Below are 72089 nucleotides of genomic sequence, written 5' to 3'. Positions count from 1 at the left end.
AAAAAGTTAACTTATTTACAAGCCCAGGTGCTCTGCATTAAGTCCTCAGTGAGATTAGCCAAAATGTTTATAGCCTGTTTTTTATTACTCCATATAATAATACATAATGAGAATAACAACAATTACTAATATAATAATAATACAAAATAATTTAGTAAAACAGTTTAACCTCATAAAAGTTGAGAAGTAGGCTTAATAATATACCCTATCTTAAATTTAAAAACTTTACATTCAATAAAAATACTAATAAGTAAGGAAAGATATTTTAAAAGAAATAATCCAATCAGAAATGGTGTTTATGTGAATCTGCATGATACAATTTTAAATATATTTCAAAATGAGTTATTTATTACTTAAAAAAAAAAAGTTTTACTGTCCAAAAATGTTTTGTCTCCTTTCATGTTTACTCCCCACTAAAGAAAAATCTGAAAATAAATAAGATTGAGTTTTAAGTTAATTGTATGTATTTATTTATTAATCTTATTTATTTATTTATTTATTTATTTATCTATTTACAAGGACAATGCACATTAATCTGCAGCACTACTGGAAGTGTGTTGACCAAAAAAACTAAAGTTGAATTGTTGAATGAGTTTATTTAAATTCAAAGCAAAAAATATTCAGTGTCTACACCTTAGAGCATGTGATGGAGATGAAATGTGTGGAAAACAGAGGAGAAACTGAAGAAAAAGAGAGCAATTGGAAAAGGGGGGAGAGTACAAGGAATGAAATTAAAAAAAAAAAAAAAAAAGAGTAAAAAAGAGTGAATACCTCCCAGGGAGGTGCAGAATCTCTCCATCTGCTATTCAGTGTATGGAACAGTCACTACACTTATCCCCTCTCTCTAAAAGGAGCTCCGCTTTCCACCCCATTAAAAAGTTTGGGAACTAATGCCACCCCTGAATACTACCCTAATTAGAGGCTGCTCAGAACTGCAAGGACCTGCTACACAAGAGTGGCTTTGGGATAGATTCTGCTTTTCCCCTTTTGTAATGCCATCATTTTGCTCTTTCTTTTTCTCACCCATTACATCTCTTTCTTTCTTTCTTTCTTTCTTTCTTTCTTTCTTTCTTTCTTTCTTTCTTTCTTTCTTTCCACAGCTTTCTAACAAAAAGCAGAACAAAGCCTTTTAGCACTTTTGATCCAGCAGAGACAGACAGGGTGTTGGTGAAAGTACAGTGCCTCAGCGTACAGTGGTGATGAGTACACATGATGAGACTTACAGTTACAGTAACAGCTGTAGAGATGCATGAAGTGCTGTTTGACAGAGGAATTAAAGACGCTGGCTCCAGGCCACCTCACTCTAGACAGGCCAGGGAGAAACACTGGGCTTTCACCACTTCATGAAGTGCAAGCGTACGCATCCTTGCACATAATTTATTTAGCTGAAGACTTTCAGGGGTGTTTTTATTTGTTCTACATCTTGCCTGTCTCACCTCAGTGTGAACCCACAGATCTGGGATCTGCTGCAGAATTATGTTGCTGCCTCTCACTGCATTTTTCACTTTTTTAGCCCTGCACGTGTTTGCTTTGGCATGCTATCCGCTCATACAAACAACTGGGGCCCATAGCTTATCCATCACGCTTGTGCAGAATGTGATGATAAAATAACAGGCGGCTTGAAACAAACCATTTGTTACAGCAGAATTTATTATTCTGTCCACTTGAAACAAAGTACAGAGGTTACCTAGACATCTCCTACTTAGGTTACAACAATAAATAGAACAGAAATTGGCTGCACGTAGCCGGGGTATCTCAGCCGGTTGGAAAGTCCCACTAAGTCCTGGTCACCCCAAAGACTTCTGAGTCCAGCAGCTGTGTGATGTCACCGCAACATCCGCTGACCGTTTGCATCCTACACATCATTAAGCATCATTGTGTTATACCTTTCAGAGGGGTCTGCCAAAGAAGCACTGCTTGTGACTACCAGCTTCAGGCCTGATTAGTTACATGCAACAACGCCTTTCGGTCATAAACACTTCATTGAGCCCCAGCAGCCCGTTCATCATCATGACACCCGCAGGTAATCCACACCAATGGCTGCAGCTGACACAAGGCAGGACCCAAACATTTCCTCTGAGTGGGACCCGCTTCTAAACACAGACTGCCAGCAGTCTGTACAGCAAACACAGAGCGTCACACACCGTAAAATGTAGTAGGATATATCCAAACCTGTGAACTGGTGTGTGTACATGTGTGGTGCATTTCTGTGTGTGTGTGTGTGTGTGTGTGTGTGTGTGTGTGTGTGTGTGTGTGTGTGTGTGTGTGTGTTAATGGGTGAGGTAGGGGGTGTAGGTCAAACTCTGACTTCCTCAAACAGCTTCCAAGTTTAAAATTTCAGTCTGCGTCCTCTGCGTTATGTCATTGATTTCTCAGTGCCGACGGCCTTGTCACTCAAAAGGCAGAAAAAAAGAACAACATAAAAAACATCAACACTGGAAGCCACCCATGTAGGCTCATTCACTCCTCACTTTTCCTTCCCTAAATATCCTTCCCCTCTCCTCCCCCGAACATTCCCTTCTGTTTGTATATTTCTTTCCTTCCATCCTCCTCTTTCTCCAGCTCTCCGCCTCATTGACTCGACCACAAAGTGTCTATGGCGGATGACTCGGGTCTCTGAAAGGAAAAGGGAGACGCTGGAGCTGAGCGTTTAAGTGGTCGGATCGAGCCAACCCCACCTCTCTCCGTGTCGCTGTGCCTTCTCAGGCTTTTGGAAGTTTGCCCAAGTCTGTCTTCGTATTTGACAGACATGCTCCTCACACACAGCAACAGATTGACCCACAATTAGATCCAGAGATTTTAGGATACACACACACACACACACACACACACACACACACACACACGAGCACCGCCAACTCTTGGATATAGCCCTTGCCAAAATGTGAGCCACATAAAAGACAAAACCATGACCCTCTGCAACATATTAAGGATCTGAGCTTTGATTTCCTGATCACACACTGCATGGTTATGTATGACATTGTCGAGGTGAGGAAAATCCCTTCGAAAGACACGTTCTTAAATTGTCAACTACCCTCTGAGTCATGGCTCGGTAATGCCTGGAAAAAGAATAGATTACTCACTTTGTGAGAGCAAAAGAGTGAGAGGAAAGACAGTAAATGTGACCATTTGAGTGTTAGTTTCCCCACTTCCACTGTATGTATGCATGTACAGAGGGATTTTCTGGAGATAGACGGAAGTTAAGGATGTCTTTTTTGCCAAAACCTTCTCCGTTCCCTTCTCTATCCTCCACAGGTAATGAAGGAAAATGTACACCAGGTGTGCAATAATAATGATGACTCTCTCAAAGGGAGGAAAGAAACTGTAAAAACACTGTATATCCATGCAAGGTCTTTCTGAAAGCTTCCTTTTGTCTGGAGTGTGTGAAAAATCACTAGCATAGAAAACATCTCACGGAAGTGGAAAAAAAAGATACTGTTTTATTTGATACTTCCTCCCAAGGCAGTAGGAACTTCCTGTTCTCCGTCAAAACATCTTCAGTGGCCTCTATCAAAGTATAACTTCGCCCCAGGGGGTGTCCAGCCGTCCCTGCGCTTCAGGGTGGTCAAGCCCGCCATTTCTGAGCTGACTTCTGTTGGATATGTGAAGTGGCTCCACTGGCAGGTAACTGGATACGTATTCAGGGCACAGCAGGGTGCAGCAGACCTGCTGAAATGTAGCCTAACTCTTGTGTTAGCACGGGCTAGATTTACCAGCTGAATTTTAATGTGATTCCTCCGCTAACATAAGTGTATATACCTGATCAGGACCAGAAAGCTCAATTTGCACAAAGTGCAACAGTTCACAAAGCGCTAAAGAGGTCCATCTTGTGTGTTTACTGAATTATCATCATCTGAACTCGCTTCATGTGTTGTAGTTTAATCTACTCTAGTTGGGGGGGGGGTGTTTCACATGTTTTATCTCCAATGCTTAGAGTGCCTCACTTATGCTTCCATTTTGCCCTCTTGTACACGGCAAAGCTGGAAAAGTGGCTTTTACACACCCACATACCCTCAGTACACACATCCTGTTAAATGCGAACACCAAGACTAATTACCACCATCCAATAGTGGTAATTCAGTGCGATCATTATGCAAGCGGACTTCTCCAAACATCAAAATATCTGTTTTAGCATGAATCAGTGCTGTTAACTCGGACTCACTTGATGTGATGATGAACTGAAAACTATAATGTCTTATTTCATTTCATATTTACAGTGTAGACATTAGAGGTTTAACATCAACTCTTTGAACAATGTAGGAGTTTTAACAACCTGTAGAGGAGTTTACATGCTGCACTTAAACTCACATTACACATGGTAGGTATAGGAGGTTGATATTCTTTAGGGTAAATATCTTTACATTTGATAGTTTTTTGGTAATATACACTTCATTAATACTAGTACAAATACTACTTAAACACTTACTTATATGTTTTTCAAGAAAAATGTATGTAATTCATGTTTTCATATTTGTGAAATTGTTTGTGAATGATCTCTATCCAAATATCAGTATGAAATCAAGTGGCTATATGGGAATTCAGTCTTTGTCATATGTTACATGACATGTGATGTCACGTGTAAATTTCTCACGTAAAATATACGAAAACCGCATGTGGCGAAATGTAAAATTTTCACACATTAAATGGTTTTTCATATTTCTCCAGAATTGCAGTCCTGGCAGTGAGGAGGCGGTTTTGAAACAGCATTTACAGGGACTAAATTATGGAAATTATTAAAATCGGAGAATGTTTTGGTAGCTAGTCAAAAATTTTCTTTGTGAGTAGGTTGGCACTGGGAGAATTTGACCTTGTGACCTCAGAGTTTCTAAAAACTTGGCTAGTTTATTCTGTTGAAATTGGTCTGTTCTGGTACCTTTTTTAAGAGACTAAGCACCTGGTGTATATATACGTATCATGAAAGATAATAAGAATAAGTCCAGAGGTCAGCTCCGGCCTTGTATGTGCAGTGTTTGGTCAGGTGTTCCCTGCAGGCTCATGCGCATGCGACTCTACTGTATTTTCCCTGTTTCTTCTCAATTAAGCAACTAAACCAAACAAAATGTTTAAAAAAAGTGAAAAGAAAGACATCATCTCGAACCCTAACTATATAGGGCATCTAAAACACTGTGACATGTTCTCATCTTCCTCTAACAATATTTTGGGTGGGTTAAGTTGAACATAAGCAGTGCTTGTGGTCTGCTGCATGTCAAGCCTAAGACAACAACATCTAAATTTGCTTAAAGTCTACATTTGTGTCTTTAGCGATGGAAGTTTCTTAAACAATGCCCTGGACGGTCTTCAGTGGCTGTTTATTCTTTACTGATTCATGTACAGCACTGCAGCCCATACAGCCAACTCAAACATGGTAGAATAATACATTTGGAAACTTTCAACAAAACTGGATTACAGAATGAGGTCTTGTTATGAAAGCAAAGATATTAGGGGCCAGATAAACATAGTTGAGAATATTGACAATAAGTAAGACAGCTTATAGGGAAAATGCAGAGTAAAACCTTCTCGTTTTATTTCCTGAAAGTCATAAAAGAAGCCGCCATGTGTTCATTAAGAATGAAAATGAGACCTTTAACTACTAAAACTCACAAAACAATCGTAACAACAAACCCTACATCCAAGAAGTTGTGTGAAACAGTGTGCAGGCAGGATGCAGACAGCTGTTACTTCTCTCCCCGCCTGTGCAGCTCGTTGTTTTTACAGTAGCTTAATTGATTCACGGGCCGCGCTGGTCTCCTCCTCTTGATCTCTCCATCCTCTCCCGTCACTCTGCACTCAGGTGGAACGAGGTGGTGGGGGGTCCAGGACGTGGTCTCGGTCCAGCATGAGCACATATGCTACACAGATCAGTGTGTTTCCATTTCTCTGCCCGTCACCAGAGGGGATAGGATTACTCTGTGCCGATGAGGGAAGCGGGATGAAATGCACTGCTGGTTGGATGGTGCTAGGATGTCACAGAGCAAATACATAAATCTGTGCATTTGAACGCCGGTCATTTGTTAGTTATGGAACATTTCCTCCCCCATATACCACATACTTCTTTCCCATCCTCCTACTTTTGCAACTGTTGAATAGGCTGGGTCAGAGTTTCACATTTTACAGAGTCAGACAAATGAATTGATGCCCTGCAGTTTAAAAGTAAAGCACAATAAAAGATGAGATCAGCTTAGTTTATGGAGTCTATGAGATGAATAGGCAGGTCTCATTAATAAGTAGGAAATACACCCATAAAATTCACAAAAATTTAATGGCCCTTGTAACTAAACTTAATGTAGAGTAGAAATAAGAACAGTCCAATTAGTGTCCAAAGTGGTTGAATGCAAATATGCATATTTCTGTGGAAAAAAAAAAGTAAACAAGTTGGAGCTGGACTCTGAAAATTCAAACAGAATCTGCGTTTTATTGGCTGCCACGTTGTCAAAAAGTTGTGGCGCGGCAAACGACTTCAATCCACAGTTTAAGTACTAACGGTCAGAGTTTGAGCAGAGGGTGAACGCTCTCATATCTGTATGGTAAATATGTAGCTGGAGCTAGCAGGCAGGTAGCTTAACTTATCCGCTTAGCAAGTCACTTAGCTTAGCCCTGTGACTCAAATGTAATGATAACACATGAGACACAAACTGGGGCTAATGTTAGCATACTATAAAGACAGGAAGCAGCTGAGAACAGCTAGCTGGGGACAAAAAACTTGCTATACAGCGCCTCACCAACACTTGGGTATCAACCTTCTCATCTAGGTCTTACCCCCCCCCCCCAAAAAAAATGCCAAACTGTTCCTTTAAATCACCATCAGAGTCACTTTTCTGAGGGCATCAAGTAGCAGACTAATCTGCGGTTCCATCCAAGTTCAACCAGGAAGTGAGAAAGCATCATCTTATGTAAACATAGATAAAATAAAACCTGAAATTTTAGTTGTCAAGTACAGTAGTCCATCACATTTTGGTCATCTTGGTGGTTGACTAAGAGTTTTAAGTTCGCTCTTGTATGTAGTTTATTACAGCACACTTTAATTAGCTCAGGATTCACCTATAAAAGTACCTTCCGTTGTTGTTACCTGATTTCCAGTTTGTAGTAGCTCAAGCTGGCAGTTAAAAAGCCGGACAGATTGATACTCCCTCGTTAATACTTAATGACTTTCCCAGTCTAAACAAATAATCAGTCTCTCGGTAGCAGAACGGGGGGATTCATGGGGCTATCAATTCACTCTTTAGGGATGTAGAAGGGAGGGATGGAAGGAGCGAGGGCTAATGGCAGCAGAGGAGAGGAGAAGAAGGGTTATACCAAAGAATTTATCCTCCTTGTCTTTTGGCTTTCTGCATGGCGCTGCTATGAGGGCGGTCAGTGTGGTGACCTCTCCCCGGTAGGAGGGGTCCACTGGTGACCCCTGTATTCCCCTGCATCCCCTTCCAGCCCCGGCTCAATGCAGGCCATTCATGAGTGTGTGTTTATCCTAGTGATGCTCCGCAGGGACGGCCCGCTATCCACTGCCATTTTATGGAGCCTGAGGGGAGAGAAAGAGAGAGCAATGGAAGCGTTTAACTACTCTACTCACACTCACACACAATAACATTTCTATTCACCCCTGTACAACATGTTTGTTTTTCTTCTTCCTGCACTAAAATGGTGTTATAATGCACCTGATTCCTGATATTCTTTATTTCAACTGGACACCTTTTGGCGGCATAAATGTAGAAGGATTGATATGCACTGAAGAATAACACAAACTTTCACTCTCTCACACTGCCTTAGACAAACATACAGTGGAGGCACACCCACCAAGAGCGAGAGGCAGAGAGTGAAGGAAGTGTTGAAGTATGTCTTACGGCGCTTAACCAAGTGAACCTTGAAGTTATTTAGCTTCCCTGGAACCAAGCATCTGGATCCCCCCAAACCCAACTCCTACAAACTCCCCCTCGCCAACGCCGGCCTCTAGGGGCCTGCCGTAGGACAGGGCATGGAGGAGGAGATGCGTACACTCTGTTTTCACAGCTGAGGTCATTAAAGTTGTACGTGCAGGATTAGACAAAGAGCGGAGTGAGGTTAGTGATGTCTTAAGACACATTAACGATCGTAGGAAAGAATTTGCAAACTCATGACATCTCCTGCATGTGAGCAACCGCTCTGCATCATGTTGTGTGTAGTCCACAGCATGTGTGTGATTGTTCGCATGCGTGCAGCATGTTTTGTCCCATCTCTATTCAAAGGAAGTGTGCTTGAGGTGCGACCACCCACACCTCTAACTCGTTTCATAAAAATGGATGAACGTCTCTTATATCATTTATGATATACACTGGTGCAGGTGATTTAATGAGTCCTGGAGCACCAGCAGTACATCACCAAGATGGGTCAAAGCTCAGGAGAAAGTAGATCTTCTTTATTTCCTCTTTTGGTCTGTGTAACAAGACGTGTCTTGCATACTCTCTCCGATTTTCCTTATTTAGCCTTTGTGTGTGTGTGTGTGTGTGTGTGTGTGTGCGCTGCAGAATTTAAGCCTGAGCCATTCACCTTTACAGAAAGAACATTAGACGGTGATGGAGCGCTATCTCAGAATTCATTATATGAGGATATATCCCCTGTAATATATGATTTTGTTTTCATGGGGGTTATAGTGCTGGTGCCGATAATACTGTAAGTAAACTGCAAGATGTTTAGTGCTGGATTTTAAAGTCCTTGTGAAAATAAAGAGATGATCACGGTTTCCCATAAGTTGGTCTTGCATCATATTAAATGGGAACTCAAACAGCAACATCAAAGTCTGTTTACAGGTTTTGGAAAGTATTGCACAAAAAAAAGTAGAAAGTCTTTTGTGGCTCCAGTGGCAACATCGATGGCAGCTGAGTTTTAAACAAAATCCTCTGTTGCCCACTCCTCATCTCTGCTTGAAGCTAGCAATTCGAATCAACAATAGCCGCTTATAGTATAACATATCCGAATCTCCAACCAAACTATTAACACTCTAGTTGCATTGTGGGTAATATAGGCACCAGGACCAGGACCTGTGTGTTTAGTTTTCTCTGAAAACTAAAACCCATATTTTTAAATCATTCTTTTATGCCAACGATACTCCGCTGTGTTTCTCCGATCGATTGCAGTAAGTTTGTAGTTTTACATGAGCACTGAAATCCCGACAGGTACCACTTATTACAAGCTTCTCATACCATAGTGAGAGGTGTGGTGAACTTTCAGTCTGATTTCATTGAATTTTACCAGATAATCGTCTGAAGACCAAAATGTCATTAAAGTTGAAATCCTTAAGATTTCACTCCTGGATGATTTTGCTGCTGTGGCGCAGTTGAATCCTACAGCAGAGGAGCTACTTTGTCAGAAATACACCAGAAGAGCAACTTGTGTGTGTGTGTATGTGTTTACAATGCAGCCAAACAAACTGATTGTCATGTTGTTTTAGTAAAGAGGTCAGTCAAAAATGATCTGATTTCCTGCTGCACACGGCATGAGTAGTTTTCCCCGCAACAGCAGGGCACGGTAAAAGGAGTTTGGTAGTGCTGAGGAGTTAGAGGTGTGCAGCCTGCCGCCTGCAGCTCACTGTGGCAGCTCCTTCTTGTCCCGTTATTTCCTGGAATATTTAAAACTGGGGCTCAGGAGGTAGAGCGGGTCTCCCACTGATCAGGTCGGTGGTTCGATCATGTGTCGAAGTGTCCCTGGGCAAGATACTGAACCCCAAATTGCCTCTGATGGCTGTTCCATCAGTGCATGAGTGTGTGTATCGGTGCATGAATGTGTGTGTGTGAATGTAGCATGTATTGTAAAGCGCTTTGAGTGGTCTCTAAGACTAGAAAAGCACAGTATAAATGCAGTCCATTTATGATCTGCTGACCGCTGATCAAATGCAATAAATAACCCATAAAAGCTATTATAATGTAAATACTTTGAACGGCTATCACAGAAAAATGCTGACTATAAATAGTATCAAAATAGGTTTCTGATTTCATTAAAATCTTAGGCGTTGTTGATTAAATAAAGAATTTTACTTGATTCTTATTCATTTCTTCACATTCTGATGTCCCAACATGTTGTTGAATTAAATTTCAGTGAATTCACAGCTGTTGGTGTTAATTTGTTCACACATCTCTGAGCCTAATGAATAACTTTCTGATACTACAACTTTATTAAAGTCTGTATTAAAGAGTAAGGAAGGAGAAATCTTTCCATTCTGTATATTTATTTCTGGTCTTGATGCAGCGTTCTCTCCCCCCTTGTTACATCTCAGATCTGGTGATCTATAAATATATAATGTATAATGCAAACAATATAAAAAAAAAAACAACAAAACATTACAAATAACAAAAAAGGCCAGTCACAAACCCATTTTGCTATTGTTACAACTGAATTTTTCCACTGTCCCTCGCCGCCCTGCACTGACTGATGCCGCTTCAGCTTGACAGGAACCCTGCTGCCCACACAGAGTAAACACAAACTAATTAAAACATATCTACTTCAGCTGCAATGGCTGAAAAACTGTAAAAAGCTCTAATTGAACAAGTAGTGTTTTGTCATTTCCAGTCAAGCTCGTGTCGGTTGTTGGTTGTAGACAGGTCCATTACAGTGTGAGTGTTATTGTGATGAGAGCACATGTTGTAATGGCTTTTTCTGGGCTCATCTCTGTTGGAGGTTGTTTGTCCTGCACCCAAGACTTCTAACAAACACCAAAACAGCTTGCTCACATTATTCAGTCATTACTCCGGCTCCCCCTTCGCATTTAAAATCAAATTTGTAATTGTTTTAATTACTATTACTCAGCAGCAAAGCCCTAGGGTACATTTTATCTGTGGTCACCTGACTAACCAACATCAATGAGATTTAAAGGAGACTGAGTTTTGGCCCTTCAGCTCTGAAACAGCTCATGTTAAAATTCTGCGGATATTTTAAAAAATCTCATATAAAAAGTCACTGATATAGTTTGGTAATTTTGTCTTAAGCTGTATTTATCTCTCTACCTACTTTATTATGTTTGTGTTGATTATATAATTTTAAAATTATATTTTATCGTCCTGTTCTTCTCATTCATTCATAATCATTTCAAGCTGGTTCAACTTCAAAACAGAAGTTCCCCTGCTGCCTTAAAAATGTGAGCTAATTGAACTAAGGTTGAATAATTAGTTCAGAGTCGTTTTATGATTTTTGAAAATGTAAAACCAGCTGAGTAAAGAGGAACTTGCTCCTGCCTCAGCCTTTTTGTACCAGGATCATTATAAAGTCCACTTTGAGACTTTATTAGGGACTGAACACGACACTAGCTTTCACTGTGGTTCACTTTGGTTTCGTTATTATGAGAAGAAACAATCATAAATTAATCTAACATGTATTATAGACACAGCAAATTTCTTTCATGAATATATTGTATAGTTTTACCTCTGCTGGGAGTAAACTCATCGTATCAAGTCAGAACAACTCAAGTTTATGAGTTCTACAGTTCTCTGTCAGTAATAACTATTTTAATTTGATTTAAAGTGATTAATAGAACAAAATATTTACGTACGGTTAATGAGAAAAAATAGCTGATTCCACTAAACTGCTGCAGGATGTTTAGTAGAATCTGTTTTCTCGTTTTTACTCGTTTTGTTGACCACTTCATAAAACATTTTCTACGAGTTATATAGGTGTAGTAACAGTAGAGTGTGTTGTTGTTGTTGTTATTGTTGTTGTTGTGGGTATGTTGCCATGCTGTTACCACCCAGCAGTAGGTCAACTCTGTGACAGTCCTCATGACACACAGCTGATGAGTCACACTCTTCCTCACAGTATTTCTGTTGTTGAGAGAAAACACGAGATGAACTGACAGCTCGTGTACAGAGTAGTTGTTTCACACCGTAACATCCTACGCTGGCTCTTAAACACGAAGGAAACATTGGTGCAGATCAGTGTTGAGACAGAGTCCGCTGCAGATGGAGGTGCGGTGGTTAAAATGATGCCCCGGGACGTTTGTTTTAAAAGTCCCACAAGTGAAGCTGTTGGACAAAGACGAACCACAAGCAAAGCAAAGGAACCTGCACTTTGGAGGATGTTAAAAACCAGACGCAGCACCATGAAAAAACACAACCTCCCACCATCATACGCTGCTGTCATAACCAGCCAAGTGTAAGCTTTGGGATTTTCTTGTAACCAATTTTGAGAAGAGTGATGAGTTTTTTTTTTTTGTTTTTTTTAAAGTTATTTTTCTTTGGTGTTTTCTACTCGCTGGCGTCCTCGCAATATACAATTTCTGCAACACCACAACCATTCTGCAAGATCACATAATTAGAAGGCGAGCGGCTGTGATTGTAAAAACAATGCAACACATCTTATATTTTCGGTACCTATCTGAACAAACTTTAACTTGTGAGGCTCTAAGTGTGTATGTCTTTGTTGCACACAAGCACTTATGTGTGCTTTACAGCCCTGCTATCTTTAGTTCCTTGGGAATATCACAAGAATGCCGAAAGCGGCCACTTCCATAAAACTCCTGCTATAGTCCTCCCACTTTGAGGTTTCTGGCTCGAACGTGCTCTAACATACTTCAGAAAATATAATTTGTTTTATTTTTTATGATTATTTCTATACCAAGCTATGCTCTTCAAAGGTTTGAAATCTTTTTTTGCGAACCCCCTTTTTTTTTTTTCTTCTCAGTTGTTGAGTTCATTGCCAGAGAGCCATGACCTCATGCTGTAATTTTAGTCTAATTCCATTTGGAGGGGAAACTCAACTGAGCAGGCCCTTGATTCAAGACCAAAAAGGTTAAGAAACTACCATTGGCTAATAGCAGAGGTAGGGATGCTTAAGAAAATAAAGATCACTTTTTGACCTTCTTTACTTCCTCTTTCAATTGCGGCTCTCAATCATTTTTCCCTCTAAAGAGCCAGCTGCACGTGTTTTCATTTATGAGAGATTATTTTGAGGTGGATTCTGCTGCAGTTCTGCTTCTGCAAAGTGGATTGTGCACATTTTTTTTGGGTCCATCCACATGATGTACATCTGTCTTGCTGAGGGCTGCATGTCTGTACAGTAAATATGAAGCTACCACCAGCAGAGAGCCAACTTAGTATAGTACAAAAAAAAAAAACTGGAAACAGGAGGAAGCAGCTGGCCTAGTTCTGTCTAAACGTAACAAAATCTACCTACCAGCAACTCTAAAGCTCGTTAAATAATGAGTGGTATCTCATTTTTTAAAATCGGTACAAAACCCAAAGCGTAAAAATGACAGTTTGACATTTTATGGAGGGCTATTTCTTGGCTCTGAGCACAGAGACTCCAGGAGCCAAAAAAAAGTCTGTTACATAACCCCCCTGTAAAATGGCAACTTGTCGTTTTTACACCTCACTTGTTCTTGGTACAGACATGAGAGTGGTATCAATCTTTTCATCTCACTGCCAGCACAGTAACCTGTGTGACCCAAAATGTGAAACTATTAGTTTAAGAGCACAGCGCGCATATCTAAGTTGTTCTTGTTTTGGCAACTGATAAAACAGTGGTGGCTCTTCTGGAAAGTGGGTGAACTGTAATGCACAACAAATTGATTCATAATCTGTTTCAGAGAAACCTTCATTTCCAGAAAGACCTAATTTTCAGTGCCAGTTCCAACTTTTTTTCCCCCTGAAGAAAAACACATATTTCCATTCAACTGCTTTGGCTGTTTACCATGGCTGTGTGTGGTAATTGGACCTTCTTTTTTTAATTATTTCTACAGTACATGAAGTTTAGTTACACCAGCCATTAAATTTTTGAGAAATTTATTGGTGCATTTTCTTACTTATTAACAGGAACTGCTTCTTGATTTCCATTAAATAAGCAAATCTCAGCTTTGATGATAAACTGCAGGAACTGTAAGAAGAAAAAATTAAGGAAGAGAAAGAAATGGCCTGCTGAATATTTGATGAGCAGATCATTGACACTGGCCTGCAAAAATAGTGCAATCCAGGGGAAATTAAAAAAGTTCCCCTGAGTGAACAGAGCAAAAACAATCAGGGTTTTCTTTAGGTGGGCTTTTTTCTGCTTCATAGGTCACAGAGAGGAGGAACTATCTTGGCACAGAGGAGGAGGGCGGTCTCATCAGAGCTGTGAGGTGTGTGAGTTGAAGTCTGGGTGTCAGTCTGCTGTAACTGATTCAGTGGTAATGAACCCGCTCTTTGGGCAAAGTGCCAGAGAACACAGAGCCACCAGCTCTGAGGCCCCTAAACTGTTGTCACAATGATTCAGGAAAGAGCCACTTCTTTATTTTCCAGGGCACATTTTCTGTCAAATATTTCACGTTCCTGTTGTTCACGTCCCCCAGAATCTGTTGTTGGACATCCACCGCTCCCCTCTGAGCGCTGTTGTTGCAGGAGTGTGAAACTCTCCCTGCGAGGGGGCTCACGAGTCAGCGTTTCCCCCTCTCCTCACCTCCACTCAGCCCAAAATCACATCCGTAATCCCATAATATGTGTCTTTTTGTGTGTTTCCATCTCAAACACACACACACACACACACACACACACACACACACACACACACACACACACGTCTGTGTATGACCCAGCCCTCCTCCCTCTGCTTTTTTGAGACCGTGGGTCCTACTCTCCTAAATCAATACATCTCAGTCCTTTGTCGCTGCCATTTCTCATGATGTCATCCAACACATCAGGTGATAGCTCAAAGCTTTTATCACGATCTGAATGAAGGAAAGTCCTTTCAAGCACACAGGAAATGTATCTCTTATACTGGATACGGTGAAAGATGCACAACAGAGCTGAAGGTTGAGCTGCCCGGACGGTGATGTGAAGAATGTATCTGTGGGGAAGGCGTATTAGAGCTGAAGTGATGTTCATGTGTGTGTACAGTGTGTTTATTTGTGGATGTGGTCATACGGTGAGCCCTCTGTGAGCCATCTCGTGCGTGGAGCACTCGGGGACACCAAAGCCACACGCAGCGTTTGTGAGAGATTATTGGAGCGAGAGATATCGAGTCTGTCGCTGTGGGAGGAGGTTCCTCGAAAGATTGAACCAATGGATGGAGATGGAGCCAAGTGCGTGTATGTGCACCATAGGGTTGAAGCGTGTGTGTACGCATGTGTGTGTTTATATAGAGGGGGGAGGGGGGAAGGGGGCTGTAGTAATAATATTACTGGCATTCAGATATATAACAGTAACGGCACACATGTTTCCACTGTGACAATAGTACGGCATTGATAGATTCTGTGCCATTATACTACATAAACATACAGCTGATGCACTAATAAATCACTGCAGTGCAGAGCGGCGCCTGCTCAGCTTCATCCCTGAAAACCATCAGAGCTCAGAACTGGAGCTGCTGCATCCACTGGGTTTTAACTTTTCTACACTGTTAAGATTTTTTTTTTAAATGCATCACGTATTAAATGAAAGGGCACAGGCCTACACACAATCTAAAACAGCTTCAGAGCAAATGCCATGCAGGTCATTATCATTAGGTTTACACTGAGGTTACGGTTTGTTCTTTCAGTGCAGATTTCATAAATCACCTATCAAACGTTATGTATGTTATGTTATACATGATGTAAAATCTAAGAGAAATTAAATATCTGGATTTTTCATATTTTATTATATAGTTAACGGTCCAAGTGCAATTTCTGCATATTTTATTTTATTTTATAAAAGTCTAAACAGTGTGAAGCTGTCGCCACACAGAAATATTTATTTATAATTTTTTTGTTTATTTGTTTGTTTGGGGTTTTTGCTGTAGTCAAAGTTAAAGTCCCCCTACTCTCAAAAATGTGTTTTGCTTATTGGATGTTTAACTGCCTCTGTGCAGTCTGATGTATACACAGAGTTTGTTACTAGGAAAAAAAGTTTTCAAATTCATGCCGAAGGGTTCTCACCTTAATGAATCTACTGAGTAGGATTTTTATATATGTGTAATATTATTTTATCTATATTACTGTCATAGATCCATTAATGTGTAAACAGCTTGATGAGCAATTATAGCCTACTGCTGGGTAGTTTATCCAGTGGTTCCCAACCTGTGGTTTAGGGCCCTCCAATGGGGTCCTGAAAAAAAATCGGAGGGGTCTCCAAGTTATTAAAAGAAAAATTGTAAAATAAAATATATATATATTCAATTTTCAGTTGAGCTGCTCACAAAGTAACACAAGGGTGGACAAGCCAAAAAGGTTGGGAACCACTGGTTTAATCTATTATACAATACAATATTTTACAAGATTATTACAGGTTTTATATGTCAACTCTTAATCTGCAAAGTTTACTAGTAACTAGGTGTCAAACAAATGTAAAAAGTACAATATTTGTAGTGGTGTAGAAATAGAAAGTAGCATAAAATGGCAGTAAAAGTACCTCCAGATGTACTTTAATACTGTCATTAAGTAAATGTAGTTAGTTACAAAGAGTCAGACAGAGTCAGACTTTTTAATGAAAAAGTGGCTCAGCAGTCAGTTGTTACTCCAGCTGGGAGAGTCTGGAAAAGCAACACTGGAGAGACCGAGGGAAAAGTACATCAATAACACAGCTAAACACACAAAAAACAGCCTTTGTCTCACACACATATATACACACACACACACACACACACACACAAACACAGGCTGACTAAGACAGGACATGCGGTACAGTACGATTCTGTTCATGTAAACCTGCAAAGTGTTTGTTCCTCTTCTTACACATAAAATCAAGAGGTGAAATAGAAGAAAACTGCAACTTAGATACACTTAAAAAAAAAAAAGAAAATAAAAGAAGAAGAAAACTCAGAGACCAGAGAGAGATAAACTTGGGGGAGGGGATGAAGGTTGATGGGCGGGGTTATATGAGTGAAGGTAAATGACATTGGAAAGCCCAGTCTGATTCCAAGTGCCCCCGCTTTGAAAGTTTGCGTGAGGCAGCTTAACGGAACGTCGGGTTGTTTTTCCGCTCCACTGCTTTCTGGACTGAACTATAAACTAAAGACGACATCCTCTCATTAGTCTGCCCTCTGTAGCAAAGCCAGGCCATTTAGTGTACCCAAAATCCCATTGTTTAATTGTGCGGGTCAAGTCAAAGGTCAACCAAAATATTGATGAACTTTTTTAAGGAAGGAGGGGGGAGCAGTGAGGCTTGAAGCGGCGGGGAGGCAGGCGGGGGCAGAGGTGCAAGGGCCACAAACACAGCTGTACTGGAGCCGGCCGGGGCTGTGCACTGGGAAAAATAACAGAATGACCGCCATTCACAGTCACATTTTCACATTGAAGTTGTAACGCAGGTGTGTGTGTGTGTGTGTGTGTGTGTGTGTGTGTGTGTGTGTGTGTGATATGCAGGAGAATCACAAGAGCAACACCCTCTCACATACAGATCGCTCTCTTCCCGTTTCAATTGGATGTTTTCTGCAGGAAGCTGCACGTGAAATTACAGTGAGAACTTGCTCCTGCTGCCAAAGGACAATAAAGTCCGTGAGACAAATCACCCACTCAAAGCAACGCAGTCATAACAGCAGCAGGGCTCATAACCTGAATGAGATGGTGTGCAACGGCTGAGTGTTATGGATTACACTGTTTGTTTAAATCCATGTTAGGTGGATTATGCTCTTTCACTAAAGAGGGCTGGCAGGGGTCAAAGGCCAGTGAGGCAAAGGCTGCTAAGAAGGTCCTCAAAACACAGCTTTCTCTCTGACCTGAGGGAATTCCTGCAGACACCGCTCTTTGTACTCGTGACTTGTGTTTGTTACAACTTAAACTGGCATAGAGAGGGGCGTGAATAATACAGAGAAACATGAACCTAAAAACCTAAAAAAAATCATGTTCGCATTTAGGCGTTTATCAAAATCTGCTGTGAGTCTGAAATCAAATCAAAGAACAACTGAAGAGTGTTTCTGCTACTGAATCCAATATCATCCAAAAATCTAAACTTGAAAACATGGAGGTGCAAAAAGAAAATGGAAAAAGTTCAAGTTCTGGCTCTGAGACACAAAAATCCAAAAATGCTGTCAGTATTTATGCAGGTGGTTCTGTCTCATCCCAATCCACCAGGTGATAAACTACATTTATATACATTATTTTATTTCTTTACTTGTGCAAAAACCTCTATTAGTGCCTGAACTAATAGTTTCCTGATGTAAGTCCTAATAGCTCTCAGGCCTATTTGAGCTCTCAACCTGTTGCATCATTACAGTTTTACTCTGGTATGACAGTCGGCACAGTCTTTCTTTTCTTTGGCTTTTATAATATATTTTAACATTTGGGGCAAAGAGGAAAAAAAAGAACATTTACTGTTTGGGTCAAAGTTCAAATCATTTAGATGTAGTGCAAATTAAAAATATACAACATTTAGATGTTTTAAACTCATTAAATAATGAAGAAAAATAATAAAAGAAACTCAATAATTTTGTAGGAATTTAAAGAATAGTTTGCATCAAAGGGAAACCAATGCTGGTTAATTTGTCTTATTCAAGTTAAAAAAAAAAAAAAAAAAAAAGCTTTAGCCACTATTTAGCCTAGACTTCAGTTTGACCCGTGCTATCACAGCCGCTGTAACTGAGAGGGATTTAAGCGCACAAAACAAAAACAAAGTGGTCACTTTATGCCCCAGGCGCGTTTCTGGTGACATTTAACAGCAAGGAAAGCTATTTCCTTTACCATTCAAAGCCAAACGCTCTTAATTGCTCAAGAAGTCTGCTGCAGTTTGGAAAACACTTTGTGATATTCCTTCAGCTTGATCTCTGCGGTTCACTTGAGTCTGTGTTTATTCCTGTGTGGAGAAAATTGGTTTACTCGAGTTGTAATTTTGATATGACACTAAAATATTCCCTTGAACGCGCACCATTTGGAAACCTTTGTAGTCCTAATGGCCATTCATTATAGTTTTCAAGATAAGTTTATGTTGTCATTAAACCTGACTAAACACAGAAACAAACATTTCCCAAACGCACCTTATCTTTGCAGTCGAGTAGCCGGGAACGACGCTGTTTGGCTGCAGAGACGTATCAGATGGCCTGAAGTCGTCTGTTCACCGGGACTCGATCATTTCACCGATAAACATCTTGGGAACGTTTCTTGTTGCGAGCTGCAGCAGATCGCTCCTGTGAGCGGGCACCCGTGGGCTCCCACAGGGAAAAAGGAATTTCCTTCATGCGTTGTCACCATGAACACGAACTAAAAAACTCTGCTTAAAAAAAAAAAAAAAAAAAAAAAAGTCTCCCTTCTGATTTTCTGCGAATGTGCACGCAGCAGAAACGCTCGCTTTACAAGTTGTTTTAACCTCTTACTCACCTCTCCGACTTTTTTTTAAGACAAGTGAACGTCGCTGATGTGATGTCGTTTTATGTGTTTCAGAAATTAGAAACAAGTGTCTGACAAATCACTGGAAAACAGACACATCTGTCCAGAGACACCTGGTGACACTTGATGGAAACACTTAAAACTAGCACAACTGTGTTTTCCCAAATTACCCAGCATGCAATTACAGAAAACTAAAGACTTCAGTCTGAATTAAACCAATTAATAAGTTGGCTATTTTAAAGAAATGTAAGAATTTCTGCAGGAACACACAAATACAAGTGACTTGGTGCTAAATCTTAATTTTACTTTTTTTATTTTTAGACTTAAAATAAACAAAAGTTGTTGCTATGGACAAAATATCAGCCATTTCTCCAGTGAGTCATGTTTAAATCATATTTTTAAAACTTTTACAAAACTTCAAAACACCAGAAACTTCAGTTTAGTTCTCGTCTGCAGTTTCATCTGTGTCACTTTTCATGATCTTTGCACGTGTAGTTTTGTTAAAGTTTTCTGTATTGAACGGTCTCCAGAGGCGGAACAGTCACAGTAACTGGAGCCACAAGCTCTTTTAGTTCAACTGAGGTAAACCTGCTGACTGGAGCCTTTCCAGTTCAAACTCTGCAAACTGGCCTGATTAGAAGGAGTTTAGCAGCTCTTAAATGAGCGGAGCCAAGCGAGTCGTGATGCCTTTTCCTGGACTTATTCCTGAATGGAGGATGTTGTAAAGATGTTGACAATTCCCTGTTTTTTATAAAATTGCTCTATTTTTATAAGGGTCCCTTTTAAGTATTAGTCTAAATGTGATTTTTAGTAGGGGGGTTTTCCCCTTGTGAAACCCATATGCACTGTAATTTAAAGTCATGTTTGTGAATGTGGGAGGTGTGGTGTGATCAGGTGATGCTGTTTATGTCCTTTAAACTAAACCTCTTAAAATACTCAGGTCACTTTCAACACAAATCAACTTATTTTAATAACTTTATTTAGAATTATTTTATTTTTATCACTGGTGCACAAACACATTGCAGATTTTTCCCTTTTCATTTAATCCATGATTCATTAGAGCAGCATCTGTCATAGTAAGAGACATGTAGATACAGTACAAAGTGGAAAGTAACTGCAAGTACATTTACTCCAGTATTACACTTCAGTACAGTTTTGAAGTACTTGAGTACTTCCAATTAAGGCCATTTTCTTCTTCTTCACTGTATTTCAGGGAGAAATATAGTTCTCTTTACTGCACTACATTTACTTCACCAAGCTTTTAAGCTGAGAATATGATGCACTGTTCACCTAAAAGTAGCCTAGTAAAAAATGCTGCTTATAAATTAATGCATCAGCAATAATAATGCAATAATATATAACAATATAGAGTTCATTTTTCAGTAATATAATAATATATAACTTTTACTTTCTACTTTTACCACCACCGTAACATTTTCAATACAAGACTTTTTTAATGTAGTATTTTTTAGTGTGGTGTTGCTACTTTTATTATGAAAAGAATCACACTATACTTCCTTCATCACTTATAACACGGGCCTATAGAATAGGCGTTCACGGGGAAGCCCCCCCCCCATCCCAGGACCTCCAGGCAGCGTCGCCCATGCGCGGCCGGTGCATATTAATTATTGATCGCTCACAGCTGCTTATGGTTTCTGGTTTGGAAGCATTAGGCACAAGCGCCTCGGCGCAGAGCAGAGCAGGTCTTTCCTGCATGGTGTCCCTTAAGCAGGATTGTGTGTTTGGCCTCTAATTATTCATAATGCCCTGTGGAAAAAAAAAATCACAAACAATGCTTTCCGTGCAAGGGGATTGGCAAAAATGTTGCAATTTAATAAATTGACGAAACTCGCCACCTAGAGTGACTGAACAGATTTGTTTTCATTCAGGCTCACGCGCTGCAGGAGCAAACAGATCTGACTCATTGGTCTAAACTGTGTTGCTTGGCTTCACCATCACAAGTAAAATATTAATGCCGAACAGTCAAGTTGATGAAAAATCTGTTTAAAAATGGATGTTTTGTTTTCCCATGAACTCAACTAAATATGTTTCGGGGGAAAAAACTCCATGTGGGTCTGAGTCGTGGTGGGAGGTATAGGAGGCTAATTGATGAAAGAGACGAATGTGTTTTGCCCCAAAGCGAAGGAAGCTGCTCCCCTCTCCTCCGCCGCCAAACACACTGCGCCACTCACATTTTTACATCAGATCAAAGCCGCACAAAAGGCCTAAAAACAGCCTCCATACAGAGCCTCAGGTCAGCAGCAGAAATTATGAGTTTTGACACAGGATAATATTACTTTATGTTTTATGGAAGTTGCGCAATCAACGTTGTGGAGCCTCGTTTTATTTATTTTTTTATTTTTTTGTGTTTTTGTTTCTTTTCTATAGGTTTGGATGAAATTGTTGTTTGTTTTGTGGAGGAAAAAAAAAAAGAGTCTTGACAGCCTTTTCCAATCCATGTATCTGGCCTGCCGGGAGAAATTCTCCATCTACACAGGCCTGCACAGCTACTGACTGAAACTTGCAAAAGTCAAATAACTTCTACTGTTGCCGCGTTACGCGTCAGGGCTGCAGGTGTAAATGCTGGTTGGTCAATCCATTAAAAGGCTGATGCTTTTTAAAGCTCAAAGTTTTCTCCTTCCTCCTTTACAGAGCCTTAATGATGAGGAGCCTGGACACCCCGACAATAATCCCTAAGACAAAGACAAAGTCCCTTAACCACAGACCAAGACCTGATCATCACTGCCGAGAGGGCGGATTAAAGGTGAGTTTGTTTATTTATTCATTTGACACGGGGAAAGAACAAGCTCGGTCAAATTTCTACATCAGATGATAAATAAACTTAATTTCATAAACTTTTTTTTTTTTTTTTTTTAAGAAAATGCCTCATAGAAAATAAAATAAAAAAGTTTATAAAAATCATTTGCATAATAATCTTAGAAATTACATTAAAGATTCGCTCAAACTTGTGTTTTTCTGTTACCTCGCGTTTGACCTTCACTGTGCAGAGTTTGTGCTGTTTCCAAACTCATCTGCTGGAGGGAGGAGGTTTCTCTGAGCTCAGTCTGTTCACAGAGTGTTTAAAACCTGCACTTCTGAGCACGATCTGGTCTGGGAGCCAGTTGTGGTCCAATAAGCAACTTCCACAAGTGTGATGATGAGGAAACATGAAGCGTCTACTGCACTACACATACACTGACAATGACCTCGGTGAAGTTGAACTTTTGACATGAAAAATAAACTATTTGCATATTGATAGACTTTTTCCAGTGAAGAACATTTAGATGTGCTTTTATAAATGTTTTACTTTTTATTATTATTATTATTATTATTAGACACATTATAATTCACATCAGAGTTTTTTTTATGTGTTCAGAGGCTCTTTAAGATTCGGGCTGAGCTCTTGGTGAAAAGTGATAAATATGACTTTAAGTTATCGTCTTATTTTGAAGCGAGTATGTGCGTATTAAATTCATTATTATAGCGTCAGTCATAGACGCATCGGTATTGAGGAATTAAGACATGATTTAAAAAGAAGAAAAAAAAAACATGGTTGTAAATAACGTGAACTGTAAACCGGGGTGATAAACCAGTCATGACGAACATAAATCTAGTGGTGTATGTGTCACGCGTGTGTGGGTGTGTTAACCGGCTCAGCGCTGGGACTGCACGCCATGCTTGTGTTTGGTTTTGTTTTTTTGTTGTTGTTGTTTTGTTTTTTTTTTCCTTTCCTAATTGACTGGTCAGGTTCATACTACAGCTCAGTGCCCGCGGCGAGGCCGTGAATGTGGGCCACAACTCCCCCCCTCCCACTCCCCCGCCCCCCCCCCGGAGGGGCGGAGGACGGAGAGGCAGGACTGAGACACATCAGATCCCTGCCGAGGAAAGTTTAAGGACCTCAGCTTCTCAACTATTAAGTAAAGACAGGACGCGTGTTTAAATACAACAGTAACATTCATTTCTATCAATGCTCCATCTTCACCTCCTCAAAACACTTCACCTTTTAACACAGCGTTTGGATATAACATAATGTTGGTCTACTATATATTGATTTTTAATTAATTTAGTTAAATCCCGTAACGTCCCGCGATAAAAAACTGTTTTTTTTAGTCTAATTCTAACCTAATACATATTCACCTGATGCCTAAATGAGTGGACAACTACAGTTTCCCTTTGTGTCATTACAGTAATGTGGGAACCAGTGTGTTTAATGGATTTAATAGCAGATGGATGTGTACTTATCTGAAGTAAAATCGCATTTACAATAATCCACATGCATTTCTTATTGCTTACCATTATTAATGGAGGTCTGCTAATCCTCTGCGTTCCCTCCACTGCAGCTATAGCTGTCCGTAAATTGTGTTGGGAAGAATATGAGGGGTTTTCACACCTTTCATTCAAGGGCTATTACTTTAAAATGTTAGCAGGTGGATTACATCACAGATGGAAATGAAGTTTATATGAGTAATTTGCCTCAGAATAACTGATTTCTTTTCAGTTCACAATGGAATTGCACAGCTATCCCACATCAAACGGTATGTCACAGGAGGGATTTTCAGAATTATAAAGGCAAATGTAATTGTAATGTATGAACGGTCACACATCACTGCAGTAAAATGATCAGATTAAAATGTTGTAATCAAATTCTCTGGGCACAAAACAAAAAAAAAAAAAAGAAAGAAAGAAGGGAAAATGGTGCTTTAACCTCGTGAATGAGGTTGGAAACATGATGTCAGACTTCTCCACATCCAAATTAACCTCCAGCCGCGGGCATTGATTTGCAAATCGCTGCCGTATAAACCTTCGGTGACTCCTCATGCTATTCAGTGCATCTAAGTTCAACAAGCACTGGTGCTCACCTGCTACGGCTTTGACTGCTGCCAGCTGCCAATTAACACCTATGGCATGTTAATTAGGCTGCAGAGTCTACCACTTGAGGAGACTTTTCAGACCCTTCACCACAAGTGCCTTTATTTTCACAAGAGCTCATGTGCAATCTGCATATGCATCTTGCATGGGGGAATCAGGAGGAAGCCAAAGTGGGATTGAAAGCTTGGATTACGTCTCGTATAGCTGCAACATGGACTTAAAGTATTTGGAGATCATGGATAGTTGAAATAATTTAAACCAATTAGACTGTTTTGGGAGGTATTCAAGTGAGTGGCAGTGGTGGAAGGCGGGTGACTGAGTTCAGTGGGTCTGAAAATTGACTTGACTGCATGTAACACCCTGATTCATGTTTTGAAATTCTGAAATTAAGAGCTTCATAATGAAATAGACTTTCAAAGAAATGTGTTCATCCTCCACTATTAACAAGGAGGGATTTATACAATATACACATACTGTTTGGATTCTGCCGCTGCCTCACACACGGATGAGTAAGACAAACAAACCTCGAAGCAAATTAACAAACGGCCGGCTCTTCTCACGCACAACCCATCCTGATTCGTCCCTAGAAATCTGGAACCAGTCAGCTCCGAGTGTAACGTACAGAACCTGCCGGAGCACCTCCTCGAGTCCGGAGGCAGAGGACCGGCCCAGAGAATGAGACAAATGCACAACATGGCATCATTAGTGCCAAAAGGGGATACTGGAGGTGAAGTGGGGTGTTTGGAGGGAGAGGAGGAGGAGGAGGTGGTGTGTGTCTGTAGGGTGTTGGAGGAGGAGGAGGAGGAGGAGGAGGGAGGGAAGGGGTGGGGGGCGGTGTTCATGAAATGTTACTCAGAAAAGAAGAAAACCACCTAAAAGGCTGGAGAAACACAATGACACATCAAAAGGGAAAACCTGAAAACCTCATGAATGAGCTCAGAGCCCAAAGGAACAATGTGTGTTTAAGTGTGTGTATGAGAGAGAGAGAGAGAGAGAGAGAGAGAGAGAGAGAGAGAGAGAGAGAGAGAGAGAGTGTGTGTGTGTGTGCGCGAGCGAGCACAATCCCAGAATTACTCTAAAATCATTGACACAGCAGGAGAACGTCCATTCGCCACATTAATGACTTCATTGCTTCACATAATCATTTCAGCTCTTGTCTCTTGGTCGCAGTTCAAAGACGAGAAATGTTTCATCTCTTTGATGCACAAAAAAAATTTAGTGGGAACACACTGAACTCTGATAATAAGAAAGGGAAAAAAATGTGCTTTGCTTTCTAAAGAGGCTAAATGTTTGCAGTGCGCTTTAAAATGCTGACTCTGTGAATTTAATAAATCAGACCCAATAAAAAAAATTAAAAAAAACTGTCCAGCAGTCCAGTCAGGTTTAAGCGTAAAACATTGTTTAAACAAGTGATCAAGCTCCTTAACCATAAACCTGAGCTGGTGACTTTCCACTATATTTTCATGAAGCACTTTATACCTTTGACTTAAGCTCCATAAATCTGCAGCAGTACGAAAATAATGTGGTTTTGTTGTATGTCCTGATTTTAAGTTGACTGGTTCACCACTTTGGCCCAGACTGAAATATCTCAACAACTATTGGATGAATTGCCATGAAATTTTGAACAAGCATTCATGGTCACCAGAGGATGAATCCTACCGAGTTTCATGATTCTCTGACTTTCAGCTCCAGAATTAAGTTTGACTTTTTGTTTAGAGGGAAACGTCTCAACAATAGCTTTGGTGATCTCTTGACTTTTCGCCTAAACTTGTGTCCTTGTACCTTAAAACTAACAACATTAATTCATTCATTCATTTATTCATTAGCCATAGCACTTATCCTTTCAGGGTCACAGGGGGGCTTAAACCAATCTCAGTCCCATCACGTATTTATTTACATCAGCCTCAGCTGTGTGTTGAGTACTAATTAGCAAATGTTTGCATGCTAACATACTAATCTGAGAACGTGATCAATTTTACCTTCTCAATATCCACGTGTTAGCATTGTCATTGTGAGCATGTGGACGTTAGCATTTAGCTTGAAGCAGCTCAGTCTCACAGAGCCATTAGCCTTAGCCTGTAGCATTTCTTAGAGTCAACCTCCGACACAAGCTCCACAAATCTGTAGCCATGACTCCACGACAGTGTCACACAGAATATTGACTACAGTGTCGGGATGATGCACAACCTCCTTTTTGTTTATTTGTACTTTTATGAGTGTTTGTAGTGGAATTAAAAATTAGAGTAACACACCGCTGTAGACTTAAATGGTTTAAAGTACAGTTAAAAAGTGAAATATTATACAGGATAATGTTGGTTTAAGTGTCTGTACCATGAATAAACACTTTTGGTTAAACTGGTGCACCAGAGAAATAAACCCAGGGCAAAAAAAAAAAGGAAAAAAAAAGAAAAGGCACGGACATGGGAGAGAAACGGAGTCATCTGGGTTGTGTATGCTCACACAGCGCTGTGACTCATCAGCTGTGTGCTTCATTGTTTTTTGGTATGTGTGTGTGTGTGTGTGTGTGTGGGGGGGTAACACACACACACTTCTGCTTTTTTTCTTCTGTTTTATGGTTTGTCAACAAATAGCTTTTTCAGAGTGGCCCCTGCTTTTGAGTTGACCCCCGTCTCTGTGTGCTATGACATCATTTCCCTATTGTTAGGAGATTTCTGCTTTGAATCCAAAGTAAAGTGATACTGTGCCAGAAGTTAAGGGATACAACTTCACTCCCTCCTGTAAACAAAGAGAGGCCGAGCCGAGACTGTGGACATGTTAGGTGGGAGAAAGCTCCTTTCCCTGTGTACGAAGAAAGTCAAACAAATTGTTCTGACTGACAAACTCTTGAATGTGTTTACCGCATGTGTGAGTGGTGTGTTTTTGTTGAAATGCATTAAGTTATGAAATAGGAGAAAGAAAGAAAGGCAGAGACAGCCAGAGCTGATTATGATTTACTGGTTTTAGACTAAAACCACCTTACCAGTTAAAATCATTTCTGCAGGCCTGTATTGACTGTATTTGTAAAGAAAAGCACAATGATAAGATGATGCAAAATCATATGGCCATAGCTACATAACAGATTAATGCCGTGTCAGCTTTCCAAATTCAAAATCCAGCTTGAAGTTATCGCAGTTTTGTTTGATTTATTTTACAGTGGAGCAGAAGCTGGAGAGTAACGCAGAACAGATCAGTACAGTAGAGTTTAGTAGAGTTGATCAGACGTAGAACGAAGATGAGTTGAGTTACTGTTACTTTATTGTCTCTGCTTAGCTACATGAGCTCGTATGGACAGAACATTTCAATGAAGAGAAATCAGTTGGAAGTGTATAACAGTATTTAATGTTGGCAACTGAGAACGACTGCGGCGATTGACTCCATCAATGTGATCAATCGATAGGCCAATATGAAGATAAGGAGAGAGGACAGGATCCCTCCAGACACAGCTGATGGAGATGTAAAGGAAGCAAGTGTCTGATCCTGTGATGGTGGAAATGGGTTAATAATAACTCTGAAGGACAGGATCAGAATGATATTTAAATAACGATGATTGATTGAAGGAACGCAGGCAGAAAGATCATTGCCCAGATATTGTGACGTCAGAATTGTGAATGTGGAGAATTTGACAGTGTGGGAAAGTGGGAGTGACGGAGGGAAACAGCAGAAATTCACACATATACAGTGAGAATGTGAGAGAAATTTTCCTTATTGAACTTCTGCTAAAGCTGCAACAAGATACACACAAAATACCACCAATCATTTTAGAGTTGTTTCTCGCAAATACGTTGATTTAAACCAGATTACTACAAGACAACAACTGTGCAGTAGTATATTAGTTAACTATATTACATTAGAGTAGAGTAGAGATGAGTGGGGGAAAAAATCCAAATAGGATTTTTAGTAATGCTATACTTCATCCAACTCTAAAGTGGTTGTAATTCCAAAAATGAAAACCAGCAAGAGCGAAGTAGAGCAGAGTAGAGCGGGAACAAAAAACAGAGTAGAGTGTGGTAAAGTACAGCAGAGTGTACTAGAGCGCAGTAAAGTGGAGTGGCGTAGACCAGAACACAGCAGAGTAGAGCAGAGCAAATAAAATTAGTGTAAAGTAGAAATGAGCCCCTGTAAAGTTAAAAGTGTCACAAAATCAATAAAACGTAGCTGCGCCTGATTATTCCAGCTCTCTGATGACTGAAGTGTGGGTGGAGGGGTGAGGCCTCCGTCAGCATTAATATTGATAATACTACCGCTACCACAGTTTAACTGTACGTTTGAATCAAACATGCAGTTAAAGCGATACAGTTCATGTAAAGGTCTGCGTGTTAAAAGGATGATGGGATACGATGAGTTTTGCCGCCCTGTGACTCTGTGGTTTTTTTCAAAGCCCACAGGCCGAGGCAGTAAAGGTCAAATCACCTCTGGACATTGTATTGATGTGGACGTCAGGGCAGCCTGAGGGACCCTTTAGCCTGAGGCTGCGATGACGTAGTCCAGCTCCTCATGAGTTAAAAGGTCTGAGCTGGAGCCTGAAACCAGGTCTGACTGAGCTTTAAGAGGCAGCATCTTTAAAAATCAATTATAAAGTTAGAAACCAACAATTTCAGTAATTGTCAGTGCAATAAAATCTTAAGATATTAGTAATTCTATATGTGATCTGACTTTTATATATATATATATGTGTTGCAAAGAGGTATACATCCATTTTTTTTTTTATAATTTCATCATTAAAAAATGTATACCAGCTGGATTTAATCTTGTTTGGTCCTGAGATTTTTTAAAATACCTTTTTTCTTAAATTGTTGTTATTGTTACTTAACACGATTAAAGGACAAACACAGTTGGAAATTGGTTTATGTTACGGACTGAGATCTGACAGCATGCATGGTGTGGGGTTTCCATGTCTACACTCACACACACACATACACACACACACATCTCAAAAGCACAGGACTGGGGACTTAAGTGGCAAACACTCTGCAGGCCTGCCCAATTTTCAAGGCGATTTCCTAACTTGAGAAAGAGCGGGCTGTGAATAATTGTGGTGCTCTTCATGCTTGTGATAATAATGTTATTCTAAAGGGGTGAAAGTGGTACCAATGGTGGAAAAAAACACTTAAGAAAGAGGAAAAAAAAAAAAAGAGAAGGTAGGACATGTAAGAAACCACACATTCTTACTTGCTACCAAATTACTCATTTATCGTGAGGTTTCATTTACTCTGACAATTAAAGCAACGTCAGTGTTTTAGTAACACCCGCTCTCTTTCTCTAACACATCGGCCCTGTTGCGATCAACAGCGGCGAGCTTAAGGAAAAACACTCTGTTCAAATGTTTTCAGAGCAAAAAAAGGAAAAAAAAATTCCCACTTTATACATAAATGGTCATTTCTCGACCACTGTAACAAGTAATTGTCATACCCAGACAGTGACACGCTGAGCAGTTTATTATGTTAAAGTTAGAAAGTCTTGTTTGTTAACTGCTCCCACATAAATTCACATTAATTTTAATAGGCGATAATGTTTATTCATCCACTCTAGTCTCTATATTTTTTATTTTTATGTATGTTTACTTTTAAGTAAGTGACCTGCACCCCGGACAGTGATTGTCCAATCACAGCTCAGCAACCACAGCGTCAAGCTTTGGTTTACTCCACGTTCAGCAGCGTGCACGAGGCTGTAAAAAACACTCATTATCTAAAGAGTTGGGACATTTAGCGTCAGCCTCATTCTATTCCCATGATATCATGTATGTAGTCATCAGTTGCAGGTTTATGGTCCTGGTAGTAAAATGAATTGACTAGCTAGCTATAGCTAAATTGATTAAATTGATTGCTGCCGGCTGAAAATGAGAAGCCTGCTTCTGTCTATCTCTGTGTGCTGCTACCTCTGCTAATCTGCCACTGTTATCACTGTAGACTGCGGACGGTATGTGCAACGTAAGAAATAATTAGCAAACGTTCAGTTAACTGAAAAATGAAAAAAATAAACCTAAAGATTCACCTTTAGGTATGAAGCATGTGTGCCTATATAACATCAGTGACTGTAGAGGTCATCAGAAGACCTTCTACACGTCACCTGCTTCCCTGGATTAAATAGAAATGTGATGTGCTGTAAACTAATTCAAATTATCAAAGTCCTTGGATTCATAAATCTCGCATGACACCATTATTTTTATCATGTGAGCACACTTGATTTATACCAAACTCCAGTTATAGCCTTATGCTCATGCTCAATCACAATCTGTAACTTTTTGCCAAAATCCAAAAGGTGCATGTTCAAATTAGACAATTTCGACACATGTTTTACATAATAAGACAGACTGCATTTAATCAAGATAAATTACCAGTTGTCTAAGTTAGTGAATTCTGTATTTGTCTGCAAAATTGGAAAATTGGAAACATGAAACCAGGAAATCGTGATAAGCGCCTGCTCGCTCAGTCAGCTCAGTCTTCCCATTGAATCGAATGAGTAAATAACTGTGTGTTAGAGTTTGTGTGGGTGGGTGACTGTACCTTTGTGTGAGAAGAACAGAGAGGAAGCATGTGTGGACGCTTTCAGTGTTTTGTCTGTGGTTTGAGTACCAGACTATTCTCTCATTCACTGTGTGTGTGTGTGTGTGTGTGTGTGTGTGTGTGTGTGTGGGGAGTGTGTGTGTGTGTGTGTGTGTGTGTGTAATACCTCAGAGAGTGCTCAACCGACTGTCTGTGTATGAACTGAATAATGCATCAGGAGTTTCCCTTCCGCTCTCCCTCTTATCTCATTCCTTATCCTTGTCTCCTTCACTCATCTTAACCTCCAGTCTCTCAATCATACGATTGTTTTTCTAATATTCACCTACTTACATGACCTTTTTTTTTTCTGTGTCTCATCCTCCACCATCAGTCTACAGCATCACCCCTCCTCCCCCCTCCTCCACTCTCCTCCCCTCCTTCTATCACTCAGCCCCTCCCAAGCTTACTCATGCGTAAGGTAGTGGGGTGAAAATGCTATGCTCTCAGTGCAGCCTCTGCACGCAATAGTGCTGGGATCGTGTGAGAAGGCCGGCAGACATGATGCAGCCCCACATGGCTATGGCGTGGAGCCACGGAAGAGAGGAACGGTGCAGAGGGGAGGGGTGTAAAAATCCCCACAGTCCCTGTTACCCGCAACTAGGGGTCTCGGCTCAGCCGAAACCATGGCAACGTTTCACACTGATGAGGGATTTTTTCACTGCCATCGCCAGGGTCAATCAGGCGGGTCTCACGCAATGCCACTCTTAAAGGGGGGAGGAGGGGGAAGGAAAGTGGAGTGACAGAACACACCGAGAAAAACAAACAATGCTGAGCGACTTTCCATTCATTTAGGAGGGCTCCTAATGAAATCTGTAGCTCAGAAATCCTTGGGCATATTTCTTTTAAACACATTGATTTAAAGTGGTGATTACCACGAAGGCTGAGGGAGGAGGAGTGGGTTCAAATCACACCCATCACTCATTCTCTTTTGATTTTCGGGGCTCAATCCTCAAAGGCCGGCCAGCCTGCTCCTTTGACTCCCCCCTTTCCCCTCGGGTCCCCCGCACCCGCTCTCCACACCTCTGCTGGTGCTGGTCTCATTTCAGGGGCGGGTTGTAATGAAGTCCTCGCCCTCTGATGTATGTTCCTCCGAGGCAGCGGGCCGTGTGGGCCAGGCCGCTGAGCAAGCGAAGGCCTCTCCATTACAGACGGGTTAACGTCTTGTGTCAAGCTTTGGCCGGCGTGGCTGCAGTTGTGATAACAACATAATGACTTTCTACCTCTGATTACCAAAGACTCAGAAACATACAGGATCAAAGTAAATAAAACAGAGTTGCACCTTCGGCTAGAATAATAAACCCCCTCAGAAGTGGTGCATGCTGGGAGGATTACTCATATTTTTTCGTCTAATTAGGACAATACATCATTTACATTTCACATGGTGGAACGGGGCCAAATGGAGAGGCCCAGGTTAAGTTGAAGCTCATGAGGAACCAAGGAAAATGAATCAACTGCATTAAATATACAGAGTATGTTCAATTATTTTAACAAAAACAAGAAAATTTTTGTTAATGGATGTAATTGTAGTTGTGGCTCACATCTTGAATAACATAAGACAAGAAATCAGTCAAGATCTATTGCAATTTCTTCTTTAAATAGACAACTGAAGAGGGAATGTGTATCATTCTGTTTCCTAGATGTGTGTATGTGTGTGTGTGTGTGTGTGTGTGTGTGTGTGTGTGTGTGTGTGTGTGTGTGTGTGTAGTGAGAGAGAGAGAGAGAGAGTGAGTGCGTCTCAGATGGTGCAGGTGTCTGTGTGTGTGTGGTCCTATAGCGGAGGTGCAGGCGGTATGGGGTGGGGGTGGCGGGGGGTCTTTGAGCGAATAGGCCTCTTGGAGAACCATCACTCGCAGGGTTAATATCTGTTTCCCATCTTTTCCAAGTGGCTCTTGAGGAACTGTGGGTTTCCCCCATTTCATTTTCAAAAAGGGGGAAAAGAGGAAAAAAAGCCCTCTCTTATGAAATTACAAGTACTTGAAAAGATCTAATGTGGTCTTAATTGTCTCGTTGCATTTGACAATGGGTGTGGAGGGAAACCATGGGGTTGGAGGGGGTGGGGGGAGGGTTTCTCAAGTATGTTTCAAATTACAATAGGGAGTTCTACAGAAAATGTGCTTGTCTCTGTTGTGTGGCTTTGTTTTCTTGAACAGAATAAAGAGGTGCAAGGCTTGGGTGAAGCACTTCCACAAAAAAAAAAGCAAAAATGAATGACAAGCTTGGATCTGGAGTTCATCCTGATTGCACAGAGCCGCTCTGCAGCAAATGTACTTCAAAGTGTGATGAATGAATGAATGAATGAATGAATGAATATTGTTTTGCAACCTAGCTTGAAAATATCTGAAAAAGCCCTCATGAGAAAAAACGACAGCATTTGTAATTTTTTTAAAAGGCCTAAAATGATCTATGTTACGTTCAGCTGACAAGGACCTCTAGTGGCCATATGAACTGTGACTGAACTGATGTCTGTCCGGAGCAAAGGTGGAAGTAGCGCAACACTGATATTAGCCCCCACAAAATCTCTTAGAGAGGAGGTCAGGGTGGATGGATGCGTCAAAAAGACTAACCATAACCAGGTGGTGGTGTGTCTCTGAATGTATAACCATGGTGGACACAGATCAGAGAAGGTGAATAAATGACTGACTCATTTGTGTCAATGTGGAAAACAAAACAAAAAGTCTGCACTAAATTTAAAGTTAAGTTAATACAAGTTTTTTTTAACCAAACATCCCCTCATGTAGTAGTTCCCATATCATTTTGACACCTTAAAAACAACATGTCATAACGAGGTAACACCATCCACAGGTACATGTTGAGAAAAAACGAATTAAAAAGGAGAGAGAGGTTTGAAGAAGCTGCTCCGACTCCTCAGTGGCTCAATGAGGTTGGGAACCTTTACTGAGTCTCAGCATTTAAAGACCAAAATCCTCTTAATCCATTTGTAGATTTGTAGGTAAGACTGTTTTTATGTGTGAAATATGTTTGATAGATATTCAGTCCTAAAATTTAAAAATATCAAAAATGATCCAGTAGAATATTGTTTTGTTTTTACCACCAGGAAAAGAACAAACTCTTCTTTTAGCATCCGTATGTTTAAATGCTGATTCTTTGCACCTCGAGCACCAACAAGTGATTTTTCTCTACGCGAGCCTGTGGTGCCCACAGAAACCAAAAAACCGAGGCGATCCCTAGAACTGACTGAACTGCTCGACTATGTGTGGCCACCCCCGCTGCCAGTTTTCTCCTTTGCCAGCTGCCTGTAGCCTAATTAGCCATTTCAAGAATCACCCTGCCTGAAGAGATGTGTTTCCATGTATGTGAATTTCCCTCGCCAGTCATTCACTGCAGCATGTTTCCCACCCTCCACGACTACAAATCTGCATGTGGCGCACATCTGGGCCTTCATTCATGAACGTTCAGGGCACTGAGGTGGTTATCTGATGAGAGGAACACACAAGGAAATCTGGCAGGCCCTTTTTGCTTACTGTGTGACAGACTTGATGTTGACAGAGAGAGGGTTTGAGAAATAAATGTGTCTCAGATCCCACGGAGCTCAGTCGGGTTCGTGTACACAAGTGCTGTTATTTTCCTGTTCAACTGTGAAAATGGCCTCCATTGCATCTTGTAGCACAAGCTACACAGTTGAACAGTTTATTGCCTTTGATAATTTTAAAATGGAATCAAAGAGCAGCCTTTGGTCTGTAAGGGATTTATAGCTTACAAAAATAAAGAAACAGATGCACACGCACACACACACACACACACACACACACACACACACAGACACGGACACACACAAATGCAAATAAAATCATCTCTAATTGGATCAGGGCAGCTCTTTGGGCTGATTCACTGACCACAGAGGCCTTGTCCTCTGATAAGTAGGGATCTAACCAGCGCTGGTTGTCTGTGTACTGACCTCCACAGTCGCTGAGTGTCCGCTGACACCTGACACAGCCGGCTTATTCTCCCCACTGGAGCCTAATGTCTGCTGATGGCGGAGACCACCATCCCCTCTTTAGTTTAGGTGCAGTGGGCCGCGTACGCAAGTCTGTCACCCTCCACCCACCCACCCACCTCTCATTAGGACGAGACAACCTGTTTCTGTGCAAATGACTCTTGCTGTATTCAGTGCGGGTGGTGGCACAGGGGTTTCCCACTGACTGTTTCTCCCTAGCCGAAAGATAATAATTAGGCCCAGGGCTGTGCTAAAATACCCTCAGAGTCTGGTTCTTGTTGGATTTATACAAGCATTTAACATTATGTGGCTTTTAGAACAATTTAGAAAAATTATACCCCACTGATAGTCGTCTTAAGTTGTGGTTTTTCCCATTACATAGAGCATATGCATGGCAAGGGCATGTAGCAGCATGAAACCTGCATGATATTCATAGTAAGCACGGCAGCAAATTTGGCAGGGAGGTGGCCCCACCAACAGTGCTGGAGTTCTCCCATGCTTTATATATATGACCTACGCCCTCTGTGATTTGTTTTCAATAGATTTTATATGTGGATTCGCTACAGTTTATATTATTCATTAAGTAACTATCTACCAATTCAGTATGACAGTTCAATCAACAGCTATATGTCACTCTAAAATCTTGCATACGTGTTAAACTGATAAGATCAGGTGGCTGTTAAGGCCATGCCATATGATTTACAGCATTTTCATACTGTCATATATAAAGTGCCTCTTTGTGCCCTACAGTTTATGGAGAAATTTGAATCTTTGTATTTTTTTTAATTAATATTTTAGCAATTCCAGAAGCATGGCCTGACTGTTTTGGTCCTGACTGAAATATCTCAACAACTATTTGATGGATTGTCATGAAATGCTGTAAAAACTTTCCCGTTGAATTTGCTGATCCTCTGACTTTTCCTCTGGTACCACCCTGAGTTTGACATTTTTAGTTTTATAGTGAAATGTCTGAAAACTAACCAGATAGATTGCTCTGAGCCTAGTTTGTGTTTAGTGCCAATTAGAAAATGTTAGCATGCTAACACACTTACCTTAGAATGTGTTAGCATGCTAAGTAAGTTTATATTATACCTTTTTAACACCAGTGTGTTAGCATTGTCACTGTGAGTGTGTTGGCATGCTGACATTAGCACCGCTGTGCCCACCCTGATTAGCAACTAGTAAAATAATCAACTAATAAACAGGCTACCTGACAAAATGACAACAAACTTAGTCGTACTGTAGCTCTGGTTATTTCCTTTAACTTTACTAAAGCTGAGTCTGGTCTGTCACTTATCACAAGTCTGGTCTGGACCAGACGTTCAGGATTTATTGCTGGGTTAGGTGACGTGACACTGGCTCGTATGCACTTTCTGCACAAGTAATGAGTGAATTGTGCTACAGTTATAGTCAAGTGTAGATGTATATTTTAAAATGCTTCATGGTTCGATGTCATGAGTTAAAATGTGATAACAAATAGGAAATGAATGTTGTGGAATACAAAGTTAACCAGCAGTAATGTTTATCAGCTGCTTTGTGTTTGCCTCACAAGTTGGTACAAATAAAAAAATCCAAACGTAATCAAGCACAACAACATGATAGCACAAAACACTTGAGGCACAGTACACCACATTCAAAGCCGGAAACAGGACACTGTCAACTGGATCAGTGGGAACAAACAGCTAATGAATCAAAACTTCACAAAGCAGCCGCTCGGTCCGACAACATGTAAACAAATCGGCGCCAAATGTTAAGAGTATGTGTTGTTATGAAAGGAGATTAATCATTATTGCCCTTTCTTCCTTACACATATTTCACCAGTGAGATGTTAAGTATGATCGATCTCTCTTCTGCGAATGCTCCTCTGACATTATCGTCCCATCCAATTATGGTTAGAAAAAAATGGGGGACGATGCTAATTAGGATGGGTGGAGAAGCTTTCTCTGTTCCTCTCCTTCACTTTTTGACAGATGCTATAATTCACGATGTGAGAGGAAGATTGCTGCATGTTAAATACCAAGCATAGTGCTACACTCTCATTTGACTTAGCTGGTGGTCCGTCTGAATTATGGTTAAGGAAATGTTTTGTGCGTGTGTGTGTTTTTAACTTTTAAAGGGACAGAAAGAACCACTCTCGACGAAGCTATCCTAAAAAGCATCTTTTATGTCCTGCCTCATGTGCTGTCTATGAACACCACATGTTGCTGGTCAACGGCAAGAAAAATACGACTTCCTAAATCACTTGTGGCAAGTTTACAGTACACTTTCCTCACTGTGTGTCTGTCCTGCTCTCTCTGTGTCAGCTCTTGGGCGAACACACACATAAACACACATATAAAACCACACATATGAGATGAGCCGAGTGTCGAGGGCGGGGGACAGCATCATCATCTTTTTCTGTGTGATGAGAATCATAAAAGTGATTACACACACACACGCAATTAAAACTGTCTCAGTATCATATATAAAGCTGACATTTGTCATCAGTGAAATGAACACATGAATGTAAAATGTGCACTAAATTATCTTCACACTGTTTGAACAGACTGTAACCAAAACTGAAAGACTGGGATTTTTTGCAGGGATGGAAGCATGAAATCATTTCGTTAAAGGATAAGTTTGGTGACATTTCTATATTTTTCTTATTGTCAACAAACCCCATTAAAAGACCTAAAAGTACAATGAATTGAAAACAAGTATTGTAGCCAAAGCCCAATGTAGCTTATTCCTCTGTGCCAGAATCTGAGAGAGGCAGACAGGAAAAGAAAGTCAGAAAACACTGAAAGATGAACTCTCACATTTTTGGTTTTGGTCTTTTCATGTGATTTTTTTTTTTGACAATAAGAAAAATATAGTATATCCTTAGCTTTATATTGTACATACAAGTAGCAATACAAAAATTTGCACAGCAGCACAGGCTGAAAACTCAGTATTAACATATCACCTTCTATCAGCTGATATTAGTTGTCCCCATTTACACAATTTGCAGACATGGAGCAACATCAGCATTCATTAGGAGTCATTTTTCTGGCTGACTGGCGAATGTAAATCCAGTATTCACTCTGCTTTTAGCTTCAGGTTTTGGTCTCTGTCACTGGGAGAAATAAGGTTGATAAGAGCAGAGTCTGTGGGCCGTAAAAACCAAAACAAAGAGCTGAAAGACACTAAAACACTCCATAGAGAGGGGGTCCATCACTATGAGCAACACCTTTCACATTACACATGATTATTTTATCCCTTATTAATTTAAATATATTGAATAGTGCAGCTTTAAACAACTGTAGTTAGTTCATCCTGACAGTTATTATTATTATTTCAACAGGTGACACAGAATACTCTTAACATTTGGGTCCAGGCTATAATCTGGGTCTGCATATCACCGAATCAGCTCCTGAACATCATAATCCAGTTTTTGCTGTGGCTTTCTTTCTTTGCATATTATTATGTTCTATGACATAATAATTTGAGATTGTCAACAGAAATTTTGAGTGCAAGAACAAAGAGAAGGTACATAATGGGTCTCTTATTCCATGGCCCAGCTCTTTTATTTCTCCCTCATATATCCTTTGAAATAGATGCAGTAGTTCTTTCAGCCAGTTTGCATGTTAAAAGTGAAAATATTTTTTTATGTAGCTTGACAATGTCTTCTTCTTTCCACTTGTTCTACGCCTGTTTCCATGTGGTCTGTTCAAATTAAAGAAATGTACCCAACAATGTGAACTGCATTGTGCTTGTCCCTGGATTTGCCAAAACACAAACTTCAGTTTTACAATCTCCTTCTAACTGTAGAGAAGACATGTACTGAGCAGAGTTATGGCTGCAGCTTTTCATGAATCCTTCAGCCAAGAGCTTAAACAGGCTTCACTGTTCTTCCCAGAGAAAAAAAATTCTCCCCTCCCCACAGAATAATTCAAGATTTTTATGTTAAGTGTGTGTGCGACCTCAAAATGGGAGCCAGCCCTGCTCATTAAACCAAAGAATAAAAGTTCAGTTAAACTGATAATTGTTTTGTTCAATTTTCCAGCTAAATAACGTTTTGTATTACTCATATCAAACAGAATATGTCTTCAAAAATCTGTGTGATTGGTCCATGTTGAAAGAGTCAGAGTCCACCGCTGCCACAGACCGATATGGGATTTAAATCTATGTCGCCATGTGTTGAAACACTCCATCAAAACTACTGACCCAGAAAAAAAACAGGCATCTTTAAATTCAGGACGACATTTGGTTACATCCAGACTTGAACATCTCCAACCAGAGGCAATTTTGTCTGTTGCCAATCATTTTGGGCTCTGTTGGTGTTTCTGCCTGGTGCCTCGCTAAACTACATACCCACTGACCGAGGACATGTCATTCATAATGTAAGGAAAAAACAACCTCGGAGCACCCAGAGCCTGAGGTTACAGTAACAAACTAAAACTACAGTATGTTTAATATAGTGTATAAGTCTGCAAACTGAACTTGAGATGGGGAATTTACCCGAAACCACTGCTGCAGCAGCTCATGATCAAGTAATAAAACAGTTGTTTTAGTTGATCTGACTCAGCATTAGGACAAGGACTCCACTTTTATACATTTATGTGCATGAACATAAAGATACTAATAAATAAATATGTATAACATGTATGCAAAAAAGTGTAATATTTGATTGATTGGTTGATATTTCATTAAGTTTTTATCTATTGAAGTAAAATAATGATTGTTAGCAGACTTTACTTATATCAACAGGTTTTTTGGAGACTTGGATGCCGTAAGCCTTAAACTTGACATTAATGTATCACCATTATAAAGTTGATATGGCTTATTTACACACTGAGCAGACAGAGTGCAACATTAGCAGTCATTTGGAGTCATGTTTGTGTCCACATGATGAATGTAAGTCAAATATTTACCCTCCTTTTAGTTTTGATTCACTATCCACCAGCTGCTGAGGAAAATACATTAGGCTAGATTTTTGGCTGCTAAATAGTAGCTAACGTTGTCTGACTGCCATTGGGGGCTGAGCAGGTAGTGTATACAGTTGATTTTCTGAACTTTCTCACTGGGAAACCACTGCTGCGGCTAAAAACAACACTCGAAACAGTGAAGAAGCAGCTGCAAAACCAAAACAATGAGTTAAAAGATGCTAAAAATGACGCCTGTAAAGCTGAGAGGAAGTGTAGAGTTAGGCGATTCTCCGTGAGTTCACCGCCACCAAGAAACACCTTTCACGTCACACTTGAGACATTGTCCAGGCATCCCTTCCTGTTCATACGCCTACAGTAGTCCCACCATATGAGCATTGCAGTGCCTTGCTCAGTGGCACCTGCCGGTGACAATGAGGAAACCTGCAGTTCACAGCTCAGCACAGCTGGAACACACCAGTCTGTAGGTTTCGTGGCTCTTTACTGATTAGCTTGTCTAGGCCTTCCTGCATGAAACGTTCATATACAATTTAATGACATGTTTATTTTCTAGTTCAGTTAGTGCTGTAGGAATCATGACAGGAAGCAAAACAGAAAGTCACGTGACATTATTATAGAGCGACTAAGTTGTCAACATTCATTGTTTTGTCTTGTTTTTTGACCGTTATTGTTCCCTAATCATATCCCCATAATTATTGTTATAACCATGGCAACAAACCTAAGCTAACGCAAACAAAGATCTGTCTCTAAACCTAACCAAACCTTAATCAAAGTGCTGTCACAGCATAAAAGGGATTTATTTTTCAACTGTGATTTGCAGCGGTTTTTGAAAGGTCACAGACAAGTGATGTCATCCTGGCAACAGTGGCAGCAAATCAGAAAGCGCTTCTACATGTCGACTTCTTTTGTCTTTTAATTTGGAGGACTTGTTGTTTCTGGCAGAATCTATAGCAAATAAATCAACACAAAGATTGTCATCGGTGTAATAATGACATTTTCACTGAGCTCCTTCAGTGGACTGAGTGATGACAAGGTAGACCAAGCACTAGAACCGCTTCTCAGAAAAGATAAACATCTATGAAGTATTGAAAACTTACGAAAAAGTATGTAGACTATAACAACAAACTGATCAGATTATGAGAGAGAGACTAAGTAGATTTCATTATAATTATGGATGAGGGACGAGATGTGCTCATACCAGGAACAATACATATTTCTCCTTAACATGAAATGGAAAATAAAACTGTGATGGAGAGCAACTGAGGAAAAGAAGGACTGATAAAAAAAAAGACAATATATCCCAGCTGAGAAGTGCAAGTGGCAGATGAATTGAAAACAATATCCCATCCACTAGGCTTGCCAAATTCAGTTACAGATTTCAGCTTTAACCTATTGGATCCCCGGAGCTGTTTTGAAGGGAGTGAGCAGGAAAGCAAACAGTATTAATCCTCAAAAAGTTCAAAATATCTTCCTGTCATAACAAAGGATCGAGCCCTTGTTCTCCGTAAAGTCTGCAAAATAATATTAAGTGCAGATGTGAAGGAAGATGGAGGCATAAACACTGGGCCCTGTCTTTTCTAAATGTTTAAAAATGAGCCTTAATGCAGAAGGGCTGTGGGTATTTGCCCAGCTGTTGGATAAATAAGCAGAGAGATTCAAAGGCTGGATAACCTCCGCCAATGCCCATCAAACCAAACAGATGAGAGACTGTAGTAATCTGCTCCATTCTCCAATGGGACAACACTGACTCCAATTAGCCTTCAGCCCCAGATCCATAGGAGGAAGTGGTTGGAGATCTGAGGAAAAAAATGGGAAACGACTGCACTACTCCTCCTTATATTTTACTGAATTCATTCAGAAGATAAGTGACGGACTTAACTTTTTTTTTTCCTGGTGTTTGTAAAAGCACTAACACTCCTTGTCTTTTTCATCCATGTTATGCAGGAACCTCCTAATGCTCGGTGACAATGTTTGGCCATGCGTTGCCAGGTTTTCTAACTCTCCGTGTAATTAAATCACAACAGTTAATCAAAGTGGATCAGCTGTTTTCTTTGCAAACACTGATGTCACATTTGGGCTATTCGGCGTGCGGCGTTATGGAGCACCCTGCCCTGCGATAGCGCCCGCTCCTCGGCTGGTTGTTGTTTAGCAGATGAACGATTGCACCCTCGCGCGAGAGGGCTTCGGTGAGCGGGGAGTAATTGGCAGCAGGATCGTCCTGGAAATATATATAGGACATCTTTCAAGAGGCTCGAGAAATGTTTTCACTACTGTTGAGCTCACTGGCGCTCGGTCTGTGCTGGATTGGAGGGGACGGAGTGCACAGAGCAGTAATTAAAGCGAGGTGGAAGAAGTGAGCTGACATTCATCAGGAGCGAGGGGGGTGAGGGGGCTGATGCTGAGCGCCAAACCAACGGTCTAATTCTTCATCTCTAGTTATTTTCTTGGCCTTCCCTCCCTCTGAAGTTTGTTTTGTCATGGTACGGCCAATTTTTTTTTTTGCCCAATCTCATACTTCCACATTTAATCCTCACTATTGATTGTACAAATACAATTTTCAAAGTTATTATGTAATTAAATGTATGTTTTGCTGCTGAAAACTTCAAAGGGCCGGCTGTTTCTGAAGACATTGCTCACCGCTGATGTAATAATTTCCCTGGGATATTTAAAATAAACACATTAAGCCTGAAAGAATTCTAAACTTGTCTTTGACTATAATGCCTGGCCTTTTTGATTGGCATTAGGCGTGGCACGCCACTTTCCAGTGAAAACCAATGGTCGTCTTTAACAGCCTGCGTTTCCAAGCTCCCATGCAGTGTAAATTATAGGATAATAGGGTGCAGGCGATTGCAGACTCTGTTTATTCAATCCATTTCTTCACATAAGTTCCCATTGCCTTTTTCCGTCTCTCTGGCGTGTGTGTGGTGGTCCTCTGATCCTGCTGACCCTCGACATGTGTTTTCACTTTCGGCTCTGATCTCAGCGCTGCGACCAGTGGGGAACCAAATACAAATTGAACAGTAACCATTCACAGGCCACTCTTTTTCATACCACTGTTAAACCCGCTTTGTCTTCCCCAGGAGGGAGCTCGCAGGACAGCGGTCCCCGGTTTGGTCACGGGGCCTCGAGTCTGCTCCCCCTCGCAGCCATCGGGTTTTGTTGTAGACATCCAACAACAATGCGGTTTGCTGCAGTTCATAGCACATTTTGCATCTTTTAAATCGAAGTCACATCATTCCCCTAAAAGAATCGACAGGCCACAAGACAGCGACACAAGTTGAAAGCCTCTAAATGTGCACTGACTTTTTGCAAGGGCGTCTAGAGTGACGAGCCGAGGCCCAGAGAAAACACCACCCAGAGGAACAAATCGCCAGTGTTTGGGTGGTGTGCTTTTTATTATTTCAGTTAAGGTGAAGTTTTCATTAGGCCCATAAGCCCCCCCTTTTGAAAGCGAGCCCTTTTTCTGTGAAACTCGCTGGACAGCAGCCGCTCACAAGTGGCAGGGTATGTTTGTTCAGCTTTTATTGGGAGATGTGGTTTGAAGAAGTTAAAAAGAACCCTTTTGTTGTTCTTGGGGTTCATATTTTCTCTGGAGTTGCTCCACGCGCTGTGTTTGTTCCCCCGACTGAAAATGAAAAGGGTAAAACCTGAACGCAATAACTCACCTAAAGTGAAGACAAACTCTCAGAAGACTCCACGGACAATCTCTCAGATAAGATATAAATCAAGCAGAGTGAAAACCATGAGCTCCAGGCTTTAGTTTAACTTCATGCTTTTAATGGCCGGCTGAGACTTAGTGAACAATTTAGTGACCTAACATAATGTAATCCACAAAGACTTCTACCAAAGCCATGATATCTGATCAAATGATACGGCACCGATAACATCTACAGGCTATTGCTGTAATATCACTCACAGGACATGCTGATATGCTGCAACCGAGTGCATTAAACATCCCTACACATGGGTTTGTAATGTGATTTTCAATAATCTTTTCTTCACCAGGATTCTCCCTCGGAGCCTCTTTATTAGAGTAAAAACACATTCATCACCTGTTTCACATTAAAGTTTCACGCATGCAGCCCCAACCCCTTGTATCTTGTAAACTCTGCTTCATTTACTTAGCCTGGCTTTCATTGCAGCCATTTTGCATGGTTTACCTTTGTTTGGTTTATTAACCCAGGGGGTTACTTAACCTAAACATCCCAGCTGAACGCTTCGGCTTTGGGTTTCAACATTTTTAACAAAAGCCTTTTTTTTTTTTTTTAACACTGTTGACAGTGACAGAGGGTGTAGGAGTTTATGATCAACTGGTTATGGTTGTCAAGCAGGAATGTGATCGATAGATGATTTCTGAAATGAAATCAACTATTCAGTCATGCTGAGTCAGCTCTAGTGAGTTTCACATCGCAGGTTTGAGATTTAAAACACAGATTTTATTTTTGGCTTGATTTGACTTTCAATGAATTAAATAAAAGACGGTTTTTTGTTTAAATTGGACATTAAACTTGACAAAATGAGACATTTATATCTCCTATCTTCGTTCCAGGCTGCGTCAGTTTCAACAGCACATGTCTGAAACTCTCAGAGGACTCTTCCTTAAACAAATAAAGTCTGAGCAGCATCAGACAGAAGGAAAACCTAAAAAACCTGTGCATGCACTGAAAGCCGAGTGAGACCTTTCTCATTTGCTAAACCCAAAAATATCCCCAGTTTTAGGAGCAGCTCCACGGCCGATGATGGCTGGCGCTCGGTTCCCATGCTCCAGCATTGTGTATCTTCCAGCTGCAGCCAGGGGAAAAAATGGGGGAGGCACACTCATGGGTGGTCTGCCCCCACATGGTCCCACACTCTGCGGTTTTGCGCCCTACATCTGATAGCAGTGGCTCTCAGCTGGGGCGCGCACAGCTTCACATTCTCTGTGCCATTTTAATGCAGCAATCTCGAGCTCCAGGAGGAGGAGGAGGAGGCTGGAACTGTTTACTGTGCAATATCTTCATCAGAGCGGCACGCTGCACAGCTGGCCTGCCATACACCAACACTAACTTTTCTTTACCAGAGGATGTAGTAAAATTCTTCTGCATTTGCTGAGCACCATTAATCAGATAGATAATGGTTCTTAGTGATTATAACTTTTATCTTTTTATCCACTTACGCCTGCATGCTACTTTTCAAATAATACTTCTAGTAATCGACACTTTTATCTACTTTTATCAGGCTCAGTTAAGTGAGCATTAACTACTTGTGCTGCACCATAACCATTACTCTGCGCACATTTGGCTTAAAGAGACTCTCACACGCCCTTGCTATGCGGGTAAAATCGATCATTTTCTCAACCAGAAGGTTTTGCAATGCTCAACACAAATCACGCTGAAAATTTTCAAATCGCAAACGCCACACAGTCTAGTTAATAAGTGAGGGGGGCTGTTAGATCATTCACGTTGAAGTGGATTTATCCTCAAGCCCACAAATACCACATTTTATTGACTTTCATACGCTGGCAATCTGATCTGAAGTACAGGAGCACAATTAGCTTCATAATAACATTTTATGGAAATAATCAATATGGAGCACAGCAGAGATTTGGTTCAGGGCTTCAAGTGTGGTCTTCTGCTCAGCACAGACACGGAGGCTTTGGTTCTTAACAAAGTTCTCATGAGCAGAGAAGCCAACATGTTGCAATCATCTGAGCTCAACCACACACATGTAAAGATGAATACTGCTACAGTTTTTTTTATTATTTTTTTTTATTATTATTTTCTGGTTGAGAAAATGGGGCTTATGATGGCAGGGAACAGCCTCATGTCTTCAGCAGGCGATATTCCACATTGCATGCTGGGTATTGTTGCATGTCAGTTGGATTGAAACATATATAACCTCATTTTTGTTCCATAAATGTTAACAATGATTTTAATGAACTTGCATGTACAGTTTGGATGCAATAATGTATTTTAAAATAACAGTTTAATCTACAGTCATGTTCACATGTTACATACCACATACAAAGATGTTACCGATGAGTTCAGTGCAGTAGGTCAAATCCAGGTCAAGCTTCCCATCACAGTAGGTAGCTTAAAAACCCAAACTGTGATTCTTTCATGGGATAAAAAATTTTGAGAAAACCCAGATGCAATTGTAGTTTGGCGGAGAGTTTTCCCCATCGAGTGTGCGGTTATAAATTCTTCTACTTCAGAAGCTGTTTTGCGAGCATGTTTGTGAGGGACGTAGCTCAACAATGAGCTCCAGAAGATTGGAGAAGAAAAGCAATATCATTCATTTTGTGTTGTGACAGTGATGAAGAGGAGGATGTTTTGCAGCCAGAGGGTGAAGCTGTTGATCATCAGAGTGTTTCACAGTCTCGTCTACATCTGATATAAACTGAAGGCCTCAACAAGTATGCAGCACAGTATGAGTCCTGTGACTGGGGTCATGGAGGGCCGAAGATGATCTTGTTAAATGGTCAGTATCACCACAACAGAGCAGGCAGCTTTAACAGATCCTCTAATGTTAACATACAAACCCACTGATGAAATTCTACTAGACACAACATTTGTGAAAGGGAGGCGTAGCAACATGTTGGCAGGTTATGAACGTGTCAGGTACAATAGATCAGAGACCCGGCAGTAAAAATATCTCGAGCCCTACTGAAGTGTCATCTGTTGCCGTAGAAGAAAAAAAAAGTCAAGCTGGACCTGAATTCACTCAACCAGCGGAAACAGGAGACATGTGTTGTCAAGCAACACGATAGAGCTGCGTAACCTCCTATGAGGACAGTGAAAGCATCACCATGTGTGTCAAATCTGCAGACAGTTCACACACTCATTCTGCTCGCTAATATATAAGGAGCAGGAATGATCAGAGACACACAAGACAATATGAAATGAATCAGATGAATGTTATGAATCAACCTGTTTTCAATTGTTAAGTAGAGTTTGGTACTGAGAGGCTGATGTTTTCAATCTGGTCAAACAAAACAAAACAACATTCTCACTGCCTTAAAGAGAATATACCTTGTAGTTCACTTCGGTCCGCAACATAGAGGGTGTAATTACTGTTTCATATAGTTAAAATGTTAAAAACATGTGTATCCGCACATATGCCACACATGCACAGATGCACATAATGAATCAAATACTATTACAACATGTCTAAATAAATCAAGGGAGTCTATTAACGATTATCGTGTTTGTAAACAGTGATGTCCTTGTCCTCCTACAGCTTCATCTCTGCTGTGACTTTGAACACATCACTACAAAGGAAACCATAATTAAAGGGACATGCTGAAAAGGCTTCTGAGCTGATTAAATAATAATAGAAGGCCTCACACTCGCTGACAGGCTAGTAAATATCTGTAGCCATGAAAGATGAAATGTTGCCATTGTTAGTGGCAGATTTACATGCTAGCCATCCTGCTTGGATTAGATTTCACTGCCTCCACTTCAGTCAACTCAATGACAGTGTACTACAATAGAATACAATGTGGTAAAATACAGCCTCCTTTAGTAACATTTGTAGATATTTGTCAAACACTTTGAAAAGTGTCACACAAAATGAGTAAGAACACAAAAACGAACCTAATCTTGAACTGAAGTGTGAAGTGAATTTAATAGAGTGGTTCTACATCTGATAATGATTAACTTTTCTTTTTTTTTTTTTCCAAATTGGTATTCGGCATTTGGGAATATAGCCTTGTGTAGTCTGGACTCTGAGGAGTATCAGTTTCCTTTGTGTTTTTCACATCTTATCATACTTGAACTTTCGGCAGTGATCGCTACGACAGGATGAAAGGTGACTTTTTAAGATGTTGCAGCTGATGCAGTTTCTTTGGAAGGGAAAGTGGCAACGAGCTCCTCTTTCATCCTCAAAGATTTCTGCACTTATCACTTCAACTCTTTAATTCGCTGGCAGGAGCACAAAAGACTTTCAACTTTCACATGTGGGTTTAGAGTATGTGGGTCTATAACATGAGTCTATCACAGTGCATGTTAACCTCATGAACTCTTGATTTTCCAGTTACATTTCCCTTTGTGTTTCTTTAAGTTTTGAAATAATAATATGACATGTGCAGCATATTCTACACCTGCCAGTTCATTGCATACAATACTTACTGTACACTGAGCAAAAACCCAAGATGCTATGCATTGTTATTTTCGTTTTACTGTGATAATCAGCAGGAAATTGTGCCAAGAAACATTTTACCAACTTCAAAGTGTCATCAGCAGCTTTTATATTGGGAAAGATAATGTTAAATTTGACAATGCAGAGTTTATACAGCCAAGCCAGCAGCTCCCTTAAACTGTGCTCATGCTAACGTCAGTAGGACTCATCCTTTGAGAACCACGAATCACTGTACAGCATTTCATGACAATCCATCGAGAAGTTGTTGAGATGTTTCAGTCTGGGTCAAAGTGGTGGACTGAGAAAGTGAAGAAAAAAAAAAGAGAAAACTACACCTTTTGTCTCTAATATCTGGTGGATCTATGCGTATGTAAGCATGCATCATGTTTGTGTTTGCATGTATATTTGTGCATATATGTGTGCACATATGTACTGTATGTGTGTGAGGCGGTTAGGGCAGAGCTCATGGCGCATACACACACACACACACACACACACACATAAGTGTTTATGTGTGTTTGTCAGGGAAAGTTTTGTGTCTGGGCGTATGTGTGTGGGGCGGGAGCGTGTTTGATTTCAAAGCACTGCAAAATGAAACCTAAAACTTGGGAAAAGCTGACAAAACATACCGATCCCAGGTGGTTAATGGGCCGGGAGAAATGACCAGTTGACCAGCATCGTAGATGACCCCATTCTGATGTGCCCGCTCTGCTGGCCCGGCCCCCATCTGCTAGATATTACACCTAGAAACTCTTCTGTTTGTCCAACATATGTAACCGATGGGTGGTCTTCTGATAACACACCACGAGGTCTGTCGTGTCACTGAATGACACCTTTCCTTGCATTTTCTTCCTCACCAGTCTTAAAGATGGGAGGCTACCAGTGTGGCAAGATGTCAGGCAATGACAGCCTGCTCATTACTTCATGATGCCACTTTGATGCCAGGATCTTTTATCTTCTTTCAAACTACCACTACAACGCTGTAATCACCCCGTCTCATTCAGATGCCTCAGGAAGACACAAATAGAAGAGTGTGTTCGACTCAGAAAGAAATGTGTGCTCAGGCAGCCGACTCGGGAAAGTCCCAGGTGTCAGGGGTGAGAGGTTGAAGGTCCCGGTAGTGTGGGTGGTTCTGATGAAGCCCTGTTAGCAGTTAATGAGGGCTGAACAGACACACTGATCACCCCTTGTAATTTGCAGGGGGCTAATCGCTGAATATTCCCTTTGACAAGAGAGATTACACGCAGGGCCCGAGGTTGGACAATAGAGATTTGCCATGTAATGTCTCCACTATAGACTCGGGACACAAAAACAGGGTGGATCAGACCGTAGGAGAGAGGAATTAGAAGAGGGGAAGGCAGGGGGGTGGATGTGACACCAGCCAAGAGGTGCCACCTTTGGGACAATGTGAAGATGGGGAGGGGACACGGGGGGGGTAAGGCGGGGGGGGCGTAACAGCACAAAGCTGAGTGTCACATGGGTCAGCTATGACCTTAGACCATGTGTGTGCGGTATTGTGATTGGCTGAAATGAGAGAAGAATGCTCTGTTTACTTTTGTTACATGCTTTAAAGCAGCAATAATCAATATTTCATGTTACCAATGGATCAAGTGACTGCTTGTTTGTGAAAGAGGTCGCCTGTGGCATTGGATACAATTTATGGCCCACTGCCCAGCATCAAAACAGCCAACAAAGAGAGGGTGATGGACTTAACATTTACCAGGTGACCAGAAACATGTATGCTAATATTTCTCCGTATCTGTTTGATAGGCAACTGTTTGATAACACGCTCACCATAGTAACTAAATAAAGTGATAATATGCGCCCAAAAACATTAAATACAGATTTCAGATTAATAAAAAGCAGCTTATTGGGATTCAAATAAAGAATTTTTCACATTTTCACTAAATAATCTGTTGCTCTCTAAGTGTCCATCAAGCACTTGCTCCATGAATATCATTTTGGCTCTATAGGGAAAAGAAAAAGCAGAGGGGAGGATTAAGGTCTCAGTCCATCAAGCACATGGAAAGCTCATAACTCAGTGAGGTAGAGCTGGCTTTAGTGGTTTTCAGTGACACAGATGACTTTTACAGAGGCAAAATTATTCCGCACTAAAAGCAGCATATACACTCTTACATGTGTGAATGTACCATATATACTTTCCTCGGTGGTCTGGGTAATGTGCATTACATTCAGACACTTACTGTATATATGAGCAAATGCTGTTTGAGGTTTGGGTTGGTCGTGATGATCAGCTTTGAAATTTGGGCATGAAACCACACATGAGCTAACGTCCATTCTGTCTTTCTCATATTAGCTGAATTTCTGAGATAGAAAAGCACAATGCATCATGGGTATCATGGGTATCATTTGTAAGTGTTGCTGTAAAGCAGCGTAACAAGGCTCATTGATTTGACACCGAATTGCCACCAGCAGATGATTAAAGAAGCTATTTGTAACTTTTGCTAACGCTACATAGCTAGCATTAGCATTAAGCTGTTTACTTACCAGTCTTGAAAAAACGTGTGTTCAGCATCAAACTTCATTCCTTTACTCACCAAGAGCTGTCTGCATTGTTGGAAACCAATGCCAATGTTCAATTTTGTTTCCATCACAGTTTTTTCTTCTACTTAAGTTAGCATGCTAACCAGCTAGCCCTGGCCTGTGCTGCTCTGAGGGTGTATTACAACCTCTCGGAGGTGTTGGTGTAGGAGCTACGAGTGGGTGGTAAATGTAGCTGGTGAGCTAATGGCTAACATGCCAGAAAGCCGGGAATATGCTAGCTTTAATCACAACTGATCTTCCAGGCATTTTGTTCTCAGGAATGTACATTAATTAGCATAAAGCTAGTTCTGTTGTTAACTGGACAATGATAAATTCACACAGATTTTGAACAGTGTACGATTGACATTTGTGGAGGAGTTTATGTCCTGACAGAGGAGGGTTAAATAAAACTGGATGTGCAACACAGCTAATAAGTTGTGAGAGCTTCCTCCATTTTGGACTCTTCAGCTCTCCATTCCCCCGAAAGGTCAGCAATGTCAAGACGGTTTGCTATTTCAGTATGAAGTTAATCTTTATGTATAAAATTTGCATTTGCATGAATTTACTTTGTCCCTTCTAGCATTTCCATTGAAATGAACTCACAGTGAGAGTTTCCAAGACACTGAACATGTGATAGAGGTGAAGCTACAGGGAACTAAGCCAGACACTGAAACTGCTGTTTTTGAATTTGTACCCTGCTCTGTATGCTCTACAGTGATCAGCTACTTTAACTCATTTGTTTTCTTCTTTCTTCCTCTCTTTGACATCCTTCGTGTCACTCATATTTGAGATGTGTGGCTTTTTGTTTTGCCAAAACATCCGTTGGGTTTGGCATGCGTGCCGAAAACCAAAGGATGCATGCAACATGTTGTACAAGTCTGCGAAGGCGGACAGGATTTTTCTTTTTGTTCCCTCGCCTCGCCTTTAGAAGCCTAGCGAGGACCACCAAAGATGCCAGCTTCAAACTTAAATTAATTACAATCTCAAGGATGATCCAACTCGTCTGACATCAGCTGCACGTTACTGTTCCGATGCTCATGTTTATGTGCATACACATGCACTCAAGAGAGCTTGAATCCCAGAGGCTCAGTGACGGTCATGGGAATCTGACGCTGCACATCGAACATAAACTCCCAGTGGCAGTCTGATGAGAGTCCTTCGGCTCTGAACATGTACAGTATAATTTGTGAAGTTGTGGGCCGTGTCATTGGCACTTTAGAGGAAATGTGACTCTGTCTCACGCACAGTTTCAGGCTACAAAGATAAAACATGAGGTGCCAGGAGGAAGAAGAGGGGGTACACACACTGAAGACGTAAAGGTGAAGATCCCGACTGCGGTGCCTTGATTTAACAGCTGAGGTTTTGAAAGCCCAGTGCATATAAAAGCCTGCCATCAACACATATAATCTCTTAGCTGAGCCCATTGAAAGCTGGGTCCCAGGGGTTAATTCTCCCATCACTCCATGTTTGAATCAACTCCTGACTCACATTGAGATGAAAGCCACAGAGTCCCAGGACCGAGCTTGGACTCCGAGGCCTGCTGATCCTGGACGACTGGAGCGGATTATTGCATGTTCGTCTCGTCGGACCTCCATCGGGACAGGAAAACTGAAAAGAAAAACAATAATTAGAGATAATTGCTTGTGTCCAAACACGAGCGTTAAAGCCCTCCTCCCTCCCATCTCCTTTCGTAGTATGTGAGGTGGAATGAAAGGGACACCCCCCTGTTTTGACAGCTGGGCAGGCGAACATAATTTGTGACAGCTGAACTGAAACGTCTTTAACCGCAGGGAGAGACACAGAGAGAGAGAGGAGGATTTGGGCAGAGAGAGAAATGGTGAGAGAGAGACAGAGGGAAGATCAGACAGAGAGGTCCTGCCCAGAAGAAAGGAAGAAGATGTCAGAGGAGAAAAAGAGACATAGGAGAACTGGGAGAAGTGATTGCTGCATGGAGGGGTGGGATTTCAGCAGAAAAGGATGAGGGAGGTTAAAAGGGGGAAATTAGTCACACACCATAAACTTTGAAGAGAGGTAGAATTTAAAATAACCCCAAAAAAAAAAAAAAAAAAAAAGACAGGACAGGACAAGAGACGGCTTAACATCAAATGCATGCAAGTGGAAAAGAGGAGAATATTTAAACAACAGAGCTCGGCTGAACATGGTGTCATGCCAGCTTTGACACATTGGGTTAATTTGCTGCTCCCTGGAGGTGACCCCTGAACCTCGGGGACACGGGGTCGAATTGAACTCAGAGTGAGACAGCCAAAATCATGTCAGTCTGAGGAGCCCGGGTCATGGGTCACCTCTGAGATTCTTGGTATATAGGCCAAAACAAGGACCATATGTGGACGGAAACACATTTGAAACAAAAATAAGTCCTGATTTTCCGTCCTCACTCCAAACTGGCCATTTTCTTTTCTTTTCTTTTCCTTGTTTCTCCTTCTTCGCCTCTCCTCCCGCCCCCTGAAAATCTCGACCCACCACAGACTTTCTGCCCTAATTCAATAAAGTCATAAATACCGGCGTAACAGCAAATTGACATAATGTTGGCTGCACGCCCTTTAAATTGTCAGTGACAGAAGTTTTCCCAGAGGTGAAATATTAATACAAACACAGGATTTCTTTTCCAAAATACCCAGCTCCCAAATTCTCCCATGTTTACTTTTCTCCTTGCTCCTAATTTCTGTTAGTGTGAAATGTTATACTTACTGTTGTATTTACTGACAGGGCAGGAATGGAAACCTGGGAGCCGGGAGAGTGATCCTTATGGGGCAAAGCTCAGCCAAATAAGTGAGTCTCTGTCCTTTCAGTTTCAGTTTCACCTGACCAGGAAAGCTCCTTTCACCATCTGGGGAGTGTGAGCACATCACTGATTAATCACCATTCAAACTGTAAATAAACTCACCATTAATAATTTCAAAGTATTTGCTTTGCATTGCAGTTTCTTTCACTGCTTTGTATTAAATACTGTAGTAATGAGACACATAATTCCCACAAGTACCAAATTATTATAATAAAATACATGCTGCAGTAAGAAGAGTACAGTGTGTTCAGTGTGTTGGAGTTTGTTGTAATTAGAAAGAGGACAAAACATGAGCATGAGCTTCATGCAAGAACAAGGTTGTGAGGATCAGTGCTGTTATTTTTGCAAATAGACAACAGGTTTGAAATTTAAAGTCACATTACATTTAGAACAGCAGAATTATTATTGTATAAAGGCACCTATTATGAAATTATTATGAAACACGGAGACGTGCTGAGGGATAATAAAACAGACAAAGATCTGTCTGAATAGAATAAACATTGTATTAGACTGTGTAAGTGAAAATTGCAAATATTTGTGCAAATGAAATCCTGTCATGCCACAGCCGTGATGTGTGAACTATAATAGGTACATAGAAATAGGCATGAGTGATAACTACAATATACATAATAATGCATCACATTAAATAGTATTGTATGTAATATACACATAATATACAGCAATGATGTGAAAAATATATAACAGCATTGGAAGAGAATACCATGTTATAGCATATAATGTAATATAATATAATAATATAAATGTACAATTATAACAATATGGCAGAGTGAGTAAATAAAATAGTTCATGTAACTACTAAAACTAATCCACTAATAACAATAACTACCAATAACTGATAACTGATGTACAACATAGTTACTACTGAATGTCTAATAGGAAGATGTTAATAAAAAAAATCTTAATCAAAAACTTTCTCTGACCTTCGGCTTCATACATTGTCACCTGGTTTTAAGTATTGTTTTATTTGTTTTACTGTCCTGTCTGCAGCTTGTAATTCTGTCGTCCTGAGCACGTCTCGCTTGAAAAAAAGGTTACTAACCTCAAAGGGATTTTCCTGGTTAAATAAAGGTGAAACAAAAATAAAACTAAATAGTTATGTTCCAGTCAGTTTGAAATATCCCTCTGAGATAGATCCCCGCTAGTCTGGATTTCTAAAATACAAACAACAAATGTATCAACATCCTGGGCAGGTGAAAACATCTGATGACATCAGCATTACACTGCACTTTGCTTTCAAGTTTTTATTCCAGTCTACACTGTTCATATTAATCATGTTGCAGTAACTAAGTGTCACCACTCAGTGTATCTCAGTGAAATTGCAAGTTTAAATTTTTTCACATAAAAAAAAATAAAAAATAAAAATGAGATTTTCTTAACAAAATAATCTTGACTCATGGTCCTCTTACTTGTTTTTAACAGACTTTTATTCCCTGAAAATTGAGCAAACTTGAAAAAGCTCCAGAAAGCTACTAAATGGACCATGAGTTAAAGTTATTTTGCCAACTACTACAACTATTCCCAAGGTCACGTGTTATTACATCCTTAAAAAAAACAAACATTAAAGAGTAATTATGAGTATAAACTGCAAAGCTGAAATGAAATTAATGAAAATGAAATCTCTGTTGCACTTCAGTTTCATTTTCAGTTCACTGTGTGATACAAACATATGTTTGACACTACATCTACCACTGATATCCGCTATAGAATATCCCACATTCAAAGCCTCATACTTGTTAAAGTTATATAAAATCCTCATAAGAGCTACTAAAGCTGCCTGCTTATCAAACACAAAATGAAATACTGTTCATAAACGTAATCATCACAGAACTCCTTTTCCACATGACATGTCCTCCTGCGGTGTGACAAAGCACTGACCCTCACAGAGGACACATGTAATTGCACTCAGAGCACAGTCAACTCCACGGCGGCTGCCCTCATAACACATATATGGTTATTTCCAATAACGCAGCAGATGAAGCTGACCTCGCTGTGCTCTCAGTGAATGAGCTGAACACCTGCTCTGTGAGGTGAGCCGGGGAGGCAGTTCAGTCGTAAAGAAAAAAAAAAAAAAAAAAAAAAAGAGAGAAAAAAATGTGATGGGAAAGTTATTAGAGGGAGGGTGAGACAGGGTGAGACAGGGGGGAGGGAGATGACTTTATCAGGGCCACATACAGTCGCTGGCTTACAGTCAATAAAAGAGAAAAATGACTCGATTGTAGCTGATAGTTTTGCCACATTAGCTCTGAAAAACAAGGGCAGTCATCTCAGCCTCTATCTCAAAGAAATGTGTGTGTTAGTGGGAGTGGGAGTGGGAGTGGGAGTGGGAGTGTGTGTGTGTGTGTGTGTGTGTGTGTGTGTTTTCCATGCAGGCACTTTAGCAGCTGTTAAGAGTGTGTCCAAGTAACTGCACGTACCTGTAAGATTGTCTGTGCATATGGTGTGTGTTACGGAGACGACATTTGTGTTTCTCTCTCTCTCTCTGTGTGTGTGCGTGTGCGTGTGTGTGTGTGTGTGTGTGTGTGTAGCCGAGCTCCATACAAGGATGAGTATGTAAATGGGTTATTATGCTGAGAAGGTCTGCAAATCATTTCCTGTGGGCTGACAATTTATCAGATCCCCTTGAGGTTTAGACGCTGCTCTCACAAACATGTCTGCTTGCTGTGCATGTGTGTGTGTGCGGGTGCGTGTGTGTGTGTGTGTGTGTGTGTGTGTGTGTGTGTGTGTGTGTGTGTGTGTGTGTGTGTGTGTGTGTGTGTGTGCGTGTGCATGTATGTGCGTGTGTATGTGTGAGTCAGGAAAATTAACAAAGAGAGACAAAAAAACACAACCATCTTGAAAATGTTTGTTTTCTCTGCATCATGAGGATGAAGAAGCTGATAATTTGCATTTTTCAGCACCTTCACCACCAGATGAAGAGCAATAAAAAATTCTCTGACTTAAATCTGAAATTGACGAGCTGGAGCAAAGCAGTGAAAACATTGAGTACATGTGTGTGAGTCTGTTCTGGGTGCATGTGAGTTCACTGCATGTGTGTCTGCGGCCAGTAAACTCTCTACCTTTCATGCACAGACACAGACCTGCTCGCTGGGTGGTGACACTGCTGGCGAGCGAACTGAAAACTGCAAAAGACAAAAGCTGGAACAACAGGAAGATAATTCAGATTTGATTGGTTTCACGTGTTCTTCATAAACAACAAAGTTTTCCTGTGCCTCCAGCGTGTTTTCCTGCAAACATGGAATCCATTTGTCCCCTGTCTTCATGCCCTGTAGTTGCACATGCTCTTACGTAGCAACACACACACACACACACACACACACACACACACACACACACACTGAAATGAAAGCAGGCGCACAGAGCGAGCCCACCACTGTGGCACTGGGATCTTTTGATATACGGTCAGGAACTTATTTTGAAAACAGCCACTTTCAGCTGCTAAAAATAATCATGAGGGACTCGGAGACGAAAATGTGAATGATGTTCGCCAGATCTGCCTCTCCCGTCAAAATAACAAGAAATGTCCTGACAGAAGCTCGTGTCCTTTAATGTCGTTTTAGCGAAAAGTTTTCCCTGAACGCAGCCAGCTCCACACATGTATGCATACACACAGGACATTTAAAGGGCTGGTCCGCTCAAATCTCACAATTACATCTGGTGTCGCACCATCCAGAGAGTGTGTGTTTTATTAATCACACAATGGAAGTAAATAGAGCTTTGTTGGTGGTTTTTATTTATCTTTTTCTTTTTTTTTTCTTTTTCCAGTTTTTCATTTAGACGATTTCCTCAGAGTTGTGGGTCCCAACCTGTGGATCAGCACCCCCATAAGGGTTCACAAGATTAATCTAAAGGGTCGTGCGATGATCACTTACACACTAAAAACTACACAAAAGCCATGTTTCTTTTTCAGACTTTTCTCTAGTCCTTTGCTTCTTTTTTTGTGAAAAATCTTTCAGACAATCTGAGAAGAAAACTTCACTCTTTGACCGAACTGCTCACAACTTACTGTATATACACACATGCTGTAATCTGTGAGGAAGGGTCTCGAGGACATATCGCTCTGTGTCACAGGGTCAAAAGCAAAAACAGGTTTGTAACCACTGCCTGAGTGTGGACGTAGACCAACTAAAAACATATGTATTTTAGTCATTTTGGGGTGAACCGACCTTTTAATAGAAACTCAGTTACATGATGAAAATCTAAATTAAATAAAAGTTTGCACAGAAAAAAAACAATAAAACACATTTTGATGTGGTCACTGCTGATAATTCAGTTAGCAATTAAGACATAAGCAACATGATGGTCTTTAAGAAAATAATGTTGTGAGGCCAAACATTGTTCAAACTTTATTTTCAGACACAGCAAATATGTCCGGCTGAATTTAGGGGGAATGTGTATTAAAAAAAAAATTGCACAATACATCCAGAATTGTGCAGTTTGAATATTGAATATTTCAATATGTCTGTCGTTGGAAACATCATAGTAAAGAATAAATAATATGTAATACATTATATGTTACTGTCAGTTTGAAATAAGATGATTTTTATCAAACTTACAGCCACATGAGGTGGAACAAAATGGGAAACTGGTGAATGGTGAGAGGTTAAATGAATACGTCTGTGTGCTTTATGAACAGTTGCTGAAACAAAACAGTTTTTTTTTATTATTTTTAGTTTTTTCTACATGTCAGACATAATATGTTGTAACTTTTGGTCACTCAAAACAAAGCTGCTGGTTGAGAGCAGTTTCATCCTCACACAATGAGCTCAAGTTACAGACTAAACACCAACTTCAGCTGTTTGTGAGTTGCAGAGGACGAGCCCTTCTCATTCTTATTAGCATGCACCATATGGGAGTATGGTGGCGTAACAATGCAAACACAATGGCTGGGTCTGCTGGCTGCCAGCATGCAGAGCAAGGTCAGTGCTAATTACTCATGATTTCCAGGGATTATCTGACCCTTTGGTATTTTTGATTTCAAAAGGAAAATGCCATCTCAGATGTAGTTCCCAAATCCGTCCACAAATGTTTAGCTGGGAGCACATGTGGTTTAGTGAGAGGGCCTCCAGCTCGGGCCTCCTGCACAATCAAACCACTTTAGTGGCCCCACAATACAAGCTCATCCTGGAAAACATGTGACAAAAAAACACAGAGTGTGAGGGAGAGTCGGTCCAGCGCAGCAGAGACAAATAAAGACGGGAAAACACCTGTTGCCCTCAGAGAGAGAGAGAGAGAGAGAGAGAGCTTTCATATTAGAGACTAAACTCATTAACTCTGAGCAGTTTTAATGTGCAGAGAGGTTTATCCACGTCATTATAGAAATCATATGTATTAGGACATTTTCTAAGTTGCCAAATAATTTCAACAAGCATATTTTTATATATGCAAATAATTGATAGTTGTTGCTGTGTCGCCTTTAAAATATCTCCAGCTGGAAATAATAAGGTGGTTTCCTTTATTATTAACCATAAAATTACTGATAATGACCCACTCATAACCTTCAAAACTCATATCAGGACTCATTCTCCTGGGACTCTGCGGGCCAACATTTCCCCTTCTTCTCTCTCTTCTCTTTTATTTCGGAGTTGTTATCGTTCAGCGTGTTCCGTAATACTTTTCATAAATCGTCTCTCAATGCTCCGAAATGGTGAAATAATGGCTCTTGTCGGCCACCCGCATTTAACTGTGCTGTAAAAATAATGAAAGTCATATTGCGCTGCGGTTTCAAAAATCTGCACAAGGCGAGCGGCGCAAGTTTGAAGGAGGTCCTGACATGTTTTTCTAAATTGCTATGAATTTTCAATTTTTCGACGATTGTATGGAAAGTTGTTTTGGAGAGCGCGAACTGTTTGGAGCGCAGCCGGCAGTTTTATGTTAGAGGGATTAAAGAAAAGTGTTGGAGCAGAATAAAACGAAGATATTTTTAGTTATCAGGTCAATATTTACCGAGCTGAGCGCAGTGACATGTCACCTCCTGTTCATAAAAAGTAAATTAACTCAGTTTAAACATTTCCCGACATAGTCCCATATATTTGCTTTTATAGTGCAGCCTGTATATTTTATATATTTTATACACTTTGTATGATTGTATGATTGCGAGAGCAGAATTTTAAAGGAACTGGCACGAGACGAAAAAGTGTTAATTAAAGTAGATAAATAAATAGATAAATAAATATTTTTCCCCAAAAGTTCATAATTCCATCCCAACTAAATTAATAAATTGTTAATTTAATAGAATAATATATAATATAATCAATAAATTCATAAACATATATATTGTTTGTCTTTGTTTTTATATTAAGGTGTTGTTGGTGTGTTTTCTACACTGGCAGTAGAGGATGTGTGTGATGCCTCTTTGCTTCATCGTAACATTCATTATTTATTTAGTCTAATTTCTTAATGATTTCATTTACGTTACTTCAGAGCAAAAACAACTTAGACAGCAATTAGTTGATTCATTATTAACAAATACGTATTAATAATTTGTTGCCAATGTAAGAGTGTGCGAAGTGACTGCACGTAACTGTAACTGTGCGTGCGTGTGTGTGTGTGTGTGTGTGTGTGTGTGTGTGTGTGTGTGTGTGTCTAGAGTTGTGAAGCTATGCGAATTTATTTGTGTAGCACTTCAACAACAGGACAGTTTAACGTGTTGATACATACTGCGGGACATTACACGGAACAAACGGGTTGGTGAAGTAGAATGAACTAAAATAGAAGATAAAACTGAAGTTGAATAAAACAGGAGAATAAAATCTTCACACAGCAACAAGTCGGTGCAAGATCTGAATAAATAGTTGCTAATTTAATGTAATAGTAAAAGGCAGTGTGAGTTTTAAGCCTTGATTCAAAAGAACATCTTGTTTTTATTATTATTATTACTATTATTATGACTAGTAGTAGTAGTAGTAGTAGAAGCAGTAGTACTAGTAGTAGTATAATGTAGGCTTCCCCAAACCCGGTAAAAGCACCTGACTTGACCTGGTGAGTGAAGGTGAAGTGATTTCCTCAGTGTGTCTGCCCCCGTGTGGTGCAGTGACACTTGTGTTTATCCTGCAAACACAACACAACAGGAAGCTCCTCAGTAAACTGTCACATGTAGTTACAAGATCCTGGGAAACAAACGAGGAACTCTAACATCTTAATCTGAGTGGCTACATGGACTCCTATCATTATCATTATTATTATTATCATTATTATTATTATTATTATTATTATTATTGGTGTGTATGTTAATTGCCTTTCTAAAGTGACAGATCTGCTCATGTTGAGGTAATCATTCTCTCCCACACACAGTTATGAGCAGTGCTGGTGATCTGTGAACAATTATAACCAAATGGTAAATGACCATTATGACTATTTCCTCTTTTTGATGTTAATTTTCTGCAGCATAGAACATTAAAAAAAAAAAACTTAAATTGTCTCCATGTTTGTTTCAGGGCAATAGTGGCCGTCTGCATTTCCTCTGCCAACATTTAATGGGCATGTACAGTGGTTTGTGCAGCTATTGAGAGACAACAAGCACTGGATAAATGTGTGTGTGTGTGTGTGTGTGTGTGTGTGTGTGTGTGTGTGTGTGTGTGTGTGTGTGTGTGTGTGTGTGTGTGTTTTTATGCTGAATGTAAATTTAGTATCTCAAAGTTTCCAAAACCTTAGAGGCCTCAGATACAGCTGAGTTTGTCCATAAATCTCCATTTTAATGAGGTTTTCTTCCAGGGAGTCTCATCTTGGTGGATTTTATGACTTCATACATAATTATTATGGTAACTCTACATGATAACAGCTGTGAGAGGAAAGTGAAACCTAAGCTCTGTTGCTCTTGTGTTGCTGTTGAAGTTTTGTTCTTATCAAATCACTTTGACCTTACATCCTTTAACTTAAAAAAAGAAAAATTCCTAACAAGTTTCAGTTGGCGTTTATGGCGGACTGTGTTTGTTAAAGGACGGGTAGATGTCTTCATACGCAGGTGGACGTGAACAGGTAGAGCCGCTCTCCTCCCCACGTCCACTTTCGTCCTCTGTCTTCTCAATCCTGCGTGAAATTAAAGGCAAATGAGAAATCTCAGTCAGTCTGGACTGAGGAGAAGATCTGGCTAATATCCAAATGTTTACAGGCCCAATTGGTTATGCTTAAAGCACATTTTAGGAAGCAGATTGCCCTTTAAAAGAAAACACTGAGGTTGAGCAATTCCTCCCTTGATCGTTCCTCTATTTGGCATTAACCACTGGAAACATACTGAAACAGGTCAGAAGTTGTGACAACATAAGTGCGAGCTGGTGAGCTAAGCATGTGTTCATATGATCAGGGCAGCAGTTTATAGTTATCCTAGGTTAACTGTATTATTCCTGCTGTCTGTTTTTATTAAAGTGAATTACTTTCCTGGAAACCTGCTGGGAGTAATCGCCTAAAAACAATAAAAGAAAGTGAAAACTTGCAACTTTCCACTAATGGAAAGCAGCTTTTTGTTTAGCAGGACGTGTCAGAGGGTATTTGATTGGATTTCAAATACATAGGATCCTGCAATTAGTGGAAAGAAACTTTTTGCACTTTGTGCAGGAACAGGTGGAAAAATATGATGAACTAAAAATGCCACAGTTTGCTTTTCCTTTACAAAGCACATACGTACTGTAAAATGTCTTTAATATGACGTTATACTTCTGAAGGATAATTAAATGAGAAGATGAGGTGCTATTATTGTCTTAATCGTCCCCATTTCATTGACACATGGCTTATTTTACTTTATGAAAAGGCTGCGAGAATGTCAAACTGATTATCTCTTTTCTACATTTTCTCCTCTTAACTAAATAATCCAGTTTTATTTCGTTACTTCGTGCCAATAACCCGACGCTATGTGACACATTGCTCTCAGTACAGTAATTTAGTGAATCAATACGAGTGTGTTGACTATTACGGAGAGATTAATTGCGCCATAATTGGCTGAGAGAGTTCTGACGGCCAAAAACCCTGTGGGCCAAGTGGAAAGAGATCTTGTGGTTTAATAAGAAATGAACTCTGGCGCACTGTGTCTGTGTTAATGAGCACTCTGAGAAGCTGTGAGTTTTTAACACACTCACATCTGACATAAGATTAACTCTCCTCCCCCGCCGGTTATATCTGCTCTAGTGTCAACATGTTGCATGCTGGGTGAAAAAGCCAAACCCAGCGCTTATCCATTTGCCCGAATTGGTGCTTTTGAATAAAAACTACAGCGTGTACCTGTCCTCTAAAACCACAGGTTCTTCATCACAGCATGTTTAAGTAATGGAGGAACCCAGCAGGAGTTTCTTAGAGGTTTGTGCTTTTCTTAAAAGTTAGAGCAGTGTCTGTTGTGTAAGCACCGTTCCCTACCTGCTTCTTCTGTTGTCTGTTTCTCTGCAGCTGTCTTCTTCTGCTGTGAAAGCTGCGTTATCCACACAGTAAACGCCGTCATGAGGAGGAAGAGCTGCGTGGATGCCAGGTTGGAACTCAATGGTCTGGCGTACTTCCTGGGTTATAAAGTTATAAGGAGGTGGAATACATACCGTTGTTGTGGCACTGTGTAACATGATTGATGGTTGATTTATGCCATGTAACGTACAAGAATGTCCCCTTAAAGTCTGCTCGATCACAGGCCTCACAAGCACCTCTTCATCCCTCCATCTGCAGGGCCAGCAGTGGGCGATGCCAAACTTGCAGACACTGGTGAGCATGAAAGTCCCTCCGACTGAGATCAGGACTGGGCCCAGCAGTTGGATCACCGCAAAGCTGGAGTTGGCTTGGTAGTGCTGCCAGCCCATGGTGGTGAAGAAGACGCCAACCAGAGCCAGGAGGGCTCCAGAGAACAGCAGGGCAGCTCCAGTCTTCTCAGCATCCAGCAAGCTGTCAGACTGGCGAGGGCGCGGAGCAGGCGTGACCATCACCATCGGGTCATCAGGTGGTCCACTGAGGACTGCTGTAGGATTTCTAGCACTGTCGGTCTCCGTTGCAGGCCTTTGTCCCGCCATGTTAGTCCAGAAACCCTGGGGTCCTTGTCGCTCCATGAGATGCCTCTGAATCACGTGTCTGGACTCAAACTGAGCCTCTTATAGTGAACACAAAGTCAAACTGAATGAGCACTGAGTAACTCTGAAGACTTTTACTAAGCCAAGAGGACAAGTTATAAGTTAACCTGCTCCCATGGTGCGCCAGTATTGGTCACCATGTTCAAATAGCAACCTCTCATGTATGAATGACAACGTGGATAACATGGTGGTTCACAAAGGAGTGCAAGTTGGTGAGTTAAGGCAACTCAAAAAAGTCAATTTGGCTAATATTTTAGTCATGTATCCATGCAACCAACCCGCAGGGTGCATAACGTGAGATACTAAGACCATGAGAGAAGATTTGGTGCGTTTAAGGTCTGTCTGAAAGAGTCTGAGAAACAGGAAAAAAGGGAGATTCCTGCACGCACGGACCGTGATCCGAAATCCACCTTGTCACATGTCATTTCACACAGACACGTCTCCCAACTGCGCTGTTATGCATAACTTATCAGGGACAGCTCATGCCGCAATAGTTGAACAATCAGTATAGCATGTTAAATGGAAGGGCTTAAAAACACATCACGCTATACGTGTTACAGTCAGGGGCTAAATGAGCTGCACACAAAGTGAAACCCACACGTTAACACGCAGGAAAGAACCTCGACACTTGAGCCGGGTTGGCAGAGGAGTGCTGAAGCTCGCTGTTCTCTCAATGAAATCCTGGTTTTATGCAAATCTACTGATAGTGAAATTGTGCAAGTAATAAACTTGGCAGTGTGTATTGAATGGAATTCTATTCAAATGAGTAACTGGAATTCACTTTGAACTTTAAGTCTCTCGTTTAGTTTATTTCTTGTTTTTGTGACAAAGCAGAATTATCATTACTAGCCTTGTCAATCTGTTCCTGCACTAGCAGAGCAGTCTGCATAACAGCCAGACGTGAGTGTGTGTGTGCTACAGTAAAAAAAACACCTATGCGCATGAATTTTTAATTCTGAATGCAAACACGGTGACATGCAAACATGTTTTTCAGCTGAATTTCATAGCAGTCTGCTCTTCTCCCAGCGGACAGCTTGCATTTGCCTACATAAAAGCACATCCGCGCTTGTGTTGCGTGTAACAAACCTGCCAATCGGAAAAGGAGGATCATGCACTGCTTATGGCAAAGCAAAACAAAAGGTCTTCAGAGGGAAACAACTGACTATCAAGCACACAAGGCCGGTGGCTGATCAAACCTAACCTGTGTGTGTATCTATGTCCTTGAGTGTGTGTGTGTGTGTCTTTATGTTTACCATAGCCTCAGCTCATTTCACTTGGCACTAATGAACAAAGGGACAGATAACTATACAAAGAATCCATATGACTGCAGTGTTTAAAGAAACCCCCCAGAATTGAAGCTGCACAGATTCTTTCAATTAGCAAACTCCAAATATTTATGGACTGAACATTTCCTCTCTGGAAGGAAGGAGAGCTCTGTGTGTGTGTGTCTCCTGTTGACTCACACTGGGGCGTATTGATCCCCTGGGCTTATGCTTCATTTCACTTCAGCTCTGCCATCATCCTTTAAAATGCACATCTGTCCAATATCTGTACAGTACATTGGCTTTCCACTGTCATAAGGCAGCAACGTGTTGATATCCAGTACAAGATGTTGTAAAATTACTCTTTAAAATAATGTATTAAAAAATTATGCCACGTCTCTCTGTGTGTGAATAGTGCCCTTCTCTCTTCTCCTTCTGTGTGAACTGAGTCCTTGTGTCTCTCTCTCTGTAAGAAATGTATCCATGCCTCTGTCTCTCTGTGTGAACAGTGTCTTCGTCTCTTCTCCCTCTGTGTGAATAATGTACCTGTTCTGTTCCTCTGTGTGGCCGGTGTCCTCATCTCTTCTTCTGTGGTGAACAGTATCCTCATCTCTTCTTCTGTGGTGAACAGTATCCTTGTCTCTTCTCCCTTCGTGTGAACAGTGTCCTTGTTTCTCCTTTTATGTGAATAGTGTTCTCTTCTCCCTCTGTGTGAATAGTGTCATTGAGTTTTGCTTTTCCATATTGAAATGTTACTATTGTTATTTCACTCTTCTCTGTATCAACAACATCTATTGTATTTCTGACAAATTTGAGGCAAATTTTTAGATTTATGATTATGATTAAGTTATATAAATAAAACAGCTTGATTGTTTGTTTTTCAATGTACTTCATATGGTCTGTTATGCTCAGATTATAAGGAACATGTATGCCTCTATTGCATATTCAAAGGCAATGCAATTGTAATGGCAGATTTTGCCAGGTCAATAAAGAAGGACCAAAGGCCCACCATAGGAATTAAGATGTGACCATTTCTCAGTCATCCCCTCCCCCAAACACACACACACACACACATGCTTACCATGACAAATAGCCTGTGACGTGCCTCTGTGAACATGGCACGGAAGGGTCCACTCCCTCTCCCCAGGGCTGACGAGGCAGCGGAGTCTGCAAGGAGATGGGACTCTGAGCGTCTCATCACTGGATCCTCAATGTTACTTCCAGCGAATCATTTCACCTTTCTAGCAGTGGTCAGCAAAAAAAAAATCTACAGTGAAATTACAGCAGGAGTATTTCTGTTTGCAGGTGCCAGGTTTATTCTCTTTACATATCTTGGGATTAACATATCACCTGACTCAGTGTCTTGAATGTGCAAAAGAAACAGAGTGGTATACAGCTATACTCTGAAATGATCCATAGCATTAAAATAGGTAACTGGTTTTAATGTTGTGGCTGATTGGTGTATGATTCAATTACTTCAAGCTACTGACACAAAAAGAACATATTGTTTCAATTTCAGGGTGTCAGGTTGTGACTATACTTATAAAGCCTGAAACAGAAACAGTGACGCAACACTTAGCTCCTTTAGCCTCTACATCAACCTTCAAGAGGACCTCAGGTAATGTGACTGGATTATTGCTTTTAAATCTGAATAAATATTTTTTATTAGATATTTTATCTTAGTCTAAATCACATTACACTAAAGATTGAGCAACTAAAGATTAATTGATTGATGTATTGATTGTAAAGCTCATGATCAGCTGGTGTCAGCCAGATTCAAGCTATTTGTCCAAATCCCTTCATAACAATAAACTTCCTGTCAGTTTTGTTAACGCTGAATTGTGTTCATATTTTTATTACCAGGGGGAAACATTTGACAGAGGTTTGCCTTGCTGAGTGGAAAAAGTGACAGATACCATTTGGACATGAGTCTGACATGTTCAGGGTTTGAGTTATTCTAAAGAGGTCTTCTGGGTTTTGGAGCGAGCAGGAGAAGCGGAGGGTAGGAATCCATATTAATGCAATAAACTTACACCATCCTTGTTTGTTCAGATGGTTTTTCTTGTGGTGAAGAGGGAGATCAAATGGGCACATCGATTATAAATTGTCCGTGAATGTTACTGATGTGGGGCTCGCTCTCTGGATTGTAGAATAACTCAGCTCTATGGCTCCACCGGGCCTTTGGACAAACATAACTGTGATGGCCGACAACAAAGAGTAAATGTTCCCTCTGCTCCAACTGTTTCACGGAGCTGATTCTAACGTTCAGGCTCTCTCAATCGATACCAGACACAGGCAACTTGACCGTCCAAGAACCCAGAATTTCCTGTGTTGAAAGTTTGACCTTCATGAAATGTTTTTTTTTTTGGTTGTTTTTTTTGGTTGTTTTGCTGAGAGTCAGATGACAAGTCACAGTAAATATGGAGCTACGGCCAGCAACTGGTTAGCTTAGCTTAGCAAAAAGACTACCAGCTCTAATAAGGTTCACTGATTAACAAATAATATCTTGTTTGTTAAATCTGTGCAAAAATGTAAGTGTACCCAGCAGTTACAGGACATATCGTCAGAAAGATGCTGGACTCTAACGACTCTCATGATGAACAAACATTACATTTTAGTTGAAAATGAAAATCATGTTGATGTCAAAACCCAACATTGGCCAACTGACATTGTGACATTTAGCAGATGTTGGGTTTTGGTCACCGTACTTCACATCAAGATGGTGCTGGTATGAGATGTTTGGAAGATGGATTTTGGATACTTAACAACACAACTTAAAACTAAACAAAACATAAACGTCAGCTGTCGTCTGACATTGAATTTTGAATTTTGGTCATTACAACCTACATTCAACCAAATTTTAACGTTTAACAGCATTGGTGGACAACTGCGTGCATGCTGGGGTAAAAACATCAAGTTGTGGTTTAACAGGTGGTTCATGTGCTGGACTATTTCTTTGCCAGGAGCAGTGATTTGAAGTAGTCTCATTGTTACTGAGAGATTGCCAGCCTACCAGCTGAGATTCACTGGTCCAACACATAGAAGTGAGCCCTCATAAAACCACAACTGATCATCACACTTTTACACTTGGTTTTTAAACAAGATTTAAGGTGTTAATTTGTGAACTTCAGCTGTACAGGAATGCAGATTTTGTTATCTTTTGACAGGGCTTGGCTAGCTGTTTCCAGTCTTTATGATAAGCTAAGCTAACTTGCTGCTGGTTGCCATCAATCATCTCATGTAACTCTTGGCAAAATAGCAATTTAGTGTATTTCCCAAGACGTTTTTTGTCTGAATTAAAAAAATGAGATATAACATGTTAATTACTGAGTTTTAGAGGGGGTGCAGTTTTACCTTCAAACTGAACCAGGCTAGCTGTTTCCCTCCATTTCCAGTTTGTGTGCTAAACTAAATTTAGCATATAGGTGTGAGAGTAGTTTGATCTTAACATCAAACTCTGGGTAAGAAGGCAAACACATTTATTGTTTTCCAAAATGTCAAACTATTTGCTTAAACTCTCACAATCACATTTTTTTTATTAGCCTGCTCACCTGCATAGCCTAGCCCACACACTCAGATTCACAGATCCTCTTAAGTTGTATAAAATACATGGCCACACACAAAAGTCTTCACATGGACCAACACAGTTCAGCTCAGATATCTCACACGCTGGAGACCCTAAGATCTCTTCATCTTCGTCTGAGCAAGGCGGACAGGGAAAAGTAGAGTCAACACTGATGGCTCACACATGTGGCTGTGGAGAGGCAGCTCAGACAGCATATTTCAAACAGCAAGGAGGAGGTCTTCAGGCCGAGGGACACAAGGCATGACTGAGTGTGTAAATATGCACAAGGTGTTGATGTAGTGCTGAGCGCGTACGCACAGTCATGCATACATCCTCCTAAGCAAAGCACTGCATGAGGTTCTCACAGTGCAAACAGTACATCAGTAACACATGTGTGGTGGTGTCTTCAAACTTTGTTTTCGTGCTCTATCATCCTGCATGTCAGTGGAGGGTTTAATACAAACCTTTTGACATGGATTATACTCGTAAAAAAACTGACAATAGATTTGTTTTGTTTATCTTGTAGTATTGCAACTTCTGTCTTTTCAGTCTACAACATTTCATCAGTAAAATCTGTATATTTGTGGGGGGGTTTAGAGGGCTTTAAAAGGCTAGTTCATCCCTAGACACAATTTTTTCTCTATCCCTGAGAGCGAACTATCAATCCAGGTCATTTCAGTTTAATTCTGAAATGTTTCAACCTTTCCACTGAACACAAATTTCTCCTAAAGCACACCCGCGCTGTTTATAACAATATTTGTAGATTCGAGTGTTGAGTTAGGGTTTCAGGTATATTGTTGTTAGGTCTTGCAAAAATAATTTTTGTTGCTTAGCTTCCTGGATTGGACATTTTATTGTGCTTTTGAGAGAACTGACCATCAACATGTCATCACGACTCATTGATTAAGCTTATTGTATTTCCCATGATGACCTGACAATGCAGAGGCAGGATCTACTCGCATTATGGCCTCTGTAAGAGCACACCACCTGCTTAATGTTGTTGTTTCACAGAATCATGATTCCGTCAATTCCCAGATCAAGCTCAAGCATTGGTACATTTTCTTATTTTTAACAGCTTTCATTTTTTATTCTAAAATAAAGTAAGAGCGTAAGAGATTGGCTTTTCAATGCTGTCAACCGATCAACATATACGATCTGAATTTACATTCAGGAATGACCATACACAAATGTAATATATGTATATGTGTTGAATTTCCATATATGAAATACATGTCATAGTATAGTGAGACACAAAAATGTGAGAATACGTCATAATATAGTAAGGCAAAAAATTTTCAAAAAAGGTCATACTATAGTATGGCATAAAATTGTCAAAAAACGTCATAGTATAGTAAGGCTTAAAACGTCATAGTATAGTATGGCATAAAATTGTCAAAAAACGTCATAGCATAGTAAAGCTTAAAATTTTCGAAAAACGTCATAGTACAGTAAGGCTTAAAATGTCATAGTATAGTAAGGCTTAAAATTTTCGTTAAGGCTTAAAACGTCATACTATAGTATGGCATGATAATTTCAAAAGAACATCATAGTATAGTAAGGTATAAAAAGTCATAATATTTTTAGGCAAAAAAACGTCATAGTATAGTAAGGCTTAAAATTAAAAAAAAAAAAAAAGTCATAGTATAGTAAGGCTTAAAAGGTCATACTGTAGTAAGGCATAAAATTTTCAAAAGAGGTCATTCTATTGTATGGCATAAAATTTTCAAAAAAGGTCAGAGTATAGTACGGTTTAAAACGTCATAGTATAGTAAGGCATAAAATTGTCAAAAAACGTGATAGTATAGTAAGGCATAAAATTTTAAAAAAAGGTCATACTATAGTATGTCAAAAAAATTGTCAAAAAAAGCTCATAGTATAGTAAGGCATAAAATTTTCAGAAAAGGTCATACTATATAGTATGTCAGAAAATTGTCAAAAAAAGCTCATAGTATAGTAAGGCTTAAAACGTCATAGTATAGTATGGCATAAAATTGTACAAAAACGTCATGTATAGTAAGGCATAAAATTGTCAAAAAACGTCATAGTATAGTAAGGCTTAAAACGTCATAGTATAGTAACGCATAAAATTTTCAAAAAAGGTCATAGTATAGTATGGCATAAAATTGTCAAAAAACGTCATAGTATAGTAAGGCTTAAAATTCTCAAAAAACGTCATAGTATAGTAAGGCTTAAAATTTTCAAAAAACGTCATAGTATAGTAAGGCTTAAAACGTCATAGTATAGTAAGGCATAAAATTTTCAAAAAAGGTCATTCTATAGTATGGCATAAAATCTTCAAAAAAGGTCAGAGTATAGTAAGGCTAAAAACGTCATAGTATAGTATGGCATAAAATTGTCAAAAAACGTCATAGTATAGTAAGGCTTAAAACGTCATAGTATAGTATGGCATAAAATTGTCAAAAAACGTCATAGTATAATATGGCATATAATTGTCAAAAAAAGGTCATAGTATAGTAACGCTTAAAACGTCATAGTATAGTAAGGCATAAAATTGTCAAAAAACGTCATAGTATAGTAAGGCTTAAAACGTCATAGTATAGTATGGCATAAAATTGTCAAAAAACGTCATAGTATAATATGGCATATAATTGTCAAAAAAAGGTCATAGTATAGTAACGCTTAAAACGTCATAGTATAGTATGGCATAAAATTGTCAAAAAACGTCATAGTATAGTAAGGCTTAAAATTTTCAAAAAACGTCATAGTATAGTAAGGCATAAAATTGTCAAAAAACGTCATAGTATAGTGAGGCTTAAACCGTCATAGTATAGTAAGGCTTAAAATTTTCAAAAAAAGGTCATAGTATAGTATGGCATAAAATTGTCAAAAAACGTCATAGTATAGTAAGGCATAAAATTGTCAAAAAACGTCATAGTATAGTAAGGCATAAAATTGTCAAAAAACGTCATAGTATAGTAAGGCATAAAATTGTCAAAAAACGTCATAGTATAGTAAGGCATAAAATTGTCAAAAAACGTCATAGTATAGTAAGGCATAAAATTGTCAAAAAACGTCATAGTATAGTAAGGCATAAAATTGTCAAAAAACGTCATAGTATAGTAAGGCATAAAATTGTCAAAAAACGTCATAGTATAGTAAGGCATAAAATTGTCAAAAAACGTCATAGTATAGTAAGGCATAAAATTGTCAAAAAACGTCATAGTATAGTAAGGCATAAAATTGTCAAAAAACGTCATAGTATAGTAAGGCATAAAATTGTCAAAAAACGTCATAGTATAGTAAGGCATAAAATTGTCAAAAAACGTCATAGTATAGTAAGGCATAAAATTGTCAAAAAACGTCATAGTATAGTAAGGCATAAAATTGTCAAAAAACGTCATAGTATAGTAAGGCATAAAATTGTCAAAAAACGTCATAGTATAGTAAGGCATAAAATTTTAAAAAAAGGCATACTATAGTATGGCATAAAATTGTCAAAAACGGTCATAGTATAGTAAGGCTTGAAGCGTCATAGTATACTGTGGCATAAAATTTTAAAAAAATTTCATAGTATAATAATGCTTAAAACGTCAAAGTATAGTATGGCATAAAATTGTCAAAAAACGTCATAGTATAATAAGGCTTAAAACGTCATAGTATAGTAAGGCATAAAATTTTCAAAAAAGGTCATACTATAGTATGTCACAAAATTGTCAAAAAAAGGTCATAGTATAGTAAGGCTTAAAACGTAATAGTATAGTAAGGCATAAAATTGTCAAAAAATGTCTTAGTATAGTAAAGCTTAAAACGTCATAGTATAGGAAGGCATAAAATTTTCCAAAAAAGTCATACTATAGCATGGCATAAAATTGTCGACAAAGGTCAGAGTATAGTAAGGCTTAAAACGTCATAGTATAGTATGGCATAAAATTGTCAAAAAACGTCATAGTATAATATGGCATATAATTGTCAAAAAAAGGTCATAGTATAGTAACGCTTAAAACGTCATAGTATAGTATGGCATAAAATTGTCAAAAAACGTCATAGTATAGTAAGGCTTAAAACGTCATAGTATAGTAAGGCATAAAATTTTCAAAAAAGGTCATAGTATAGTATGGCATAAAATTGTCAAAAAACGTCATAGTATAGTGTGGCATAAAATTGTCAAAAAACGTCATAGTATAGTAAGGCTTACAATTTTCAAAAAAAGTCATAGTATAGTAAGGCATAAAATCTTCAAAAAACGTCATACTATAGTATGGCATAAAATTGTCAAAAAAAGGTTATAGTAT

General features: G+C 40.0%; 1 protein-coding gene across 5 annotated transcripts; it reads right to left on the bottom strand.

Annotated features, from left to right (window-relative positions):
- Positions 1 to 57305: 57305 nt before the first annotated feature.
- On the bottom strand, positions 57306 to 63930 carry tmem174 (transmembrane protein 174). Of its 5 annotated transcripts, none has more exons than XM_022769231.1 (4): positions 62318 to 63930; positions 60932 to 61000; positions 59941 to 60022; positions 57306 to 58096 (listed from the first exon to the last, which is right to left on the bottom strand). In XM_022769231.1, exons 1-4 carry the CDS (start codon positions 62986 to 62988, stop codon positions 58070 to 58072), a joined length of 849 nt encoding a protein of 282 aa, XP_022624952.1. In that variant the 5' UTR covers positions 62989 to 63930; the 3' UTR covers positions 57306 to 58069. The 5 variants fall into 5 exon arrangements, with proteins under 5 accessions (XP_022624952.1, XP_022624951.1, XP_022624953.1 ...); XM_022769230.1 differs by having other exon boundaries at positions 59951 to 60022; positions 62318 to 63929; XM_022769232.1 differs by lacking the exon at positions 59941 to 60022 and having other exon boundaries at positions 60870 to 61000; positions 62318 to 63929.
- Between the last annotated feature and the right edge of the window lie 8159 nt (positions 63931 to 72089).

This window comes from Seriola dumerili, unplaced genomic scaffold, assembly GCF_002260705.1.
Source record: "Seriola dumerili isolate Sdu_G_001 unplaced genomic scaffold, Sdu_1.0 BDQW01002424.1, whole genome shotgun sequence".
In the NCBI taxonomy this organism is placed as follows: Eukaryota; Metazoa; Chordata; class Actinopteri; order Carangiformes; family Carangidae; genus Seriola; species Seriola dumerili.
Note: the sequence above shows the minus strand (reverse complement) of the source record. Positions and strands in the feature narration are given on the sequence as shown.

Excerpts from the sequence above, each read along its gene's own strand:
- tmem174 (XM_022769231.1), bottom strand. The coding sequence starts at position 62,988 with ATGGAGCGACAAGGACCCCAGGGTTTCTGGACTAACATGGCGGGACAA. Across the intron at positions 61,001-62,317 it reads ACAGACAACAGAAGAAGCAG|GATTGAGAAGACAGAGGACG; the intron begins GTAGGGAACGGT and ends AATTTCACGCAG. Across the intron at positions 60,023-60,931 it reads ACCTGTTCACGTCCACCTGC|GATAAACACAAGTGTCACTG; the intron begins GTATGAAGACAT and ends TTGTGTTTGCAG.